This window comes from Homarus americanus, unplaced genomic scaffold (genome assembly GCF_018991925.1).
Source record: "Homarus americanus isolate GMGI-L3 unplaced genomic scaffold, GMGI_Hamer_2.0 scaffold31563, whole genome shotgun sequence".
NCBI classification, from domain to species: Eukaryota; Metazoa; Arthropoda; class Malacostraca; order Decapoda; family Nephropidae; genus Homarus; species Homarus americanus.
The window spans coordinates 3,295-70,016 of NW_024746235.1; the positions used below are offsets into that span (position 1 = coordinate 3,295).

Genomic DNA, 66,722 nt, shown 5'->3' on the forward strand with positions numbered 1-66,722 from the left:
GAGAGTGTAGGTCCAGCATCAAGGTGCACTAGACCACACAGAGAGGGAGAGTGTAGGTCCAGCATCAGGGTGAACAACCCACACAGGAGGGAGGAGGTGTGGAGTCCCACCATCAGGGTGCACTGACCACACAAGAGGAGAGTGTAGGTCCAGCATCAGGTGCACTAGACCACACACAGGAGGGAGAGTGTAGGTCCAGCATCAAGGTGAACAACACGACAAGGAGGAAGGGAGGGTGTAGGTCCAGCATCAGGTGAATAGCAACCACACAGGAGGGAGATGTAGGTCCAGCATCAGGTGACTAGACCACACAAGGAGGGAGAGTGTAGGTCCAGCATCAAGGTGCACTAGACCACACACAGGAGGGAGGGTGTAGGTCCATCATCAGGGTACTAGACCACACAGGAGAGAGTGTAGGTCCAGCATCAGGGTGAACAACACCAGGAGGGAAGGAAGGAGAGTGTAGGTCCACCATCAGGGTGCACTAGACCACACAAGAGGGAGAGTGTAGGTCCAGCATCAAGGTGCACTAGACCACAGGAGGGAGGTGTAGGTCCAGCATCAAGGTGCACTAGACCACACACAGGAGGAAGGGAGGGAGAGGGAGGGTGTAGGTCCATCAGGGTGCACTGACCACACAGAGGGAGGTGTAGGTCCACCATAGGGTGCACTAGACACACAGGAGGGAGGGTGTAGGTCCAGCATCAGGGTGCACTAGACCACACAGAGGAGGGAGTAGGTCCAGCATCAAGGTGCACTAGACCACACAGGAGGGAGGTGGAGTCCACCATCAGGGTGCACTAGACCACACAAGAGGGAGGTGTAGGTCCACCATCCAGGGTGGACCACACAGAGGAGGGTGTAGGTCCAGCATCAGGGTGCACTAGACCACAGAGGAGGTGTAGGTCCACCATCAGGGTGCACTAGACCACACAAGAGGGAGGGAGTGTAGGTCCACCATCAAGGTGCACTGACCACACAGGAGGGAGAGTGTGGGTCCAGCATCAGGGTGAACAGACCACACAGGAGGAAGGAGGAGTGTAGGTCCACCATCAGGGTGCACTAGACACACAAGAGGGAGAGTGTAGGTCCAGCATCAAGGTGCACTGACCACACAGGAGGAAGGAGGGAGGTGAGGTCACCATCAAGGTGCACTGACCACACAGGAGGAGAGTGTAGGTCCAGCATCAGGGTGAACAGCCACACAGGAGAAGGAGGGAGAGTGTAGGTCCACCATCAGGGTGCACTAGACCACACAGAGGAGAGTGTAGGTCCAGCATCAAGGTGCACTAGACCACACAGGAGGAAGGGAGGAAGTGTGGAGTCCACCATCGGGTGCACTAGACCACAGGAGAGGAAGAGTGTAGGTCCAGCATCAAGGTGCACTAGACCACACAAGAGGAAGTGTAGGTCCAGCATCAGGGTGGCAACACGACACACAGGAGGAAGGGAGGGAGAGTGTAGGTCCACCATCAGGGTGCACTAGACCACACAAGAGGAGAGTGTAGGTCCAGCATCAGGGTGCACTGAACCACACAGGAGGAAGGAGGAGAGTGTAGGTCCACCATCAGGGTGCACTAGACCACACAAGAGGGAGGGTGTAGGTCAGCATCAATGCACTAGACCACACAGGAGGAGAGTGTAGGTCAGCATCAGGGTGAACAACGACACAGGAGGAAGGGAGAGAGGAGGGTGTAGGTCCACCATCAGGGTGCACTAGACCACACAAGAGGGAGAGTGTAGTCCAGCATCCAAGGTGCACTAGACCACACAGGAGGAAGGAGGAGGGTGTAGGTCCACCATCAGGGTGCACTGACCACACAAGAGGAGAGTGTAGGTCCAGCATCAAGAGTGCACTAGACCACACAGGAGGAAGGAGGAGGTGTAGGTCCACCATCAGGGTGCTAGACCACACAAGAGGAAGTGTAGGTCCAGCATCAAGGTGCACTAGACCACACAGGAGGGAGTGTAGGTCAGCATCAGGTGCACTAACCACCAGGAGAGGAGAGTGTAGGTCCAGCATCAGGGTGAACAACACGACACAGGAGGAAGGGAGGAGGGTGTGGGTCCACCATCAGGTGCACTAGACCACACAGAGGAAGTGTAGGTCAGCATCAGGTGCACTAGACCACACAGGAGGAAGGAGGGAGGGTGTGGGTCCACCATCAGGGTGCACTAGACCACACAAGAGGGAGAGTGTGGGTCCAGCATCAAGGTGCACTGACCACACAGGAGGAAGGGAGGAGGTGTGGGTCCACCATCAGGGTGCACTAGACCACACAAGAGGAGAGTGAGTCCAGCATCAAGGTGCACTAGACCACACAAGAGGAAGTGTGGAGTCCAGCATCAGGGTGAACAACACGCACACAGGAGGAAGGGAGGAGGTGTAGGTCCACCATCAGGGTGCACTAGACCACACAAGAGGGAGAGTGTAGGTCCAGCATCAAGGTGCACTAGACCACACAGGAGGAGAGTGTAGGTCCAGCATCAGGGTGAACAACACACAGGAGGAGGAGTGTGGTCCAGCATCAAGGTGCACTAGACCACACAGGAGAGAGTGTAGGTCCAGCATCAGGGTGCACAAGACGACACAGGAGGAAGGGAGGAGGGTGTAGGTCCACCATCAGGGTGCACTAGACCACACACAAGAAGGGAGGAGTGTAGGTCCAGCATCAGGTGCACTAGACCACACAGGAGGGAGAGTGTAGGTCCAGCATCAGGGTGAACAACACGACACAGGAGGAAGGGAGGGAGGTGTAGATCCACATCAGGGCAGACCACACAAGGAGGGAGGGTAGGTCAGCATCAGGTGCTAGACCACACACACAGGAGAGAGGAGAGTGTAGGTCCAGCATCAAGGTGCACTGACCACACAGAGAGGGAGGGTGTAGGTCCACCATCAGGGTGCACTAGACCACACAGGAGGAGAGTGTAGGGTCCAGCATCAGGGTGAACAAGACCACACAGGAGGAGGAGAGTAGGTCCACCATCAGGGTACTAGACCACACAGGAGGAGAGTGTAGGTCCACCATCAGGGTGCACTAGACCACGAGGAGGTGTAGGTCCACCATCAGGTGCACTAGACCACACAAGAGGGAGAGTGTAGGTCCAGCATCAAGGTGCACTAGACCACACACAGGAGGGAGGTGTGGGTCCCATCAGGGTGCACTGACCACACAGAGGGAGAGTGTAGGTCAGCATCAAGGTGCACTAGACCACACAAGAGGGAGGGTGTGGGTCCACCATCAGAGGTGCACTAGACCACACAAGAGGAGGGAGAGTGTAGGTCCAGCATCAAGGTGCACAGCACCACACAGGAGGAGGGTGTAGGTCCACCATCAGGGTGCACTAGACCACACAGAGGAGAGTGTAGGTCCAGCATCAGGGTGCACTAGACCACACAGAGGGAGGGTCCACCATCAGGGTGCACTAGAGCCACACAGAGGAAGTGTAGGTCCACCATCAGGGTGCACTAGACCACACAGGAGGAGGGAGGTGGTAGGTCCCCATCAGGGTGCACTAGACCACACACAAGAGGGAGAGTGTAGGTCCAGCATCAAAGTACTAGACCACACAGGAGGGAGGGTGTAGGTCCAGCATCAGGTGCACTAGACCACACAGGAGGAAGGAGGAGGGAGGGTGTAGGTCCACCATCAGGGTGCACTAGACCACACAGAGAGGGAGAGAGTGTGGGTCCAGCATCAAGGTGCACTAGAGCCACACACAAGAGGAAGTGTGAGTCCAGCATCAGGTGCACTAGCCACACACAGGAGGAAGGAGGGAGGGTGTAGGTCCACCATCAGGGTGCACTAGACCACACAGGAGGTGTAGGTCACCATCAGGGTGCACTAGACCACACAAGAGGGAGGTGTGGGTCCACCATCAAGGTGCACTGACCACACAGGAGGAAGTGGTAGGTCCACCATCAGGGTGCACTAGACCACACAAGAGGGAGGGTGTGAGTCCACCATCAGGGTGCACTAGACCACACAGAGGAGGTGTAGGTCCAGCATCAAGGTGCACTAGACCACACAGGAGGGAGAGTGTAGGTCCAGCATCAGGGTGAACAGCCGACACAGGAGGAAGGGAGGAGGGTGTAGGTCCACCATCCAGGGTGCACTAGACCACACAGAGGAGAGTGTAGGTCCAGCATCAAGGTGCACTAGACCACACAGGAGGAGGGAGAGTGTAGGTCCAGCATCAGGGTGAACAACACGACACAGGAGGAAGGGAGGGAGAGTGTAGGTCCACCATCAGGGTGCACTAGACCACACAGGAGAGAGTGTAGGTCCACCATCAGGGTGCACTAGACCACACAAGAGGAGGGGTGTGGGTCCACCATCAGGGTGCACTAGACCACACAGGAGGGAGAGTGTGGGTCCAGCATCAGGGTGCACTGACCACACAAGAGGGAGAGTGTAGGTCCATCAAGGTGCACTAGACCACACAAGAGGAGGGAGAGTGTGAGTCCACCATCAGGGTGCACTGACCCACAAGAGGGAGGGTGTAGGTCCAGCATCAGAGGTGCACTAGACCACACAAGAGGGAGGTGTAGGTCCACCATCAGGGTGCACTGAGCCACACACAAGAGGAGGTGTAGGTCCACCATCAGGTGCACTAAAACCACAGGAGGAGAGTGTGAGTCCAGCATCAGGGTGCACTAGACCACACAAGAGGGAGAGTGTAGGTCCAGCATCAAGGTGCACTAGACCACACAGGAGGGAGGTGTGGGTCCACCATCAGGGTGCACTGAGCCACACACACACAAGAGGAGGTGTAGGTCCACCATCAGGGTGCACTAGACCACACAGGAGGGAGGTGTAGGTCCAGCATCAGGGTGCACTAGACCACACAAGAGGGATGTAGGTCCAGCATCAAGGTGCACTAGACCACACAAGGAGGAGGGTGTAGGTCCACCATCCAGGTGCACTAGAGCCACAAGAGGAGGTGTGAGTCCAGCATCAGGGTGCACTAGACCACACAGGAGGGAGAGTGTAGGTCAGCATCCAGGTGCACTAGACCACAAGAGAGGGAGGGTGAGTCCAGCATCAGGGTGCACTAGACCACACAAGAGGAGGTGTGGAGTCCAGCATCAGGTGCACTAGACCACACAGGAGGAGAGTGTAGGTCCAGCATCAGGGTGCACTAGACCACACAAGAGGGAAGTGTAGGTCCAGCATCAAGGTGCACTAGACCACACACAGGAGAGGAGGTGTAGGTCCACCATCAGGGTGCACTAGACCACACAGGAGGAGAAGTGTAGGTCCAGCATCAGGGTGCACTAGACCACACAAGAAGGAAGTGTAGGTCCAGCATCAAGGTGCACTAGACCACACAGGAGGAGGTGTAGTGCAGGGTGCACTAGACCACACAAGAGGGAGGTGAGTCCAGCATCAGGTGGACCACAAGAGGAAGTGTAGGTCCACCATCAGGGTCACTAGACACACAGGAGGAAGTGTGAGTCCAGCATCAGGGTGCACCAGACCCACAAGAGGGGAGTGTGGGTCAGCATCCAGGTGCACAAGACCACACAGGAGGGAGGTGTAGGTCCACCATCAGGGTACTGAGCCACAAGAGGGAGAGTGTAGGTCCAGCATCAGGGTGCACTAGACCACACAGGAGGGAAGTGTAGGTCAGCATCAAGGTGCACTAGACCACACAGGAGGAAGTGTAGGTCCAGCATCAGGGTGAACAACGACACAGGAGGAAGGAGGGAGGTGTAGGTCCACCATCAGGGTGCACTAGACCACACAAGAGGGAGTGTAGGTCCAGCATCAGGTGCACTAGACCACACAGGAGGGAGGGTGTGGGTCCACCATCAGGGTGCCTAGACCCACAAGAGGAGAGTGTAGGTCCAGCATCAAGGTGCACTAGACCACACAGGAGGGAGGTGTGGAGTCCACCATCAGAATTACTAGACCACACAAGAGGAGGGTGTAGGTCCACCATCAGGGTGCACTAGACCACACAGGAGGGAGAGTGTAGGTCCAGCATCAAGGTGTACTAGACCACAGAGGAGGGTGTAGGTCCAGCATCAGGTGCACTGAGACACACACAGGAGAGGAGGTGTAGGTCACCATCAGGTGCACTGACCACACAGAGGAAGTGGTAGGTCCAGCATCAAGTGCACTAGACCACACAGGAGGGAGAGTGTAAGTCCAGCATCAAGGTGCACTAGACCACACAGGAGGAGGTGTGGGTCCAGCATCAGGGTGAACAACACGACACAGGAGGAAGGGAGGGAGGTGTAGGTCCACCATCAAGGGTGCACTAGACCACACAAGAGGAGAGTGTAGGTCCAGCATCAAGGTGCACTAGACCACACAGGAGGAAGGAGAGGTGTGGGTCCACCATCAGGGTGCACTAGACCACAAGAGAGGGAGAGTGAGTCCAGCATCCAGGTGCACTAGACCACACAGAGGAGAGGTGTAGGTCCACCATCAGGTGCACTGACCACACAAGAGGGAGGGTAGGTCAGCATCAGGTGCACTAGACCACACAGGAGAGAGTGTGGTCCAGCATCAGGGTGAACTCAACACACACAGGAGGGAAGGGAGGGAGGGTGTAGGTCACCATCAGGGTGCACTAGACCACACAAGAGGGAGGGTGTAGGTCCACCATCAGGGTGCACTAGACCACACAGGAGAGAGGTGGAGGTCCACCATCAGGGTGCACTGAGCCACACACAGGAGGGAGGGAGTGTAGGTCCCAGCATCAGGGTAACAACACGACACAGGAGGGAAAGGAGGGAGGGTGTGGGTCCACCATCAGGGTGCACTAGACCACACAAGAGGGAGAGTGTAGGTCCAGCATCAGGTGCACTGGACCACACAGGAGGGAAGTGTAGGTCCAGCATCAGGTGAACAACGACAGGAGGAAGGGAGGAGGGTGTAGGTCCACCATCAGGTGCACTAGACCCCACAAGAGGAGAGTGTAGGTCCAGCATCAGGTGCACTAGACCACACAGGAGAGTGTAGGTCCAGCATCAGGGTGAACAACACGACACAGGAGGAAAGGGAGAGGGAGGTGTAGGTCCACCATCAGGGTGAATATGACCACACAAGAGGGAAGGGAGTGTAGGTCCAGCATCAGGTGCACTGGAGCCACACAAGAGGGAGGTAGGTCCAGCATCAGGTACTGACCACACAGGAGAGGGAGGTGGAGTCCCATCAGGGTGCACTAGACACACAAGAAGGGAAGTGGGTCCAGCATCAAGGTGCACTGGACCACACAGGAGGGAGGGTGGAGGCAGCATCAGGTGCACTGAGCCCACACAAGAGGAAGTGTGGGTCCAGCATCAGGGTGAACAACACGACACAGGAGGAAGGGGAGGAGGGTGTAGGTCCACCATCAAGGTGCACTAGACCACACAAGAGGAGGAGTGTAGGTCCAGCATCAGGGTGCACTGGAGACACACACAGGAGGGAGGTGTAGGTCAGCATCAGGGTGCACAACACCACACAGGAGGAAGAGGAGGAGGTGGTAGGTCCACCATCAGGGTGAATATGACCACACAAGAGGAGAGTGTAGGTCCAGCATCAAGGTGCACTAGACCACACAGGAGGGAGGAGTAGGTCCAGCATCAAGGTGCACTAGACCACACAAGAGGGAGAGTGAGGTCCACCATCAAAGTGCACTGGACCACACAAGAGGGGAAGGTGTAGGTCACCATCAGGGTGCTAGACCACACAAGAGGGAAGTGTGGAGTCCACCATCAAGGTGCACTAGACCACACAAGAGGAAGTGTAGGTCCAGCATCGGTGAACAACACGACACAGGAGGAAGGGAGGAGGTGAGTCCAGCATCAGGGTGCACTAGACCACACAGAGGGAGAGTGTAGGTCCAGCATCAAGGTGCACTAGACCACACAGGAGGGAGGTGTAGGTCCACCATCAGGGTGAACAACACGACACAGGAGGAAGGGAGGAGGTGTAGATCCAGCATCAGGGTGAATATGACCACACAGGAGGGAGGGTCCAGGTCAAGCATCAGGATGAATAAGACCACACAGAAGGGAAGGAGGGTGTAGGTTCATTATAAGAGTGAACAAGACCACACAGGAGGAGGGTGTAGGTCCAGCATCAGAGTGAACAAGACCACACAGGGGTGAGGGTGTAGATCCAGCATCAGGGTGAAGAAGACCACATAGGAGGGAGGGTGTGGGTCCAGCATCAGAGTGAACAAGACTACACAGGAGGAAAGGTGAAAGTCCAGCATGAGGGAAAATTACACCACACAGAAGGGAGGGTGTAGGTCCAGCATGAGGGAAAACAAGACCACACAGAGAGGAAGGAGAGTGTAGGTCCAGCATCAGAGTGAACAAGACCACACAAGAGGAGGTAGTAGGTCCAGCATCAAGGTGCACTAGCCACACACAGGAGGAAGGGAGGAGGGTGTAGGTCCACCATCAGGGTGCACTAGACCACACAAGAGGAGAGTGTAGGTCCAGCATCAAGGTGCACTAGACCCACACAGGAGGAAAGGGGAGGGAGGGTGTGGAGTCCACCATCAGGGTGCACTAGACCACACAAGAGGGAGAGTGTAGGTCCACCATCAGGTGCACTAGAGCCACAGGGAGAGTGTAGGTCCACCATCAGGGTGCACAACACACAGGAGGAAGGGAGGAGGAGGTGTAGGCATCAGGGTGAATATGACCACACACAAGAGGGAAGTGTAGGTTCAGCATCAGGGTGAACAACGACACAGGAGGAAGGAGGGAGGGTGTAGGTCCACCATCAGGGTGCACTAGACCACACAGAGGAGGTGGGTCCAGCATCAAGGTGCACCAGACCACACACAGGAGGAAGAGGAGGGTAGGTTCCACCATCAGGGTGCACCAGAACCACACAAGAGGAGAGTGTAGGTCCACCATCAAGGTGCACTGGAGCCACACAGGAGAGGAGAGTGTAGGTCCAGCATCAGGGTGCTAACGACACAGGAGGAAGGGAGGGAGGTGTAGATCCAGCATCAGGGTGAATATGACCACACAAGAGGGAGAGTGTAGGTCCAGCATCAAGGTGCACTGGACCACACAGGAGGGAGGTGTAGGTCCAGCATCAGGGTGAACAACACGACACAGGAGGAAGGAGAGGGAAGGTGTAGGTCCACCATCAAGGTGCACTAGACCACACAGGAGAGGAGGTGTGGGTCCATCATGGGTGCACTAGACCACACAGGAGGAAGTGTAGTCCAGCATCAGGGTGAACAACACGACACAGGAGGAAGGAGGGAGGTGTAGATCCAGCATCAGGGTGAATATGACCACACAAGAGGGAGGTGTAGGTCCAGCATCAGGGTGCACTGAGCCACACAGGAGGGAGGTGTGGAGTCCAGCATCAAGGTGCACTAGACCACACAGGAGGAAAGTGTAGGTCCAGCATCAGGGTGAACAACACACAGGAGGAAGGAGGGAGGGTGTAGATCAGCATCAGGGTGAATGACCACACAAGAGGAGGTCAGCATCAAGGTGCACTGGACCACACAGGAGGGAGGGTGTAGGTCCAACATCAGGGTGCACTAGACCACACAGGAGGAGGGGTGTAGGTCCAGCATCAGGGTGGAACAACACGACACAGGAGGAAAGGGAGGGAGGTGTGATCCAGCATCAGGGTGAATATGACCACACAAGAGAGGAGAGTGTAGGTCCAGCATCAGGGTACTAGACCACACAGGAGGGAGAGTGTAGGTCCAGCATCAGGGTGAACAACACGACACAGGAAGGAGGAGGTGTAGATCCAGCATCAGGGTGAATAGACCACACAGGAGAGGAGGTCCAGGTCAAGCATCCAGGATGAATAAGACCACACAGGAGGGAAGGAGGGTGGAGTCCAGCATCAAGTGGCACAGGCACCACAGAAAGGAAAGGAAGGTGTGAGTTCATCATCAGAGTGAACAAGACCACACAGGAGGGAAGGGTGTAGGTCCAGCATCAGAGTGAACAAGACCACACACACAGAGGGAGGTGGGTCCAGCAAGGTGCACTGGAGCCACACACACAGGAGGAAGGGAGAGGGAGGTGTGAGTCCACCATCCGGGGTGCACTAGACCACACAAGAGGGAAGTGTAGGTCCACCATCAGGGTGCACTGGACCACACAGGAGGAAGGGAGGAGAGTGTAGGTCCAGCATCAAGTGCACTAGACCACACAAGAGGGAGAGTGTAGGTCCTATAAGTGCACTAGACCACAGGGAGGAAGGAAGGGAGTGTAGGTCCACCATCAAGGTGCACTAGACCACACAGAGGGAGGTGTAGGTCCAGCATCAAGGTGCACTAGACCACACAGGAGGAAGGAGGAGGTGTAGGTCCACCATCAGGGTGCACTGGACCACACAAGGGAGAGTGTGGTCAGCATCAAGGTGCACTAGACCACCCAGGAGGGAGAGTGTAGGTCAGCATCAGGAGTGAACAACACGACACAGGAGGAAAGGGAGGAGGTGTGGAGTCCACCATCAGGGTGCACTAGACCACACACAAGAGGAGAGTGTAGGTCCAGCATCAGGTGAACAACACGACACAGGAGAAGGAGGAGGAGAGGAGGTGTAGAGTCCAGCATCAGGGTACTAGACCACACAGAGGAGAGTGTAAGTCAGCATCAGGGTGAACAACACGACACAGGAGGAAGGGAGGGAGGTGTGGGTCAGCATCAGGGTGCACTAGACCACACAAGAGGAAGTGTGGAGTCCACCATCAGGGTGAACAACTGACACAGGAGGAAGGGAGGGAGGGAGGTGTAGGTCCAGCATCAGGGTGAATATGACCCACACAGGAGGGAGAGGTCCAGGTCAACATCAGGATGAATAAAGACCACACAGAAAGGGAAGGAGGGTGTAGGTCCAGCATCAGAGTGAACAGACCACACACAGGAGGAAGGAGGTGTAGGTCCAGCATCAGAACAAGACCACACAGGGGTGAGGTGTGTAGATCCAGCATCAGGGTGAAAGACCACATAGAGAGGGAGGGTGGGGTCCAGCATCAGAGTGAACAAGTACACAGGAGAGGTAGAAAAGTCAGCATGAGGGAAAAGTACACCACACAGAAGGGAGGGTGTAGGTCCAGCATGAGGGAAAACAAGACCACACAGGAGGGAAGGTGTAGGTCCAGCATGAGGGTGAACAACACGACACAGGAGGGAGGGAGGGTGTAGGTCCAGCATGAGGGAAAACAAGACCACACAGGAGGGAAGGTGTAGGTGCAGCACGAGGGAAAACAAGACCAAACAGGAGAGGGAGGGTGTAGGTCCAGCATGAGGGAAAACAACACGACACAGGAGGAGGGTTTAGGTCCAGCATCATGGTCAGCAAGACCTCACAGGAGGGAGGGAGGGAGGGAGAGGGAGGGAGGGTGTAGGTCCAGCATCAGGGTGAAAACGACCACACAGGAGGAGGAGGTGTAGGTCCAGCATCAGGGGTGACGACCACACGGGAGGGAGGGTGTAGGTGCAGCATGAGAAAACAAGACCACAGGAGGGAGGGAGGGAGGAGGGTGGTAGGTCCAGCATCAGGGTGCACTGGACCCCTAGGAGGGAGGGTGCAGGTCAGCATGAGGGAAAACAAGACCACACAGAAGGGAGGTGTAGGTCCAGCATCAGGGTGAACAAGACCACAAAAGGAGGGAGAGGGAGGGAGGGAGGGAGGAGGTGAGGTCAGCATGAGGAGAACAAGACCACACAGGAGGGAGAGGGTGTGGGTCCAGCATGAGGGAGAACAAGACCACAAAGGAGGAGGAGGAGGGAGGATGTAGGTCCAGCATGAGGTGAACAAGACCCACACAGGAGGAGGGAGGGAGGTGAGGTCCAGCATGAGGGAACACGACCACACAGGAGAGGAAGGAGGGTGTAGGTCCAGCATGAGGGAAGACGCCACAGGAGGGAGGGTGTAGGTCCAGCATCAGGGTGAACAACACACGACACAGGAGGGAGGAGGGAGGTGTAGGTCCAGTATCATGGTGAACACGACCACACAGGAGGGAGGGAGGGTGGGTCCAGTATCATGGTGAACACGACCACACAGGAGGGAGGAGGGTGTAGGTCAGCATGAGGGAAACAAGACCACACAGGAGGGAGGGAGAGGGAGGGTGTAGGTCCAGCATGAGAGAACAAGACCACACAGGAGGGAGGTGTGGGTCCAGCATCAGTGTGAACAACACGACACAGGAGGAGGTGTAGTCCAGTATCATGGTGGACCCGACCACACAGGAGAGGGAAGGTGTGGAGTCCAGTATCATGGTGAACACGACCACAGGAGGGAGGGAGGGAGAGAGGGAGGGAGGAGGGTGTAGGTCAGCATGAGGGAAAACAAGACCACAGGAGGGAGAGGGAGGGTGTAGGTCCAGCATGAGAAGGAGCAAGACCACACAGGAGGGAGGAGGTGTAGGTCCGTGAGGAGAACAAGACCACACAGGAGGGAGGGAGGGAGGGAGAGGGTGTGGGTCAGCATCAGGGTGAACACGACCACACAGGAGAGGGAGGGTGTAGGTCCATCAGGGTGAACAAGACCAGGGAGAGGGAGGATGTGGGTCCAGCATGAGGGGAGAACAGACCCTCCCAGGAGGAGGGAGGGTGTGAGGTCCAGCATCAGGAGTGAACGCGACCACACAGGAGGAGAGGAGGATGTGGGTCCAGCATCAGGGAGAACAAGACCACAAGGAGGGAGGGAGGGAGGAGGAGGGTGAGGTCCAGCATGAGGAGAACAAGACCACACAGGAGGGAGGAGGTGTGGGTCCAGCATGAGAGAGAACAAGACCACAAGGAGGGAGGGAGGGAGGATGTAGGTCCAGCATGAGGTGAACAAGACCACACAGGAGGGAGGGAGGAGGTCCAGCATGAGGAGAACACGACCACACAGGAGGGAGGAGGGTGTGGGTCCAGCATGAGGGAACACGACCACACAGGTGAAGGGAGGTGTGGTCCAGCATGGTGAACAAGACCACACAGGAGAGGGAGGGTGTAGGTCCAGCATGAGGAGAACAGACCTCCAGGGAGGGAGAGTGTAGGTCCAGCATCAGGGTGAACAACACCATACAGGAGAGGGAGGGAGAGGGTGCAAGTCAGCATCAAGGTGCACTGAGCCACACAGGAGGGAGGTGTGGAGTCCACCATCAGAGGGTGCACTAGACCACACACAGGAGAGGGAGAGTGTGGGTCCAGCATCAAGGTGCACTAAGGCCACACAGGAGGAGGGAGGTGTGGGTCCAGCATCAGGGTGAACAACACGACACAGGAGGAAGGAGGAGGTGTAGGATCCAGCATCAGGGGTGAATATGACCACACAGGAGGGAGGGTCCAGGTCAAGCATCAGGATGAACAGACCACACAGAAGGGGAAGGAGGGTGTAGGTTCATTATAAGTGAACAAGACCACACAGGAGGGAAGGAGGGTGTGGGTCCCATCCAGAGTGAACAAGACCACACAGGGGTGAGGTGTGATCCAGCATCAGGTGAAGACCACATAGGAGGGAGGGTGTGGGTCCAGCATCAGAGTGAACAAGACTACACAGGAGGAAGGTGAAAAGTCAGCATGAGAGGAAAAATACACACCACACAGAAGGGAGGGTGTAGGTCCAGCATGAGAAAACAAGACCACACAGGAGGGAAGGTGTGGTCCAGCATGAGGAAGACAAACAGGAGGGAGGGGTGTAGGTCCAGCATGAGGAGGCAACACGGCAGGAGGGAGAGGTTTGGGTCCAGCATCATGAGGGCCGGCAAGACCTCACAGGAGGAGGAGGGAGGGAGAGGGAGGGTAGGTCAGCATCAGGGTGAAAAAGACCACACAGGAGGAGGGAGGGTGTAGGTCCAGCATCAGGGTGAAAAAGACCCACACAGGAGGGAGGGTGTAGGTGCAGCATGAGGGAGAAAGACCACACAGGGAGGGAGGGAGGAGGTGTGGGTCCAGCATCAGGACTGAACAAGACACACAGGAGGGAGGGTGCAGGAGTCAGCATGAGGAACAAGACCACAGAAGGGAGGGTGTAGGTCCAGCATCGGGGTGAACAAGACCACAAGGAGGAGGGAGGGAGGGAGGGGGGTGAGGTCCAGCATGAGAGAACAAGGCACACACAGGAGGGAGGGAGGTGTAGGTCCAGCATGAGAACAAGACCACAGGAGGGAGGAGGAGGTGTGGAGTCCAGCATGAGGGTGAACCAAGACCGGGAGGGAGGGAGGGAGGGTGTGGGTCCAGCATCAGGGGTGAACAAGACCACCTGGGAGGGGAGGAGGGTGTGGAGTCAGCATCAGGGTGGGCACCCACAGGAGAGGGAGGTGTGGAGTCCAGCATCAGGGTGAACAGACCACACGGGGAGGAGGGAGGGAGGGAGGGGAGGTGTGGGTCAGCATGAGGGAGAACAAGACCACACAGGGAGGGAGGGAGGGTGTGGGTCCAGCAGCAGGGGAGACAAGGCCACACAGGAGGGAGGGGGAGGGTGTGGGTCAGCATGAGGTGAACGACCACAGCAGGGGAGGGAGGGAGGGGTGTGGGTCCAGCATCGGGGTGCACTGGGCCACAGGGGAGGAGGGAGGGTGTGGGTCCAGCATCAGAGACGACCACCTGGGAGGGAGGGTGGGTGAGGGTGGGCATGACTCCCAGGGAGGGAGGGGAGGGAGGAGGTCAGCATGAGGAGAACAAAACCCCCCTGGGAGGGAGGGAGGTGTGGAGTCCAGCAATCAGGGATGAACAAGACCACAGGAGGGAGGGAGGGTGTGGAGTCCAGCATGAGGGAGCGAAGACCACACGGGAGGGAGGAGGGAGGTGTAGGTCCAGCATCAGGGGTGAACAAGACCACCGGAGGAGGGAGGGTGTGGGTCCAGCATGGGGAGAGACAAAAACCACAGGAGGGAGGGAGGGAGGGGTGTGGGTCCAGCATGAGGGTGAACAAGACCACTGGGAGGGAGAGGGAGGGTGGAGGTCCAGCATGAGGAAGGCGCGACCACAGGAGGGGAGGGAGGGAGGGTGTGGGTCAGCATCAGGGTGAACAAGACCACAGAGAAGGGAGGAGGAGGAGGTGTGGGTCCAGCATCAGGGTGAGTCACGGCCACACAGGAGGAGGGTGTGGGTCCAGCATGAGGAGGGAACAAAACCCACACAGGGAGGGAGGGAGGGAGGGTGTGGGTCCAGCATGAGAGAACAAACCACACCACACAGGAGGGAGGGAGGTGTGGGTCCAGCATCAAGTGAACAAGACCACACCTGGGAGGGAGGGAGGGGTGTGGGTCCAGCATGAGAGGTGGAGCAAGACCACAGGAGAGGGAGGGTGGAGGTCCAGCATGAGGGAGAACAAAACCACAGGAGGGAGGAGGAGGTGTGGAGTCCAGCATGAGGGTGAACAAGACCACAGGAGGAGGGTGTGGAGTCCAGCATGAGGTGAACAAGACCCTGGGAGAGGAGGTGTAGGTCCAGCATCAGGAGGTGAGCCAAGACCAGAGGGAGGGAGGTGGGGTCAGGTGAGGGTGAACCAGACCACACAGGAGGGAGGTGTGGAGTCCAGCATGAGGAAGAACAAAACCACACAGGAGGGAGGAGGGTGTAGGTCCAGCATCAGGAGTGGGCCAGGCCCCCTGGGGAGGGAGGGAGGAGGTGTGGGTCCAGCATGAGGGTGAACAAGACCACACGGGAGGGAGGTGTGGGTCCAGCATGAGGGAGAACAAGACCACTGGGAGAGGGAGGGAGGTGTGGGTCCAGCATCAGGGGTGAACAAGACCACCTGGGAGGAGGAGGGAGGTGTAGGTCCAGCCTTGAGGTGGAACAGAACCTGGGAGGGGGAGGGAGGTGTAGGTCCAGCATGAGGGTGAACAAGACCACAGAGGGAGGAGGTGTGGGTCAGCATCAGGGAGAACAAGACCACACAGGAGGGAGGAGGAGGTGTAGGTCCAGCATGAGGGGGGAACAAAACCACACAGGAGGGAGGAGGGAGGTGTGGGTCCAGCATCAGGGGTGAACAAGACCACACTGAGGAGGGAGGAGGAGGTGTGGAGTCCAGCATGGTGAACAAGACCACAGGAGGGAGGAGGGTGTGGAGTCCAGCATGAGGAGAACAAGGCCACCCAGGAGGGAGGAGGTGTGGGTCCAGCATGAGGGAGAACACGACCACAGGAGGAGGAGGAGGTCCAGCATGAGAGAACACGACCCAGGGGAGAGGAGGGAGGTGTGGAGTCCAGCATGAAGGGTGAACAAGACCACACACAGGAGGGAGGGAGGGTGTAGGTCCAGCATCAGGGTGAAGAACCACCTGGGAGGAGGAGGGAGGGTGTAGGTCCAGCATCAGGGTGAACAAGACCACACAGGGAGGGAGGGAGGGTGTGGGTCCAGCATGAGGTGAACACACACAGGAGGAGGGTGTGGGTCAGCATGAGGGTGAACAAAGACACTGGGAGGAGGGAGGTGTGGAGTCCAGCATGAGGGTGAACTCAGGACCACACAGGAGGAGGAGGGTGTGGGTCCTGGGGTGAGACAGACCACAGGAGGGAGGGAGGGTGTGGGTCCAGCATGAGGTGAACAAGACCACAGGAGGGAGGAGGGAGGTGTGGGTCCAGCAACAAGATGGGCAAGACCACAGGGAGGGAGGGTGTGGAGTCCAGCAACAGGAGTGAACAAGACCACACAAGGAGGGAGGAGGGAGGGTGTAGGTCCAGCAGGAAGGGAGAGCAAGGCCACACACAGGAGGGAGGGAGGGTGTGGGTCCAGCATCAGGGTGAACAAGACCACACAGGAGGGAGAGGAGGTGTGGAATCAACAAGAAGGAGAACAAGACCACCACAGGAGGGAGGGAGGGTGTGGGTCCAGCATCAGGGTGAACAAGACCACACAGGAGGGAGGAGGGTGTGGGTCCAGCATCAGGGTGGGACAAGACCACACAGGAGGGAGGGAGGTGTAGGTCCAGCAAGAGGAGGGTCAGAAACCACACGGGAGGGAGGAGGTGGAGTCCAGCATCAGGGTGAACAAACCACCAGGGGAGGGGAGGGTGTGGGTCAGCATCAGGGTGAACAAAACCACCTGGGAGGAGGAGGGGTGTGAGTCCAGCATCAGGAGTGAACAAAACCACAGGGAGGAGGAGGGTGTAGGTCCAGCATGAGGAGGGGCTCAAACCACAGGAGGAGGGAGGGGTGTAGGTCCAGCATCAGGGTGAACAAGACCACACACAGGAGGAGGAGAGGTGTGGGTCCAGCAGAGGAGAACAAAACCACAGGAGGGAGGGAGGGTGTAGGTCCAGCATGAGGAGAACAAGACCACACAGAGGGAGGGAGGGAGGGAGGGTGTGGGTCCAGCAACAGGTGAACAAGACCCCTGGGAGGGAGGAGGAGGTGTGGAGCAGCATGAGGGAGAAACAACACAGGAGGAGGGAGGGAGGGTGTAGGTCCAGCATCAGGGTGAACAAGACCACACAGTAGGGAGGGAGGGTGTAGGTCCAGCAAGAGGGAGAACAAACCACACAGGAGGGGAGGGAGGGTGTAGGTCCAGCATGAGGGAGAACAAGACACACAGGAGGGGAGGGAGGGTGTAGGTCCAGCATGAGGGTGAACAAGACACACAGGAGGGAGGGGAGGGAGGTGTAGGGTCCAGCATGAGGTGAACAAGACCACACAGGAGGGAGGAGGGGAGGGAGGGTGTAGATCCAGCAACAGGGTGAACAAGACACACAGGAGGGAGGGGGAGGGAGGGTGTAGGTCCAGCAACAGGGTGAACAAGACCACACAGGAGGGGAGGGTGTAGGTCCAGCATGAGGGAGAACAAGACCAAAGGGAGGGAGGGGGAGGAGGGTAGGTCCAGCAACAGGTGAACAAGACCACACAGGAGGGAGGGAGGGTGTAGGTCCAGCAAGAGGGAGAACAAAACCACACAGGAGGAGGGGAGGGGTGTAGTCCAGCATGAGGGAGAACAAGACCACACAGGAGGGAGGGAGGGTATGTCCAGCATGAGGGGAGAACACACGCACAGGAGGGGAGGGAGGGAGGGTGTAGGTCCAGCATGAGGTGAAACAAGACTAGGAGAGGGAGGGGTGTAGGTCCAGCAAGGTGAACAAGACCACACAGGAGAGGGAGGGGTGGGTCCAGCATGAGGGGGTAGAACAAAAACCAACAGGAGGGAGGGGGGGAGGGAGGTGTAGGTCAGCAACAGGTGAACAAGACACAGGAGGAGGAGGTGTAGGCTCAGCATGAGGGAGAACAAACCACACAGGAGAGAGGGAGGGGTGTAGGTCCAGCATGAGGGTGAACAAGAACACAGGAGGGAGGGAGGGAGGAGGAGGAGGGGAGGTGTAGGTCCATGAGGAGAAACAAAAACCACACAGGAGGGAGGGAGGGTGTAGGTCCAGCAACAGGGTGAACAAGACTACACAGGAGGGAGGGGTGTAGGTCCAGCATGAGGGAGAACAAGACCTCACAGGAGGGAGGAAGGGTGTAGGTCCAGCATCAGGTGCACTAGACCACAAGCAGGAGGGAGGGAGGGGTGTAGGGGTCCAGCATCAGGTGAAACAAGACCACACAGGAGGGAGGGGTGTGGGGTTCAGTGCGAGGGGAGAACAAGACCACACAGGAGGGAGGAGGTGTAAGTTCAGCATCAGGGGTGAACAAGACCACACAGGAGGGAGGGGTGTAGGGTCAGCATGAGGGAGAACAAGACCACACAGGAGGGAGGGGAGGGTGTAGGTCCAGCATCAGGTGAACGCGACCACACAGGAGGGAGGGTGTAGGTCAGCATCAGGGTGAACAAGACCACACAGGAGGGAGGGAGGGTGTAGGTCCAGCATGGGTGAACATGACTACACAGGAGGGGAGGGGAGGGAGGGTGGGGTCAGCATCAGGGTGCACTAGACCACAAGGGAGGGAGGGAGGGAGGTAGGTCTGTGCATCAGGGGAGAACAAGACACACAGGGAGGGAGAGGGGAGGGAGGTGTGGTAGGCAGCATGGGGGTGAAAAAAAACCACACAGGAGGGAGGGAGGGAGGTGTAGGGTCCAGCATCAGGTGAACAAGCACTAGGAGGGAGGGGAGGGAGGGTGTAGGTCCAGCATCAGGGTGAACAAGACCACACAGGAGGGGAGGGAGGTGTAGGTCAGCATGAGGGAGAAAAAAAACCACAGAGGGGAGGGGAGGGGTGGGTCCAGCATGAGGAGAACATGACTCACACAGGAGGGAGGGGAGGTCTGCAAGGAGGGGAGAACACGACCACACAGCAGGAGGGAGGGGAGGGAGGTGTAGCATCAAAGAGGTGAACACTACACAGGAGGGGAGGGGAGGTGTAGTCCAGCAACAGGGTGAAAAAGACACACAGGAGGGAGGGAGGTGTAGGTCCAGCATCAGCACACACAGGAGGGGAGGGAGGGTGTAGGGTCCAGCATGAGGGGTGAACACGACCACACAGGAGGGAGGGAGGGTGTAGGCTCAGCATGAGGGGTGAACAAGAACACACAGGAGGGGAGGGAGGGGTAGGCTCCAGCATGAGGGTGAACAAAACCACACAGGAGGGAGGGAGGGTGTAGGGTTCAGCATCAGGGTGAACAAGACCACACAGGAGGGAGGGAGGGTGTAGGCTCAGCATGAGGGTGAACAAGACCACACAGGAGGGAGGGGAGGGTGTAGGCTCAGCAAAGGGTGAACAAGACCACACAGGAGGGGAGGGAGGGTGTAGGTCCAGCAACAGGGTGAACAAGACCACACAGGAGGGAGGGGAGGGTGGGGTCCAGCAAGAGGGAGAAACAAAACACACAGGAGGGAGGGGAGGGTGTAGGTCCAGCATCAGGGTGAACAAGACCACACAGGAGGGGAGGGGAGGTGTAGGTCCAGCATCAGGGTGAACAAGACCACACAGAGGGAGGGAGGGTGTAGGTCCAGCAAGAGGGAGAACAAAACCACACAGGAGGGAGGGAGGGTGTAGGTCCAGCATCAGGGGTGAAGACCACACAGGAGGGAGGGAGGGTGTAGGTCCAGCAACAGGGTGAACAAGACCACACAGGAGGGAGGGAGGGGTGTAGGTTCAGCAAGAGGGAGAAACAAAACCACACAGGAGGGAGGGGAGGTAGGTCAGCATCAGGTGAACAAAACCACACAGGAGGGAGGGTAGGTCCAGCATCAGGGTGAAATAAAACCACACAGGAGGGAGGGAGGTGGTACCAGCATCAGGTGAACAAAACCACACAGGAGGGAGGGAGGTGTAGGTCCAGCATGAGGGAGAACAAAACACACAGGAGGGAGGGAGGGTGTAGGGGTTCAGCATCAGGGTGAACAAGACTACACAGGAGGGAAGGGAGGTACCAGCAAGAGGGAGAAACAAACCACACAGGGAGGGGAGGGAGGGGTGGTCCAGCATGAGGGAGAACAAGACACACAGGAGGGAGGGGAGGAGGGAGGTGTAGGTTCAGCAACAGGTGAAACAAGACCACACAGGAGGGAGGGAGGGTGTAGGTTCAGCATGAGGGGAGAACAAAACCACACAGGAGGGAGAGGGGAGGTAGGTCCAGCATCAGGTGAACAAGACCACACAGTAGGGAGGGAGGGTGTAGGTCCACAAGAGGGAGAGAACAAACCACACGGGAGGGGGAGGGAGGGGAGGTCCAGCATGAGGGAGAACACGACCACACAGGAGGGAGGGAGGGTGTAGGTCCAGCATGAGGGTGAACAAGACCACACAGGAGGGAGGGAGGGAGGTGTAGGGTCCAGCATGAGGGTGAACAAGACCAACAGGAGGGAGGGGAGGGAGGGTGTAGATCCAGCAACAGGGTGAACAAGACCACACAGGAGGGGAGGGAGGGAGGTGTAGGTCCAGCAACAGGTGAACAAGACTCACACAGGGAGGGAGGGTGTGGGGCTCAGCATGAGGGAGAACAAGACCACACAGGAGGGAGGGAGGGAGGGTGTAGGTTCAGCAACAGGGTGAACAACACCACACAGGAGGGAGGGAGGGGTGTAGGCTCCAGCAAGAGGGGGAACAAAACCACAGGAGGGAGGGGAGGTGTAGGCTCAGCAGAGGGAGAACACGACTACACAGGGAGGGAGGGGAGGTGTATGTCCAGCATGAGGGAGAAACACGACCACACAGGAGGGAGGGAGGGAGGTGGGGGTTCAGCATGAGGGGTGAACAAGACCACAGGAGGGAGGGGTGTAGGTTCAGCAACAGGGTGAACAAGACACACAGGAGGGAGGGAGGGTGTAGGTCCAGCATGAGGGGAAACAAAACCACACAGGAGGAGGGGGAGGTGTAGGTCCAGCAACAGGGTGAACAAGACCACACAGGAGGGAGGGAGGGGTGTAGGTCCAGCATGAGGGGAGAAATAAACCACACAGGAGAGAGGGAGGGGGTAGGGTCAGCAAGAGGGTGAAACACGACCACACAGGAGGGAGGGAGGGAGGGAGGGAGGAGGGGAGGGAGGTGTGAGGTCCCATGAGGGAGAACAAAAACCACACAGGAGGAGGGAGGTGTAGGGTTCAGCAAACAGGTGAACAAGACGCACAGGGAGGGAGAGGTGTAGGTTCCAGCATGAGGGAGAAAAGAACTCACAGGAGGGGGAGGGGAAGGGGTGTAGGCTCCAGCATCAGGTGCACTAGACCACACAGGAGGGAGGGAGGGTGTAGGTTCAGCATCAGGTGAAAACACACACAGGAGGGAGGGTGTAGGGTCAGCATGAGGGAGAACAAACACCACAGGAGGGAGGGGAGGGTGGGTGTCCAGCATCAGGTGAACAAGACCACACAGGAGGGAGGGTGTAGGTCTCAGCATGAGGGGAGAACAAGACTCACACAGGAGGGGAGGGAGGTGTAGGTTCAGCATCAGGGTGAATGCGACCACACAGGAGGGGAGGGTGTAGGTCCAGCATCAGGTGAACAAGACACACACAGGAGGGAGGGAGGTGTAGGTCCAGCATGAGGTGAACATGACACACAGGGAGGGAGGAGGGAGGGTGGGGTCCAGCATCAGGGTGCACTAGACCACACAGGGAGGGAGGGGAGGGTGTAGGTCCAGCATCAGGTGAACACGACCACACAGGAGGGAGGGTGTAGGCCCAGCATGAGGGTGAACACGACCACACAGGAGGGAGGGGAGGGAGGAGGGGGTGTAGGTCCAGCATGAGGGAGAACAAAAACCACACAGGAGGGAGGGAGGTGTAGGTTCAGCAACAGGTGAACAAGCACACAGGAGGGAGGGAGGGGGGTCCAGCATGAGGGTGAAACACGACCACACAGCAGGGAGGAGGGGAGGGAGGGTGTAGGTCCAGCATCAGGTGCACTAGACCCACAGGGGGAGGGAGGGTGTAGGGTTCAGCATCAGGGTGAACACGACCACACAGGGGAGGGAGGGTGTATCCAGCATCAGGGGAAACATGACACACAGGAGGGGAGGGGAGGGAGGAGGGAGAGGTTGTAGGTCTCAGCATGAGGGAGAACAAACCACACAGGGGAGGAAGGTCCAGCAACAGGGATGAACACACCACACAGGGAGGGAGGGAGGGGTGTAGGTTCAGCATGTGAGGCATGACCACACAGGAGGGAGGTAGGGAGGGTGTAGGTCCAGCATCAGGGTGAACAAGACCACACAGGAGGGAGGGAGGGGTGTAGGTCCAGCATGAGGGAGAACAAAACCACACAGGAGGGAGGGAGGAGGGAGGTGTAGGTCCAGCATGAGGGTGAACAAGACCACACAGGAGGAGGGAGGTAGGTCCAGCATGAGGGGAGAAACACGACTACACAGGGAGGGAGGGAGGGAGGTGTAGGTCCAGCAACAGGGTGAACAAGACACACAGGAGGGAGGGGAGGGAGGTGAGGCTCAGCAAACAGGGTGAACAAGACCACACAGGAGGGAGGGGTGGTCCAGCATGAGGGAGAACACGACCACACAGGAGGGGAGGAGGAGGAGGAGGAGGGAGGGGAGGGAGGAGGGAGGGTCCAGCATGAGGGAGAAACAAAACCACACAGGAGGGAGGGTGTAGGTCCAGCATGAGGGGAACAAGACCACACAGGAGGGAGAGTGTAGTCCAGCATGAGTGAACAAGACCACACAGGAGGGAGGGAGGGGTAGTCCAGCATGAGGGAGAACAAGACCACACAGGAGGGAGGGAGGGTGTAGGTCCAGATGGAGGTGAACAAGACTACACAGGAGGGAGGAGGTAACCAGCATGAGGAGAACACAGACCCACACAGGAGGGAGGGGAGGGTGGTATCCAGCATGAGGGAGAACAAAACCACAGGAGGGAGGGGAGGGTGGGGTCCACAGGAGGAGGAACAAGACCACACAGGAGGGAGGGAGGTGTAGGTCCAGCATCAGTGAACAAACCACACAGAGGGAGGGAGGGTAGGGTCCAGCATGAGGGTGAACAAGACCAGGAGGGAGGGGTGTAGGTCAGCATCAGGTGAACAAGACCACACAGGAGGGAGGAGGGTGAGGTCCAGCATGAGGGAACAAGACCATGGAGGGAGGGGTGGTGGGTTCAGCATGAGGGAGAACAAACCACACACAGGAGGGAGGAGGGTGTAGGTCCAGCATCAGGTGAACAAGACCACACAGGGAGGGGAGGGAGGGTGTAGGCTCAGCAGAGGTGAAACAGAACACACAGGAGGGGAGGGTGAGGTCCAGCATTAGGGAGAACAAACCACACAGGAGGGAGGAGGTGGCATCAGCATGAGGTGAATAAAACCACACAGGAGGGAGGAGGGTAGGGTCCAGCAAGGAGGGTGAACACGACACACAGGAGGGAGGAGGTGTAGGTCCAGCATGAGGGAGAACAAGACCACACAGGAGGGAAGGAGGGAGGTGTAGGTCCAGCATCAGGGGTAGCCACCACAAGGAGGGAGGGTGTAGGTCCAGCATGAGGGAAACAAGACCACACAGGAGGGAGGGAAGGAGGGTGTAGGTCCAGCATCAGGGAGAAATCAAGACGCCAGGAGGGAGGGAGGGAGGAGGTAGGTCCAGCATCATGGTGAACAAGACCTCACAGGAGGGAGGAGGGTGTATCCAGCATCAGGTGAACATGACCACAGGAGGGAGGGTGGGTCCAGCATGAGGGAGAACAAGACCACACAGGAGGAGGTGTTGGTCCAGCATGAGGGAAAACAAGACCAAACAGGAGGGAGGGGTGAGGTCCAGCAACATGGTGAACAAGACTCACAGGAGGGGAGGATGTAGGTCCAGCATCGTAAATACGACCACACAAGAGGGAGGGTGTAGGTCCAGCATGAGGGAGAACACGACCACACTCCACTCTTCGTGTTCGTGGTGGGACGTGTGTGAGTCCGTGTTTTTCGTCGAAAATCCAAAGGTAAAAGTTTATCTTATTCACGATTTCGGGGTTTAGTAGGTGGTAAGATGAAGGATTTATAAATTAAGCGATACTTAACATTTTCACATGTTATGAAACCTTAGGTCAGGTTTATAAGAGTTGTTTGGTGTTTTTAGTATTTTACCCTACATTTTCCCTTTACTGTAAAGCCCTGCCCAATTGAAACCAGTAATATTGTTAGTAATCCTCCCTACATTGTCGGGGTGGAAGGGGGGATAGTGATTTGCCCCAAAGATAAAATTCATCTTCTAAATCAAGAAAACTAGCGAAAAAATATATTTTATGAAAAGAGATGATAAGAGGTTAACGAAAACTAGTCGAACAAACTTACCTCAATAAATAAGGTGCTGTACTCTCCACGCTGACGACCACTGGTGCACCAAACTGGCCTTTAACACAACAGTAACTGGATCCATCATCTGTAAAGAACAAAACTAAATATTCGTCCATTGGCTGTCCTCGGGTTTTGGTGCGAGAATTGGTTTGTTTGTTTGTTTTTTTACGTTTTTCGTTTTTTACTCAAATCTGACCTTAAATTCATTTACAAGTTAAAGGTTTATACAAAAAATTAACATTCATTTATAACAAACTGCTAATTTGCAGAAAATTTGAGATTAAATTTGAGTAAAACATCAAAAATACACAACAAAAAACATTCATTTAGCCAAAGGAACCAAACCAAACCAACCTACCTTACCTATAAGGAGGAGACTAAGTGGGAGATCTCATTCCTCGGGAAACATGGCGGGAACCTATGGACCAATATTACGAGTTACTGAAGTACGGGAACGTAAATATTCACAAAAGTAAACCATATTTCATTAATTTAAATAAAAGCATAAACCAAAACAGTAAAGCATTGTTCAAAGTAATTAATCGATGTGATTAAGAGCGTTAACGACCATTAACCTACGCTTGTTCATAATAGATTAACTGTTTATCTTAATATTTTGTAAAGTATTTCCGTTTAAAATAAATCTGTACAAATAAATAACCTTAATATATCGACCTTTACACAATATAAACTTAACCACTTAAATACACTAAAAATAACACCTACTGTACACTTTATAAACAGCGTCTGTCAAGTGAGAGGGACGACTGACAACACCTCCACCGTCAGCGTCTGTATTGGCACTAATGCTCCACATGTCAATCAATCGCATCGTTTTCGTCTAAATAAGATAACATTAAAAAATAAATCCAACCTTAATCGAATATACAAGATTTAATATAAAAAAATATGGTAAATTAATTTATATCGTAATGAAGAAAAGAAAAAATAAATAAAACTTACAGAAAAATAAACAGAAATAATAATACTGTACATTACTTTAAATTGTTCAGCTTCGGAAACACTCGTTTGTAGACAAGACGGGAGAGCTACCATCTATATCGACAAAAAAGTGTGATGTCTTAGATCTGCCTAGCAGCGCCATCTGTTGACCTGACCCGTTACTATGCGAGAAACTTTTTAAACATGGTATTACTCATTGTAATGTTTGTTTTGAATTTGAATTTCGCCCTTAAGATGGTGTAAACAAACCATAGTATTTGTAAACAAGCCATAGTATATGTAAACAAACCACAGTATATGTAAACAAGCCATAGTATATGTAAACAAAGCAGACGACGCACAGTGCTCTCTACCTGCCATCTATTGAGCCGACCCAGCAGTTTTAAGAGTTAATGATCACAGCGATTCGTTTAGTTTTCCTGATTTACGTAATTATATCATAAAAAATACTTTAATATTACTAATACATTCACTTTTATCTAATAATAATAAAATACTTCTAACTAAACCTTTAAATCAGAAAACCTTTCATGGAAAAATATAAAAGAAATATTTCCAGACTACAATAATGGTAGTCAGGGTTACCGCTTCCATTAGGCGAGGTTAGCAAATGCTAAGGGCGCCAAAGATGCTAAGGGCGCCGACAGATACAGTGTCACCATCACAACTCCATTCTTCACAGACAACAGATACAGTGTCACCACCACAGCTCGAATGTGCTGCATCCAGGGCTGCACCTGTTGACCCCACTGACTGGCCATCCTCAATGTCCAACCAGGAAAAAGCAAAACTTGTTCGCAGAGGACCTTACCAGGTTGATCCTAAATTATGTTTCCAAAAGGATGGGAGAAGAGTGTCAACATGATTACTTTTGCCGAATCTTTTAGTAAATGGAGAGAAGATCCAAAGAAGTTGGCTAATTTATTTGATGAAACAGATAAGCTTTTTTGCTTGTTGTAAAAATGTTTTCTACGAACATGTTAGAATGGTTGAAGAAGGCATCAACGATTGAAAATGCCAGCCATTTGCTCAGCAATACATGAAAGTAGCATAGAACACACATGACAATGGAAGGAACTTTGAGGTCAATATTGCAAGAGGAAGGACGATAGACGGGAAATGGAAATGTTAATGGGCTGAGTGAACAGGTGGCGCTAAGTCCTAACTAGACTAGTGGCGATTATTCAGTTCTAGCTGAAAGAAATTTGACTCTAAGAGATCAACCGAAAACTAACCGTCTATCCAATGCTAATTTTTCCAAGAAGTGGAACTTTAGCTTAATTCTGATCCAGTTATGAAGAATCATTTAAGTGGGGTTGAAATTAATGCATAATCAGTCACACTCACTACCTTGGCCTATCGATGCAAAAATGAACTGATTAACATTATCAGTGCAAAGATTACTGAGAGAATCAGGACGATATCAAAAGCATCGAAATACTTCTATTATTTAGACTGCACCCTGACTTGGAGTCACAAAGAACAAATTTCTGTCATAATCAGATAGTGGCACTTGAAATATCGCCAACAATAAAGGAGCAAGTATCAGGTTCCTGAGGTATATAAGTTCACAGGGCTAATTTGTCGCGCTCTACCCCGAAGACTGGAAACAACTGAACATTTCTTTTTGAGGATTGTCGGAGGTCAATCTTAAGACAATGGAAGCAAATATGAGAGGAAACATCAAAGGAGTTCCAAGCCAGGCTTCTTCAACATAATTCTCGGCTTTATTTTATTCTGTGTGGTGCCCATAATTTGAATTTGAGAAGAAGCTGACGCCGCCAAGAGCCCTAGATGCAACTTGTTACTGGATATTTAACGAAAGCATCTATTATTGTTTTCAGTCTCCCTCAGAGGTGGCAAGTTCTTTAAACATGTCAATATTACCCTGAAATCGTGGTCAGACGTCAGATGGGAAAGCCGAGTAAAAAGTGTGATGCCAATTAGATATCAACCTGCACAAATCAGAGAAGCGCTTTTGAGCTCAGAGACCTGCAACTGCACCCTGTCATCAAAGTTGGCAGAGGAAGTAGGGTCATACCGTTTGTCATTTGCCTGCTGTGTGGTAAGGATATACCAGCAAAATTCAGCACGAGCAAACTAATGCAGTCGATTACGATGCAGCTCGGCGTGGCTGTAGATCTGCTTAAGTAGAATTCAGAGATAATATTGCTCAGCTACAAAAATACAGGTTTTGCTGATGCACTAACTATTACTAAAGAAATCTGTGAAGCGATGAACGTAGACACCGCTGAAACAGAAGAGAATAAGAACTAAAATGCCATTTTTAGCTATGAGTGTGCAGACGAACCTAGTCAGCGATGCACTCAAGAGGATGGAGACTACATTTTTCAATGTGGTAGTGATTGACTTGATTTCTCTCTCTTAATGAGAGGTTCAAGATTCATGAGGAATGAAAGTTCAAGGTATTGTTAGGGTTCACGGACATGTCGGACAAAGACATCGTCGATCACTGCCAAACCCTCAGCAACACGCTTACTCATGAGGACACTCAGACAGTGAAGAAAGGAACTGGCCATGGAGCTGGAGTGTCCCAGATTTGCCTTCCAAGAAAAATGACAACAATGGATTTTCTCACCTTCCTGCATGAAAAGAAAACTACTGAAATATTCCCGAACTTGTAGCTCTGCGGATCTGTGCAACTCTCCCTGTAACGGTGTCGGCAGGCAGAGCGGAGCTTTTCTAAGTTAAAACTGATAAAACTATTTGCGATCCACAATGGCGCGCAGCAGGAACGTCTTAGTGGGCCGGCCATCGTCAGTGTGAATCATGCAGTGTCTAGGGAGTTATCAGCGACGATGTAACGACGAATCTACTTCCAGGAAGTCAAGAAGAGTCAAGTTATAACTGTTATGGGTTAAGGCACGTAGCGAAGAGGAGAAACGGCGAACCAGAATACGGCGACATATGTTAATTGAATTGTTTATTGTTTAAATACAATGGTAGTTTGATTTTGAGTAAGCTATGTCACTTTTCATCCCAATATTTTATGCGTTGCTTGTATGTGCTTTTTCTTGGATATTCCATACAGCGAAGAGGATTTGCTAATGTATGTAGTTGTGCTGTAAATCAAATAGATCAGTGTAAGGTAAACAGTTTTTCAATATGGTACCTTGATACTTTGTGGGCAAACCCAATATCGTGAAGTGAGGCGGGTGGGGCGCCAGCCAGTCCTGGTAAGGCGCGCCGCCAACAGACTGGCGCTGCCCTGGTAGTTACCGTACCTTACTGTGGTTACCATTGATTAGTAATAGATAGATAGATAGATAGATAGATAGATAATTCCAGGCGCCTAATCTTCAGGGTAGCAGAGGTGCCGTGAGCAGGCACCAGTCTGGTGGCCCTCCTTGGACATTTTCAATCAACTGACAGTCCCTAGCATATCTCGGAACCAGGCGAGGTGACAGTATTGCAGGCGGGTGACAGTACTCCAAACGGGGTGACAGTACTCCAGACGGGGTGATACATTCCAGACGGGGTGATAACTCCAGACGGAGATGACAGTACTCCAGACGGGGATAGTACCAGACGGAGTGGCACTACTCCAGACGGGGTGACAGTACTCCAGATGGGGTGACAGTATCAAATAGGGGTGACAGTACTCCCAGGGGGTGACAGTACTCCAGATGGGGGTGATAGTACACCAGACGGGGTGACAGTACTCCAGAAGGGGTAACAGAACTCCAGATGGGGTGACAGTACTCCAGGCGGGGTGACAGTATTCAGGCGGGGTGACAGTACTCCAGACGAGACAACAGTACTCCAGACGGGACGACAGTACTCCAGACGGGATGACAGTACTCCAGGCGGGGAAGTACTCTCCTCTACGGTAATTTTTCATACACAAGCCTGGGCGTCAAAGCTTAAATATTTAGTTTTACTTTTATCCTCTTCACCACTGATCAGCTCGTTAGCCGCTTGGACGATCGGTCACGTCTCTGTTACACACTGTTGGCAAGTACTGGGCATGCACCGGCTCCTGAATGTACCTGAACCTGCTCCAGTGTTGGTCAAGTCTTCTCTTGAAAGAGCTCACACTCTGTGCCGTCACAACACTTTCTGGTAGATTGTTCCAAGAGTTCAAACTCTCACTCCGAAAAAGTTTGCCCTCACAGTTTTCTGGACTTGCGGCTTCTTCAACCTTGAGCTGTGACCCCTTGTGGGGCGAGCGTCCGCCAGCTCCACATAATGACACTCGACTGAGTAGTGCCCCTTGAGATGTTTATACACCCCATTAGGTCACCCTTGCCTGTCTGTAATGTAAGCTAGGCAATTGCAGGCGCCTCTATCTCTCAGGGTAGCTGAGGTGCCGAATGCAGGCACAGTCTGGTGGCCTCTTTGAACATTTTCAACCAACTGACAGTCCCTAGCATATCTCGGGGACCAGACAGGGAGGACAGTACTCCAGATGGGGAAGCACTTCACTCGTGAAAATCGTTACTAGGAACGGATAGATATCTGAACGACCTTCTTATAAGACCCAATAATTTATTTGCCTGATTTACCTTCTTCTTCGCAAATGCCTGAGAACTTCAGTTCATTGTCAACATGCTGTTTAGGGCAAAATCATAACATCTTCTAGGGCGAAACCTACCGTATTCTGGCGCAGAATCCTACTGTTTTCTGGCGCAGAATTCTACCGTATTCTGGAGCGGAATCCTACCGTATTCTGGGCGGAATCCAACTGTTTTCTGGGGCAAAATCTTACCGTCTTTGGGGACAGAATCCTACCGTCTTCTGGCGTAGAATCCTACCGTTTTCTGGAGCGATGTCCTACCGTCTCCTTGGGCAGAATCCTAACGTATTCTGGGGCTGAATCCTACCTTATTCTGGGACGGAATCTTCCCTTATTCTGAGGCGGAATCCTACCGTCTCCTGGGGCAGAATCCTACAATATTTGGGGGGGAATCCTACCCTATTCTGGGGCGGAATCCTACCCTATTCTGGGGCAGAACCCTACCATCTTCTGGGATCCTACCGTATTTGGGCAGAATCCTACCGTCTTCTAGGGTGGACTCCTTCCATCTTCTAGGGCGGAACCTACCATATTCTGGCGCAGAATCCTACCGATTCTGGGCCAGAATTCTACCGATTCTGGAGGGAACTTACTGTATTGAGGAAATTGACCGTTTGGGGCAGAATCTTACTGTCTTTTGGGGGACAGAATCTCTACGGTTCGCTGGCGCATAATCCTACTGTTGACTGAGCGATATACTACTGTCTCCTGGGGCAGAATACTTCCGTATTTTGGCGGAATCCTATTCTATTCTGGGGCGGAATCTTACCCTTTCTGGGGCAGAATCCTACCTTATTCTGGGACAGAACCCACCATCTTCTGGGCAGGATCCTACTGAATAATGGGGGGAATCCTACTGTCTTCTGAGGCGGATTCCTACCATCTTCGAGGGCGGAATCTCATCAGAGTTTTGGCGCAGAATACTCGTCAATTCTGGGGGGAATCTCACCTTTTCGGGGCGGAATCTCAACCCTATTCTGGGGCAGAATCCTACCCTATTCTGGGGCAGAATCACCATCTTCTGGGGCAGGATCCTACCGCATTCTAGCGCAGAAGCATACCGTTTACTGGAAGTATTCCTTCCATTCTAGGGCAGAATCCCAACAGATTCTACGGAAGAATTCTACCGTATTCAGAGCAGAATCCTCCATATTCTGGGCGGAATCCGACCATTTTCAGAGCAAAATCTTACAATCTTGGGAAGAACAAACCTCTGTCAGCAGAATCCTGCCGTTTTCTGAGCGATATCCTACATCACCTCCGGCAGAACCAACTTATTCGGGGTGAATCCACCCTATTCAGAATGGAATCTCAACATATTCTGAGCAGAACCCCACCGTCTCCCGGGACGGAATCCCACCATCTTCGAGGGCGGAGTCCCACCCTATTCAGCCGGAGTCCACCCCATTCTGGGGCAGAACCCTACCATCTTCTGGGCGATCCCACCGATTCTAGCCAGAACACTACCGTCTCCGGGGTTGGATCCTCCATCTTCTAAACTGAATCCTAACAGATTCCTTGCGCAGAACCCTACCGCATTCCAGCATTCACCGTATTCTGAGCAACCACGTATTGTGGGCGAAACCGACCGTTTCAGACAGAATTCATTGTCTCAGGCAGAATCCCACCATTTCTGGAGCAATATCCTACCGTCTCCTTGCAGAACCTGCTTATTCTCTAGACAGAATCCTACCGTTTTCTGGAACAATATCCCACTGTCTCCCTAGGCAAACTAACGCATTCTGGCCGGAACCCTACCTATACCAGAAGCGGAACCTACCTTCTCCTGGAGAGAACCAACATATCAGGGGCAGACTCACCCTATTCGGGACAGAACCCTACCACTTCTGGGTGAACCTACCATTCTGCGCAGAATCCCTCCGTATCTGGGACAATTCTACCTATTCTGGAGCAAATCCTACCATTTCGGTCAGAATCCAACCGTCTTGGGAAAGAATCACACTGTCCGCTGGCGCAGAATTCACTGTTTTCAGGGACACATTCCTTCCTGAAAACAATTGTTCACACCACATGACACTGAAGAGAAACACCATTAACCATGATAGAATACAGCTAGGTGAACATCTATTAAGTTTAATTGAAGAGTTGGAAGACCTAATAAACCATCAACTGGTAAATGAAAGTCTTGGACTATAAAATCTGCAGAAAAGTACACACCACATCTAGAAAACGTATTGGCAATGTTACCTTTCCTGTTATGTCCAACTGCATACCAGAAATCTGAGAGATCAGTGTTCCTTAGGTCTAACTAAAAATGTTTGGTGAAGGATCTTCATGAAGTTCTTGATATGACGTTAACGAGATAAAATTCGGGCATGCACCCATATCAGTGTCCAGGCAAGCTTTGTTAACCTCGCCTCAAACCAATAATACGTTCAGTACTGCAACAAGAGGTTGGTTACACTGTGGTACAACAGTCCCTATCTCCTTACATCGTCTGAGTGCTGAACATTCTTCCGTAGTATGGGCAGGAGACTCATGGCATAACACCCCATATCAGCTGTATGGTCTGAATAGAGACCTGAGGAGAGCAGCTGCGTAAGTCTTACTAACTGTTGCTTCATGTTTGGCGCCGTATTCTTGGGAACTCAATTGTTGAACTGGCTCCAAAGTTGTTACCGCCCTTGCAAGCTGGAGTGCACGGTGACTTAATAGTGTGCGTACCTGCCATAATCAAAAATATTATCAGTGGGCTTGTAATTTAAGTTGTCTTCGCCTGGATTATGTACTGGGTCACAAATGACCAGTAGAAATGAAACAGTTCCATCAACTGTGCAGAATTTTCCTTGGACAATCTGTCTTGTGAGTCCACCCAGGCTGAATTATGACAAGTAGCCAGGATATCCTGTTGAATCTTTCCATAAGTGAAACACGTCATGGCATATTCACGCATATCACGCTGGGAATACGATCAACCATCTAAAATCCAATTCAGGTAATTTTGCGTTGATACCAATTCAAAGAGACCAATGAGTGTTTTCTAAACGTCGTGTATAGGATGTGCAAGACCTAGCATCTAAATGTCTGCTAGCATAACTGCCTACTTTGATGCAATGCAAAACTTGCGTTCTTCATCTCCCGTTGTTTGGATGGTTCTCATTGCATCCTCCATGACCGTATAATGCATGTGCACGATAATCATCTTCCGCCGTAAACTCGCGAACTCATATGACTTGCAGAACTTTCTTGTTAAATGACGCGCCTGAACTATTTGTACATGGTTAAAGAGTTGTTATTAACTAGACCTAACTGCACACTACTGGATGAGAAGGAAAAGAAGGATTCTGTGACACTATCAGACTGTAGAACGAAGGAACTTGCCCAAAATGGGGTGTGTTGTATTACGACCTGATACGAGGTTCTATGGTTTAAATTACCTGTTCACTACCAAGAAGGGTCACCCTCTAAACGCATCTGTGTTTCTTGCAAATTCGTGTTCAGTATAAACACTAGTACTGAAGCTAAATCAATTTCTGGCTGAAATGGGTCATCAACCTAAGCTGAGGCTTCTATAACGTTCACGAACACGGTAATATCAGGACACAAAAATTACGTTTGTCATCCATCAAATATAAATGACTGTAAAAATCAGTCTACACAATAACCTTGTACCCACGTACAACAAATGATATATAATATTAATAAAGGAATTAAAACATCTATAAATGAATAGGAGAAAAATTTAGTATATTTATATACAAATAAGTAAGACACTTATCTAATATGCATACCCTACGGCCTACACATCTCACAGGTGATGCTGTGCTGTAGCAAATGTTAATGTGGAGTATAATAATAGCATATGTTTATGATATACCTAATACGGAAAGACTTGATTGAAGAAAACGAATAACTTCTGGGAAGATTTTTTAAAAATATGGCTACAAATCCGTAGACATCCATAGCGGAGCCAATTAGCTGAGAAAAAATCGGTGTCAATATCAGTCCATGTGAGACACTACCCATGGAGTCGATCCAAGATGGCGTACTCTGCTTGCATCCTCGTTGTCAAGGCAACCGTCACTATGGCGACCACCGAATTGCGAGTGCTAGGAACTGAAGTTTGATGACCTAGAAATGTCGGAGCTGGGCACCAGGTGAAGTCTCAAGTCACTAGGTTCACTGAAGGTTCGCTGGGATCACTGATGAGAGAGACCCACGGCGAATAGAAGCCACTATGAGACTGACGAACACAAGACAAGCTTCTCTGTATACAAGACTCTGCCTGTTACAATGAACTTGCAACACACTTGGGATGTCGCCAAGGAAAAATCTCAACTATGTTTAGAACACAGGAATGTTGCTGGAGTAGTTTTGGAGTGTTGCAGGCGAAACTGCGCTGAGTTACGTCCTCTCAAGGTGTGAAGTAGCCACGTTCCTCTTCAGAGCAAACAGGATGCTAGATGATGTGTCGACACAATCTAGATGAACCAGTCCCGTGTTGCCAAATTAGTGTGAATTATTAATAACTCTCTCCCAAAATGTATTGAGAAAAACATTTGATCATGTCAAACAAGGATGTATCTCTCAACATGTAACAGAATCTCACTAGGCCCCAAATCGATTGTATAATCATGTGCATGTATTATAATCTTCAGGAAAAAATAATTTTTGTCACATTTAACACTATATTTGATTGTTATTATAGATATCTGTATATAAGTCCAAACCACTGCCATCCTATGTAACACTTCTAGTAACAGTGTAACACAGTGATGGAAAGAACAAATTATTTCTACCGTTTTGCTAACTGGTAACTGTTGGCAGACTATTACTTGTTGTATGACAACTACCTATAGGCTGTCTTTATTCTAACAACCTTGCTGGATGGTCACCTCGTAACAGGCACTGGTGAAGCTGCCTTATATTCTGGCAGAACTAGAACATAGATAAATGTTTATTGGGTTTGTGTAGGCCAATACTGTATATTCCTTTTTCTTGGTTTATTATAAAAGAGTCTATGTACACTGTCAAGGATAATCACCGTAATAGTCACTGTAATTGTGAGGGCTAATGAGGAGCTATCAGGAATAGGCTCTGAGGACATCCAACTGTAGTGAACTGATTACATACTGCTCGTGGGTCAGCCAGATAGCTAACCTAGGGTATTCTGGGGACCGTGTCGTGGAACTTACCCATCACGTGCTGAACATGCTACCTACCAGCTACGGAGGAAAATTACAGGGGTGATAGTTACACATTTCAAATATACAGTATTACCCGCTTTACGTTGTGAATTTCTCATTGATTTCTCATTACGTGGTACCTTGCCAGAACCGGACTTGCACTTTCCGCGGTGCATCTACTCATATCATGATGAAGTATAATTTATTTTTATTTTTTTATTTAGCTCATAAAATTCATACAAATTACCCTGCCAGAATATAATTTACATTGCTGGAATTTTGCAATATGATGATCATTTTGAATATAAACATCATGGATTTTGCATTAGACATACAAATTTTCAATCTAATGTAATAATTTGGTTTACACAAAGCATATATTTTATCGTTTGTGCAAAATATATGAGATTTTCATTCAAAATATTCCCTGACCTGCAAGGAATCTAGAAATATCAATTATATTATCCTAACTTTAGTTAGATATTATTTATTACTAAAAATGTAAATATACTATTTTCTCCCAATCTCTTCTCTGGTAGGAGGAAGGTGGGGGTGGGGAAGTTAGGAAGGAGCGAGGGCGGAGGTGGGTTATTTTGATTGACAGATAGTGTCCTTGAAGAATATTTCTTTGTTTATTTACTGAAGATATTTGTTTAGCTCATAAAATTCATACAAATTACACGCCAGAATATAATTTACATTGCTGGAATTCTTACAATATGATGATCATTTTGAATATAAACATCATGGATTTTGCATTAGACATACAAATTTTTAGATCTAATGTAATAATTTGGTTTACACAAAGCAAAATATTTTATCTTTTGTGCCAAAATATATGAAGTTTACATTCAAAATATTCCCCGACCTGCAAGGAATCCAGAAATGTCAATTATATTATCCTAACTTAGTCTGAGGTGGTTTCACCCAAACATTTCTCAGAGGTAGGAGCTAGTGAGCTGGGAAGAGGGGGGATTTGAGTCAATTATTTGAATGGACATTAACCTGGCGACTGTATTTCTCTTATATTATGTGAGCATACCATCATAAAATTTAGATGTTATTTTTACTAGAACATAGGTATTGTGTACGGAAAAAGTGGAGTTTGGGGTCGGGCCAGTCTCTAGTGGAATTAATCCCTATGTTCTGTTGTTCACTTTACACGGTTTTCACTTTACGGTACCCTGTGGGTTCAATTGACGTAAATCGAGGCACCACTGTATTACCAATATTTAACTAAATAGTTATGTCTATAAGACAGGGGCTAATACAGCCATCCAAGTAATACTACACTACAATACAACTACACTACTTTTAGTAATATCTTTGATACAACATGATAAAATGGACAAGCAATGAAAATAAAATAAACAAAAGTGAATACTCGCAAGAAGCTTCCCTTTCACCACCTGTAGGAGGTGATGATGGTGGTGTTGTGTTACCCTGACGACTTAAAATACACTTACACTACTACAGTATTTACACTATTTACAAGCACTCCTCAGGTGCCACATTGTTTTAGAATGTTTTTCTTAGTGGTACTCCACGGCCCAAGGTGCACAGAGACTAACATTGTGCTCCTTGCACGCGTCAACATCCTTTCCTTTAGCTGGGCATTTTGTGATGTTCCTACTGCGTAACACCGCCTTTGCATCGTCGACCACTTGTAAGAGTCGGAAAAGTCGTCCAGGTAAAGTGACGAGCAGCCCAGTCACGTCTAAAAGGAAGTCTGTCAGGAGTCTTGCTTGGCTTCAACGTCGTGGTAGCTCAGCACAATGTTGTCATATTTCTCCAGGAATTAATTCATCACTTGCTTCTGATAAACCCTAAAGGGGGTTTTTTTCCCGGATCTTAAAGGTACAAGTTGTACACATTCAAGATGGTGATGTCCAAGAGGTGTAGGAACATCTTATACCCTCGAGACATTTCCGTACACACTGAACTGCACCAACCTGGTGTCACTCTTATCCACAAAGCGCATGTTGACGTTGTAGTCCACGAGGCGTCAGATTTTTCACTACCTCTCCTGTTACCCTGTCCTTTGCCTGCCCCCATTTGCCCTTGTGGTTGACAGCACTTAAACAGTACGCTCATCATGCTAATATATTGCGTACTGTCCCAAGAAACAGTGTCATGTTCAAGTGAACTTAGCCGGGAAGGAGAGGTATAATAATTACCCGTGTAGAGAGGCGTGATTCCTTCAAAGTAATGGTCCATAAGTTTCTTGACAACAGCGCCAGAAGAAACCATGTGGGTCGTCCTTGGAGTATGTCTACATCACTTGCTGTGTAACAATGAGATCTAAGACATACCCAGTCTACATAACCACAGCATGAAGAACTTCATCCCAATGTGATGTCGTTTGAAGGAATGTATTGTCGAAAAACAACAAATCCTTTGAAAAGCACGGACTAAATGAGCCACTATTTTCTGGAAGGGTTTGAAGAACTTCATGAATCATTCCTTCACCACCATTAAAACTGTCCTTATTTTCCAGGGTCAGTCACCAGCCCAGGGTTGTTGTTGTCCACAAAGTGTAGATAGCGTGGGATGGAGGCAAACGGTCTCTTGACATGAATTTCGAAAACAGCGAGTTGCTGTGATGTCATCAGGAGATATCCAGTACTTCTGAATTAAGTTTTCACATGTGCCATATAAGCATTAGTAATGCAAAAAACACATAAAATTCAGGACACATCATCAGTCCATCGGCGCATTTTTGGCAAAGAGGGCCAGCGGGGTCAGCATCACATGTGTACTGACAAAATTTATTGGTTTCTTACACATCAAGTCCTTGAATACCATCGAAAAAGGCACAAGAGTAGTCCATCTCAAGCGATACTTCTGTACAAAGGCTTCGAGTAATTCCACCTGATGAGTGTCTGAAATCAGGGATGTAAGGTAGGAATTGTTGCCATCAGACCAAAGGCATCCATTGGCCCTTGTCTGGGCAAATGGGTGGCGAGCCTACGCCGGCTGGCTGTGCTTGGCCTCATCACCACTTGTCCCTAAACCATCGAGTCAACCACGATGCTATCATCATGATCACAAGACATATAATCACTGCCTTCTTCACCACTTTCACCAGAAATCGCTACAATACAGCACTCATCAAATAGTTCTGTTATATCTCATTATCCAACCCGGGCTTGATCGGGGTTGACATGACACGGAGGTTGAGGCGACTCCATGGCGACAGGGAATGGTTACTGATTGCTCTGAGCCCACCCACTCCCCTCCGTGTATACAGACAATAGTCACGCTGGTACCTGTTAGCCCGTGAAGGGCATTCAAACAGTGGCGGGGAAAAGCGGCATTCTGGGCGTGACCAGCGCCAGTGCGGCTTTTGGAATGTCTCCTGGGCGTATAGGGTTAAAGAAAATAATAGAAGAGAAAGGCTATAGACCAGAGCAATTGTTTAATGAATCTGGTCTATATTGGAAGAAAATTGGAGTGTTGGTGGTACAGCGCTTAACACTCACCAATATATCAAGATTCGAGCCTCGGCCGGACACCCGAGAGAAAAGTGTTATCAGTGTGACCCTCACTACCAAACACAGGTTTCTTCCTGTACTAACACTGGATGAGAAACGCCCAAACGGCAAATAAGCTGAAAAGTGGCGAATATAATAAAAAGAAGTGCCCCTGGGTTCAAGGCAGCCAAGGACAGTGACACTCATCTTCTGTGGCAGTGCAGCTGGTCACATGATCAAACCTGGCTTGCTTTACCACTCAGCAAACCCTAGGGCTTTAGCGGGAAAACAAGAATCTTTTGCCAGTCCAACAAAAAGGTATGGGTAACTGTGCAAGCAGTCATGGATTGGTTCCATAAATGCTTCATACCAGAAATGGAACAATACCTTGCTTCCAGAAGATGGAATTCAAGTTGTTATTATTGATTGACATTGCACCAGGCCACCCAGAAAGTTTGCAGTTTAGCCATCCAGGTGTGAACATGGTGTTCTACCCCTAACACCACAGCTCTTATTCAGCCTCTCAATCAGGGTGTAATACAGTACACTCTTCAAGGCACATTACACCCGGCGCTCTTTTGGTGGTATCCAGGGGGCCATGGACACAGACCCTGATGTTAGCAAGTGTTGGAAGGCGTACAGCATTGCAGACTGTATTAACACCATCAGTGAAGCATTCAATGAACCAGAGACAGTGAATGCTTGTTGGCTCACCTTATGGCCAGTGTGTGAATAACTTTCAGGGATTTCTGTTCATAGTAAGAATGTGAATGACATTGTGAGTGTTGCACATCAATTGGGTGGTGAAGGGTTTGTGGACATGGCTGCTGAAGACATGGAAGAGCCGATTGATGGACATGGAGAGAAACTGACAGAAGAGGATTGGGGCTTGGATAATTTTGGTGAACTATTTCGTCAGGTAAAGATGGTAAATGATTTCATTGTTGACCACGACCCTTTTGTGGAGCGCAGCCTTAAGGTGGTCCGAGAAACAACTACCAATCACAGTGTTTTCAAGAAAGAACCAGCCTCTACTACTGTCCTCCACCCTCCCTCCTAGCTATAGTGCCACCTCCCAGTACACTTCTCCACCAACCACCACTGCATCACCCTCTCTCCAACAGTGTTCCTGATGATCTCCCTGTGGTTCAGTAACCATGTGTCTCCCTATGTACAGTAGCTAAACAACTATCTGTGCAGGTGGGGTCAATATGCTCCGAAATTTTACGTGTGACTAGTGACAGCCCTCATATACCAATATTTATCGTCCATGGTCTCATATTGTTTCCCACAAAGTATGTACAGATAGTTGTTTTGAGCTACTGTACAATGCACCACTTCATCAAGCTCCAAACTTCCATAGGAATATAAGTATCAGTGACTTAGGTTTCTTATACAGTGTAGGTATTATATAAGTTTTGCTAGCGGTTTGCCAATTCCCGCCATTTCTTGGAACCTAACTCTCGCAAATGGCAAGGGTTTACTGTATATATCATAGGCAAAAACAGAAAGGGAATAAACATTTCTTACATGCACTGGGTTAGCCCTCACAGCAGGAGATGGGGAGTGGCAGGGGATATCTCGGCTGTTTTCTGTCTTTAGGTCCATGAAACAATTGCCAAATGGTAACACAGTACTTTTCTTTTATTTATTAATATTTTTATTTATTCCTTACAATTACTGTGATTGTGAAGTGCTTTTGCTGTTTTGTGACAAGTGTTTTTACTCTGTTTTTGTAGCTGTGAAATGAGCAGTGTAACCTTGAAAATGTCTAGCAAGTTGTTGTTGAAGGCTCCTGCATCTGGGAAGGCCAAAGGCGCTCAGGAACTCTCTCTCTAGAGGTGAAGCTTGACATTATGAAGCAACCAGGCTTGTTCTTAATGGTGGCGAGACTGTTTAATTGTTTTCTATTTATCTTATAAGTGTAGTTTTTCAGTGATACAAGTGTATCTGATTGGCTAGAATGTATCCTATTGGACCTTATGTTATGAATTTGATTTAAGATATTTCAATTTGTGATGGATAACCCCATCAGGATACCTGTACATATGGGGAGAGGAAAGGGGTAGTTTGGTAACCTTAGCTGCGATTAAGAGTTATTGAAGGATGTTACATATCAAATATTTACATAAGAGGATTCTCATCTTGTTATTGGTGTCCAAAATGTACATGTACTTGAGAAAAACTTAGCCAAGATGGCAATAAGACAGACCTTAATATTAGGCTGTCACTGGAGAACAGTAATACTGTTTATGAAGCTGGTTAATCTTGGTTCAACATTTGATGAAAAAAAAGCACCTGTAAAATATTTAATTATATTACAGCTGATGACTCCCATTACACAATAAACTTTTGCAGAAGAACATGGTTGATATACACAATTAACCTCAAGAGAATTGTATTATAGACTTTAGAACTGTTAGGATTAACAGGAACAGTTAGATTAAACATGACAATGCCACTTCACCATGTGTTAATCACTACTCATACAGTTTCATAACACAGTTAACAAGATCAAGTTTGATAAAATATCTAACTGCAGCATAATGGGTCAACCAATGACCAATGGGGTACACTATAACTTTCAACATGTAAGAGTAAAAGTACATAAATCCATTTTTACTGTTAAATATTATCCATTTATCTTTATCCACCTAATTCTTCTTATTAATTGGTCTGAATATTTTGGTCTTTGCCACTTGTTTCTTGTTCCACCGTAGCCCCACCACCACCACGCGACAGGTCTTCTGCCAGCTGAAAACCCAGATCAACCAATGGTGGTACTAGAAAACATTTTGCAACCTGTAAAAGATAAGCCAAATTAATGTTTTACGAATGACTATTTTATATGATTTAAAACAAATTTTTAAAGTACAATATTGTACTCTTGAATTCAGACTCTCTAAATTTAGGTTTTAGATAAGCATCGAAAGACAACGATTATAAAAGCCGCTTTTTACCTTCTTCAAGTCCAGTGTGTTGATGTCAAAACATCTTTCTGTTGATGGGAGTTGTATGCTCGAACATAGCCCTTGAAAGCTTCTTTGCCACTGGCATGGAGGAAATAGTTCTGAGTCATCAACTTTTCCAGCTGGTGAGGAAATGAATATTTACTAGCATATTTTTTGTCATGCATAATAGAAATTGGTTTTACATATCAGCCCTAATTTACTTCATGTTACAAAAATTCTACATTACAAGTACATATCCTTTTTTTCTTGTACAATATTTTATTTTAAATGATAAATTGGATTTCATGAAGATTTGGAATCCCAAATTATTTCACCTGATGATTAAACACCCATGTTAAATGGTAGGTTAGGTTAGCATTAACCCTTAACCCAGGGTGACTTTCCTGAATGTTCTTAATAGCGGCACATTTGAATATCCGCATGGGATGAAATATTTGGTATGGGATAGTTGACTAATTGGCAATTCAACTCAAGTGTATCTGTCTCAAGACTCATCCCTCAGTGACCTGCCAGATATTGAGGATGCATGTCCTAGACCTCTTATGACCCACCCCTCCTCCGCCCAAGCACAGGCATTTGCTCGACAGTAGTTCTGTTCATCAAGAGTTGCTTTGATTTGAGTGGCATTGATATACAGTACAGTAGTATTGGGTGATGAAGACAATGATGGGAGGAAACAGAACCCAGATAATGTCAAATTTGCTGGAGAAGTTAGAACAGTGATAGGCCTACAGACAATTGCCCTACCTCTCTCTCCCACCCGCCAGCCACTGTGAACCATGGTACAAAGATATGATAACTTGGTAAAAGAATGTGGTGTTGCCTTGTACAATTTGTGTTACAAAGACTAATACATGATCAAAAGTTCTAAATTCAGTATTCAGTAAAGTACCTGTACATGTAAATAATGTACAGTATATACATTATACTCTGGATTTAGTGGAAGGAATTTTTTCGTTATTTTTAACTTCGATTTAGTGAACTACAGTCGACCCTCATTAGTCCGGACTAATAGGGGAAGGGTGTCGTTTAGCCGATTGTCGAATTAACTGATTTAGGGGTTAATATTGCATTATATTTCTAAGTCATTGTTTTCGTCCACGATTTTATCCACTTTCCACAGTAATCGTCACGTAATTTCAGCAAAAATATTACATTTCGTGAATGTATTATATCAAGCACAGTATGAATAGAATATCATTGTAATATAACAGTATTTTAACGAAAACTATTAAAAAGCGAGTAACTTCTCTTGAACATCGGAAGGTTAGGTAAAATCTTTGTTTTCGTCATGTATTTTATCCTATTTTACATTAAAATACATCATGTTTCAGCAAAACTACTATTTATTTCGAGAATATATTCATTCAGGCGCAGTTTAGGTAAAATATCGTGTGATGTAACAGTTTTTTAACTGAAAACGATTCAACAGCGTACCCTCTAGCCCTGTTCAAGGAGAGGACTGGGAGAAGCTGTTTGGTGCTGCGATGACAAGGGAAATGATTTGGATGGATTTTAATGAAAATATTCAGAAATATGGTATCGTAGTATTTATTCAAGTCAATTAGGATAGATTATTGTAATACAACAGTTTTTAACTGAAAACCAATCGAAAAAATTTATGGTAACATCTTTTGAGCGAGGCGAAAGTCATTGTTTTCGTCACGATTTTATCCACTTTCCACTGTAATCGTCGTCATTTCAGCAAAAATATTACATTTCCATGAATGCATTATATCAAGCACAGTATGACTAGAATACCATTGTAATATAACAGTATTTTAACCAAAAACTATTAAAAGAATGAGTAACTTCTCTTGAACATCGGAAGCTTAGGTAAAGTCTTTTGTTTTTCGTCATGTATTTTATCCTATTTTACATTAAAATACATCACGTTTCAGCAAAACTACTATTTATTTCGAGAATATATTCATTTAGGCACAGTTAAGGTAAAATATACATGTGATGTAACAGTTTTTAACTGAAAACGATTGAAAAACACGTGTACGTCTAGCTGATACTCAACAGCTGGTGGTGCGTCATGCTTAGATTGTAAACAATAGGAGGTTGAAGTAGATTACCGGGTATAATATTAAGTGTGAAATATCGAAAACGTTTTATTACGGTATTTTTGTAGATCAATGAGAACTGTGATACGTATACAGTCAACCCTCACTTTACGCAGTTAATGTAACCCACAGGGTACCACGGAAAGTGAGAAACACGTAAAGTGAATAACATAACATAAGGGATTAAATGAAATAGAGACCAGCTGACCCCCAAACTCCACTTTTTCAACACAATACCTATGTTCTAGTAAAAATAACATCTTAATTTTATGATGGTACATGCACACAATTAATACTTAAGAGAAATGAAATACAGTGTCAAGTTAATGTCCATTCAAATAATGGACCCCTCCCCCTTCTCACACTACACTCCTGGCTCTTCCCTCTTAGAAATTTTGGAAAACCAGGTATAGTAATAAATAGTACCTCAAACTAAAGTTAGGATAATATAATTGACATTGCTGGATTCCTTGTAAGACCAGGAATATTTTGAATATAAATGTCATATATTTTTCACAAATAACATATTTACTGAGTAAACATTACATCTAAAATTTGTATGTCTAATGCAAAATATATGATGTTTATATTCAAAATGATCATCAAATTGTAAGAATTCCGCAATGTAAATTATATTCTGGCGGGTAATTTGTATGAATTTTATGAGCTAAAACAAATATCTTCAGTTAATAAAAAAAATATTCTTCGACACTATCTGTCAATCAAAGTACCCCACCTTGCCTCCCACCACTCTTCCAACTGAGCCAGATGGTCAGTCGTCCCAACCCTTCCCCCACCACAACCCTCCTTCAAGAGAATGGGTGGAAAAAACTAGATTTTAACATTTAGTATTAAATAATACCTCAAACTAAAGTTAGGATAATATAATTGACATTGCTGGATTCCTTGTAAGACCAGGAATATTTTGATATAAGCGTCATATATTTTACAAAGATAACATACTCAGATTAAACATTACATCTAAAATTTGTATGTCTAATGCAAAATATATGATGTTTATATTAAATAATCATAAGTGTAAATTCCAGCATGTAAATTATATTCTGGCGGGTAATTTGTATGAATTTTATGAGCTAAAACAAATATCTTCAGTTAATAAAAAATACTCTTCACACATGCCAGGTGGTGGTCGCGGTCCTCCTACCAGATAAATGTGTGGGAATACCAGACTGTTTACCTTTTTAGTAATAAATAATAAATCAGACTAAAGTTAGGATAATATAATTGACATTGCTGGATTCCTTGTAAGACCAGGAATATTTTTAATATAAATGTCATATATTTTGCACAAAAGATAACATATTTACTCAGAGTAAACATTATATCTAAAATTTGTATGTCTAATGCAAAATCTATGATGTTTATATTCAAAATGATCATCAAATTGTAAGAATTCAGCAATGTAAATTTTATTCTTCCGGATAATTTGTATGAATTTTATGAGCTAAATAAAAAATTATACTTCACCTTCGTAAGGGGTAGTAAAGGGGTACACCCACTGCGGAATGTGAGCATCCTGGGTTCTAGGCACCGCAGAACGGAATGAAATAATCAAGGAAGTGAGGGCGTATATGATATGATAAGTTAGCCTGTGCTAAGAACTTCAACATAGATTACTGAAAACACGCATAATTTAGCCTATTGTAAGTTGGTGAGCTTCATTTGCTGAAGGAACTGCACAACTTTTCATCACTAATTGGTACATATTTTACGTTTCATTGTTTACTGGCAGTAAATGGCAAATATTTTTCATGTCTGAAGCTGTTGCATCTCCCACACTAGTGGTGGAGATGTTACATTAACCAAAAAGACGCTGGTGTTTTATCCCAGCAGTGGGTGGACCAGCATTTCAGCTTAAGGTCCTATAGGTAATATTCCTACAAATCTAAAAGAAAAGTTCAGATTTTGTCCAAATTATCCGAAATCCGGTTTAAAGGGGTCCAATTAGCGAGTCAATGTAGTTCCATTAATATGCTCACACCTACAAATACACCTCAGACACATATGTACTGTACATAGAAACATTATTCATGGCTTAACTTAAACGGGGTCCGATTGTTTTCAATTTTTCTAGTAATATTTCCGTTTGCGGAATCCCTCAAACCCAACGGAATTGAAATTTGCTCGGAAAATCATTCCTAAAGCCGTAACTTTCCAAAATTTCCGATGACCTTTTTCAAGAGTATCTACAGTAGTATCTTTAATGGGGATACTAGAGGGTTTCAAGAAATGGGTTAAAACTATGAAGGGCTATACATGTATATTTTAAGAAATGGGTAAAATTAACAAATAAATAAAAATCATATGAAAAGCACTTGCTCACTGAATACTGTACATTGCTCTAATCAGATTTGATGTAGGCCAGCCGGTTGAGAGGGGATGACTGGGGGTTTCGATCAATAGGTTTATTTATTGATTCAGTAGATCAACCTCTTATAGCGTATGATTCATCATGATTAATATAACATCTTCAATAATGAGAAAAATAAAATACGTAATTTGTAATATGTCTTGAAAATACAGTAAAAGAATAAGCGTTTGTAGGTATTCACTCAGGATGCGTTTGTAAGAGCTTTCGCAAACCAGCTTACAACAAGTTACACTGTATAGTATTTAATATGAAGATCTTACTTATTGTATTACTGGTGATAAGTGATGCCTTAATTTGTTACTTGTACACCTAGACAACTGTTGAATGAATAAACCAAGGAATATGCACTACAATATTAGTTAAGTGTTGATAAATACACAACAATATTATTTATTAAGTGATGATAAACACACTGTACTAATTTATTAAGTACTGAAGATGGATGTTGTGTTAAAGATGAACTAGGCCAATCAGCAGTGTCTTTAAACAAATGACTCAGTGAGGAGGATTTTTTTTCAGGAAAGATTTTTAGGATATTTTATCACCCTGGCACCAAATGAACCTAAATGATAAGGAATTATGATGAAATTGCATAAAGACGTAAAGAAGGAATCTTGAGGAGCTGCCCACCCCCACGTGCTGCTCCTGATCACTCTCATCTTCCAACACAATATGCCCCAACTGTACAGTACAGGAAGGCCTCCGATAATCGACGGTTCTACTAATGACGATTCATATTAAAACCCTAGTTAATTTAGGACCCAATGCAATTTAAACCATTATTTTTTGTAATTTACAAAATATTATAAAAATAAGTAAAATTAAATTTTCATATAAATTATAACTGTAATAAATTTATGCTACACTTGTACACTTGAACCCATGCTAGTTTGTTATGTGTATGTACATTTGTTATGTTTCTTATCATTGGGTTTTTGTTTTGTTTGGAGTTATATTACCTATATTAGTAATTTTCATTGTTCCCTTCACTTACTAGAATATTCCTTTGTTCTCCAGATGCCATACTACCCTTGGTCAGTTATATGAACAATAAAGCCTAGAAAAGGCTCGACTCTAGTTTTCTTCTTCACAACTAAATCCGATATGCATTATACAAAAATAAAATAAATAAATAAACGCCCTGCACACAGAGGCTGCCGGACTTGTGAGTGGTGATGCCAGCATAAACAGTCGCAGCTTAGAGGGCCTTTTGTTTTCACGCTAAAAGAAAAGTGTATAAGCTAGCAAGAAACTATGTGTTAAAACGATATGAAACGGTGAGAGGTCTGTGGATATTATATGGAGCAAGCAATGAACATATTTTCTATGGATCCATTAACAGAACGGCCTTAAAATTAACAGGGATGTGAAAAACACAAATGACCTTTACATAAAGATGTATAATAAGAAAAGAAAGCGGCGTGAAGGGTTCTTTCAACAGCTTTATTATTTGAGGCCTAAACCATCAACTTCAGCTACACCATCAAATTCAGCATCATTGGCAGCTTCAGCAAAACTTCAGATTCAGTAATAGTTTCAACAACAGATATATCTTTATGGAAAGCTTTAGTTTCAGCCAGAGTTGAACCTGATGACGCCATGAGTAAAAACTCTCAATATTCATTACTGTCTTAGATTACCACCATTACTGAATAGAATTTTTGTTTTACATTACTAAGTATTACTTAAAACATATATGAACAGTAATATCTTTCATATTCTTATGTAGAGAAATGAAGATGTTTTCACATGTACGCACTTACATACCGATTTCCAAATCTATTTCGTTTATTCTTTACCATTAATGGTTAGCTACTTTATTGTTCCATTTATTAACATTAAATAATATTACTTAAAACATACATATTCATTTTTTATTAATTTTACTAGAGCTACAACCAGGATCTTATTTTCTTCAGTTTCTTATGTAGAACCATCGTCACGGACTCATGAGTTTTTTTTATTGGGCACTCCCTACATCCTTGTAAGGTGATGCAGAAGCGCTTACAGTGTTGTAAACATGAACGAAAACAATGCCGCCTCGTTGCTCTGTGTTTTTAATACTTACGATATTAATGAATTGCATTGTTCATTTCGCATTTATTAATTCAATCAAATACATATTCAGTAATAAACAATATTGAATCTTCGTACAATCAAAGACAAGTCGTACGCGGTTTTGTCCGAAGATTAAATATACTCCTAACTCGTGAAACATTATGAGAGCCCCCTACCACAAGGCAGAGCGCACCAAAAGTTTAACCCTTGGCATAATGTTTTCACCAAATTTCACGACACGACTTTTGTCTTTCATTGTACATATTCTTAATAAGATAAATCATAGTTTCGTTGAGGGCCGTTCCACTATCACTCTTTTCTTTCTTTAATGTAATGATTGTTTATCAGACCAAAGCTTACAGCCCAGAGAAGAACGACGCATATAACAGTAAGTAGATGCCCATGTGGTAACCCACATAAGTTGGCACACCCTACAGTCCCAGGAGAGTTGACAGCCACTAAGTACTTGAGTTAACCGAGTGATATGACTATGTTAAGGAAACCACATCCAGCCAAGACACACCCGGGCGGTTATAATTAGGAAGCATTACCGACCTGGGCAAACACAACTGTCCAGATCTAACCAGTTTAGTGTTAATTAGAGAGGTCATCTGCCGTCTCCTCCAATATAAAGGCCCTGCAGCACCTTCCACTGCCCATTCACCAATTCATATTCAGACAACTTTACAACACTATCGGAAGGAAGACGGAGTCACGCCACAAAAGTTGAGGTCGGGAGGAGACTTCCTCCCAGCACCGCATCTCCAGCTAGCAGTCTCCCCATAGGAGACAGTCCAGCAGCACCCGCTGGGCCTCCCTCAGGTCACACGTGAGTCTTTGTCAGAGCTATCCATAGGGTGAGTTACTTACGGTGGAAGTGTATCCATTTCATGTTTATGTCCGAGAATCAGTGTCTAGAAACGTAAATATAATGTTCTAGTAACTTCATATAATGTTCTATTAATGTGTCTGTGTCATTGAGTGAAAATAAATAGCTGTACCATTAGAGTTGGCGTTTGAGAAGATTTCCCCTAAGCACGTATATATATACTGTGCAGGTAAATAACTAACCGCCACGCTACCAAACTTACTCTCTTTACACCTACAACTAAATATTCTATCTATACTTTCTACCTCTAAATCCCCCCATTACATTAACATCAGTGGTTACCCGGTACCTTTACTGTACATTAAATAACATTATTAAAACATACTTTTCTTCCATTAAGTTCACTACAGCTACAACCAGGTCTTACTTTCTTCAGTTTCTTATGTAGAACCATCACATTTGTAACGGATGTTATAAACATAACGTAAAACAATGCCGCTCTCTCCTCTTTATGTGTTTTAATATACTACGTATTATTAGTGAATTGCATTGTTCATTTCGCATATATCAACATTAATTCAATCAAATTCATATTCAGTAATAACAATAATGAATCTTTTGTACATATTCTTAAGATAAATGACGCGTTTCCTTGAGGGCTAGTATTCACATGCTCCACTATCACTTTTTTCTTTGAATATCAGTGGTTACTTTGCTGTACATCAAATAACATTAATTAAAACATAAATATTTTGTTTAACTACAGCAACAACCAGGGTCTTATTTTCTTCAGTTTCAGATGGATAACTGACAGTATGGTTATGGGTGTAAAACACTGACAACAATGGCATCACATCTCCTCTTGTGTGACCATATTATTATTGATTTATGTTGTATAATGTGCATTAGAAACAATATTTAAAGAATATAGTTTGCATTTTTCATTAATTGTATTATTTTGGGGAAAAGAGGGTAAAAGCCACAAAAGTTATAAAAGGTCACACTTGGGAACGCATCTCATTATTATTGCTTTATTTTAATGGTAATTAATGATTCATGATACAATGATTCACCTTACACAGGTTTTACTGTATACAGTTTCTATTTATTCATAATACAAATTCTGTGGTTACTCACATATAACAATTTACAGTACAGTAAGATCTTGTATTTTATGAGTAATATAGACTGGAAAATTGTGCCAATTCAAATTCGCCAAATGCAAATACTTAAACTAATGGAAAAATAACAATATAGACTGGCCACTCTACATCAACCTCTGATTTCCCCATTTATAACCTCCAAATGATATAAATTCTGCCTTTATTAACCTGACTGTGCTTTCTGGAAACTAGTTTTTAGGCCTTCCTCAAGGAACTTATCACACGCTGCTTATCCTGCACGAGTACTTGGCAAACTTAACTCCCTTATGATAGACCCGCTTCTCCTTTCCTTATTTAATCGCTTAGGTGGGTCTGTACCACCCCACCAACACCAGTAGGACCCGCAGCAGAGGTAGAGGCTTACCTTGACTCGACAGGTGGTAGCACCACCCAAAATGCACACAATAGCAGCCCGGAGGTCGCTAGGGTGGCGCTGGCTAAAACGCGATAGTTGCATTCTTGTAAACCTTACGCTCACCACCAACAATTCGATCACCAGAACGCCATGGAAACATTCTTCTTACCTTGTCTTTTCCATATTCATCGCTAACACAACAAAATTGGAGAAAACAGCGAAAATCACAAAGCATCGACAAAACCACGCCGATTCAACCGTTATTAGTCCTCACTGCTAAACATTCTTTTTACTTATTCTTTCTCATAGGTATTTATGGATAACAGCTAAATTTGCAAAAATATAAATAAAAATTACAGAGTACCTCAAAAACACTTCACAAACAAAAGACACGAATCACTTGAACATGTGATGTCAAACGCTAACTGTAAATATTGCATAACCCCGCAAGATGCTTAAAACATTGAGGGTGGAATCAAAACATTGATGATGGAATCGGTTATAGCCAACATTTGTATGCAAAAGTTCGCTTACAAACAGCATTCCCTATTCATCAATCGCTAACAAACCAATTATGACAAAAACATTGAAGCAGAAATGACTAACTGGTAAGAGGGGTGTGACGTCATTAAAGACGGTGGCCAGCATTCATCTTGCTATTTTGGATTCTCGGGTTCAGCTGGCTGGATCTCACGAAATTCATGATATATTACGCCAAATATAAGACCTGGTTACATTAGGTAGTGCTCGCGAAATTTAAAATGCAAAATATAAAATCTTACTGTACTTAACAATCATTTTCATGAAAACAGTTGTTGGCAACCAAACTTAAGTCTGATTTTTCAACCCAGAGAGTTCCATTTCATATTTTTTTATTGTTCTATCCTTGATATGCATTAGATTAGGTTAGGTTATGTTAGGTATTACAACATGATTTTCTTAAACAACCCAGAGGGCAGTGTTATCCTCCCTAATGAATCACTTTTTTTTACTTTTGCATTTTTGGACTGGGGTCTGCCCCATTAGTTCTATATCCAGGTTCTCATGTTTGATTAACCCATTTATAAATGACATGAATTTTTTAAGTGCTAAATATGTCCGCATGGGGGTTAGCAGGTCTTACGATGCGAGGGTCTAAGTGTTAATGTATTTAACTTTTGTTTACGATGTTGCCTCCGAGCTGAATAATATCTTCTGCTGTTTACCAAATAATATATTAAAAGAGGTTAATCATCAGATAAAAATAAACAGGGTTCACCTGCTGATAACTAAACCAGATTACTTTTAAAGGAACTAAATAATCCTTCAAATAAAACCTTAGTGACATACCTGAGACTGGATGTTGGCCACTTTACTCCAAGTAATGTCCATGGAATCAACATTAATTTTCTGAGCTTTCAGATAATGCACAAACCCAATCTCTCTCACGAAGGAAACAAGAGTGCATTGCCACTGCCACCAGCACGGGCAGTTCTTCACCACCGATGAATGTACTCCTAGAAAAAAAATAATAAATAAATAAAAAATAAATATAAAAATAAAAATAAAAGGTACAGTATGTACTTCTCGAGGTAATGCAATCAATATTTCTTATGTACTGACATTATAAAACATGAATTTTACTGTAACACAAGTCCTTCACACGTAAAACTTCCAAAGGCTGTAACTTTCCCTTTCAAACAGTTGCTGATAACAAAGGTAGTTTAATTTATCAAGGCATAAATTTCACTGCACTAATCAAACAAATTTACAAGATGCTCAGTATGATACTGTGGTTCGGTTGTAAATCTCAGTTACAAAAAACAAAGGTCACAGATGCAACAATCAAAGGAGGCAATAAAATGCACTCACATTATGGCAACATTTCCTACTTAAAAAGCATTTTACTTAAATAATTTACATAGAAACGTGACTTTGACTTGTCCTCCAGAAAGACAGACAACCTAAAATATCAGTATCGACACAGTTAAATGGGATGCCCTGAATTATTTAGCTTACTTACCCTTACAGTACGTAAAAGCTAATCCTCATAAAAAATTTTGACAATTTTCTGGCTTAGCACATGTAAAGCACCAACTTAGGATCATCAGGAGGATCATACTGCACAATCCAGTCCACAGCAGGAATATCCCAACCTAGGAACACGCCTGTACACAGCAGGATACCTGATTCAGCATTACAGAACTGGTAAAAGTGCTGGTATGGCTTCACCTGCTTTTGCTTTCCTTATAAAAAAAGGGATTAATTTTTTGCTTAAACACCGCATAAGGACATATCTCATTTTAACCATGAAAATTTGTAAAACTATAATATACAGGCATTTAATAATGTCTTTTTACTTTACATAATGATTGGCAAACAGTCATCATTAAACTTTAGAGTATAAAAAAAGGAAAGGTAAAAACAAACATGATTCGGGGACGACCTAAGGTGGCCAACTTCAATTGGCATTAGATGTAGGGTCAGTGGCCACAATGGAAATTTCATGTGTTATAGTTTTTCCACTCATGGTGACATATGAGGAACTTATCCACCATTTAAGGGCTAATAAATAATAATAATTCTAACTTGTACCCTGCATTAAACAAGAAAAGGCCTGAACTAGTAAAGAAGAAACTTACATGTATGCACATAACTGGAAGGTCAATGTAGTTCAGAGCTCATTATAAAACTTAACAGCCATACATGAACTTAAGAACACCATCACTTTCTTCTTCTTCCGATTCTTCTTGATAAATGTATACAGAACCAGAAACCTTTTGTCTGCTGGGCACACCACATACGCTAATGGAGGAGAAATACATTACCGCTGGATGGTCAATTAGTATATTCAACATCTTCCTGTCTTAATTAAAGCAGAATGACACATAAACTCCTTCAATGGCTTCAGCCACTGCCTGCCTTCCATATCATCAAATGTTGGACCAAATACCAATGCACAAACAATCGCCTGAGTTGTACAGGTTAGTTAGGTTATACCATAAAGGAAGAAACCATTTATCACTCTCCCCAGTTGTAAACACAAATTTACTGTACAGTACAGCTGAACCTTGGTAATCAGGACACTCAAAGACACAAGCTAAGTGTCCTTTTCATTCATGCTCTTCAAAGGACTTATATACTTTACTTTTTCGTGAATGACATCTTAAACAATTACTTTACTTCAACACTGTACCTCACCGTCACAACAACACTGGCAAATGCTACCCAATTCTTAACATATCCTGATGTCATTTTCTTCACATCATCTCATCATGTTGTATCCCTCCTTCTACCTCAATTTCTAAATTGATAAATATCTGTGACAACCTTAAAAAGAAAATTCCGTAAATGACTATATATACAATTGAGGCATCACTTAAAGCAGGAGCATCAGTGCCAAATATGCAAATTTGAGATAAAGGTTTTCCCATTTTCAATTCTCCGTCGATTGGTATACATCTTACACCCATTGCTTACTTGAAGCCTGTGAGAGCTGGGCTTAAAAATAATTTCCTGAATCCTAACATGGTACACCCCTGCTTTAGGCGCCGTCAATTTTAACTTTCCAGTCCTCATTTGTGATAAGGTTCTTTATCATTTCCTAAATAAGAATCAAGGGGTGAAAAACCTGATAACACATTACATTTTGACATAACTTTTAATGTGAAGCAGATGTAAAATTACATAATGATATTTGTAATTCAAACCGTAAAACAGATTTTATTATTTTGTGCCTTTATAATTAAATTTAATTTGACTATACCGCACCTTGTTCCAATCCTCAACAGTTGCATTTATTTTGTCAGCATCAACATCCACCTCCATGGGTTCACTCTTGAGGGCAAGTTTAACCAGTTCATTGGTCTTGTTGTCTTTAGTTGCACTGAAAAGCATTGTCTGTCGCCGTTCTGAGAAAGGATTAAAATTTAGTACAGCATAACCAGATGAGGTCCTGTGAACCCTGACATCTAAAGCTTTACTAATACATTTCAAACACATTTAATCAAATGTATCACCCTAATTACCTTTCAAAACATTCCAAATTTACGGAATATCCTTAAGAATAATGACACTGGACCTTATAATTGTAATTTTTTCACATCTAAATATAAGACTATATCTCATTATCAAAAGCAGAGTACTTATAATGATCACAGAAAAAGATAAGCTGGAAATAAAAGAAAAACCTACACTCAAATACACTGCACACCGGAAAAGAAAAACTCCCTGTTACAATTCCTGCAAAACAAACTGTCACTAAAAACGAAGTGTTAGAAAAGCCCCGAGGCATTCTCGCATTGGTAGCCTGCGCATGTATGAGTTCAGCCACACTTGCCGAAACAAGTGATCGGCGCCTGAAACTATGCCTTGTTTCTCCATGTTGAATACACAATGTGAGCGGAGGTTGTAGCAGCCTAATACAGTATTGTGATTTAGGTAATTAGTGCTACCAACATTTCCTGATATCTTACATAAAGAATGTGTATATATGAACTGTGGAGCTATTCAGACGTTTCAGAACAGCATGGTATATTTTTTCATTATAAATAAAGAATGACATAATGTGACATTAGCCCAAAGTGAAGTAGCACTACCTTATGATATCCACTAATTCTGTCAAACATATAATGCATTCCTATATGGCAACTCATCCACTACAATGGTTACTGTAGTCCACGGTGCATGGAATATGTAATATAACATACTGTTTAACTTATCTAGATATACTGTACTGACATTCTCCAGTCATATTGTAACAAAGTAATTCAATACTGTCAATGAAATGGCTAATTTCGGCCTACCAAATTAAGTACCGAAATGTCCCACATTCAGGCCTACTAACCCTCCAGAAGACAACGGAATGTTCAGATGGAAAATCATCGACCCCACCTGTACGGTAGACTTTTACCGAGTGTACATAATAACCTTGGCCTTCAACCCTGTCTCAAAATTCAATAGAGTTCCTCTCCAAAGACTGTGATCCCTATGTAATATTTTTGCTCAATGGTGTACAGAAGCTTAAGTTATATTTCTGACACCAGAAAGTCCAGGAACAACAATGATGAAATATATTGACCTTCCAACTAAAACTGGCCAATAGATATATATCAAATACTATACACTATTACTCTTACAATATACATTTTAAACTTGGGAAACTAAAACTCTAATAATACTGTATGGATGTGCCAGTTGGTGGAGTAACTCACTCCGGAAGTATCCGCAAAATCTGCTTCATTTCCTCTTCAAATCCCACGCCAAAGATCGATCTGCCTCATCAATAATTAGACACACTAAGTTCTTAAACAAAAAATGTGGTGTGTTTTGCAGGTGATCTAGAAGTCTTCCTGTGTAGCTACCAGTATATTTACTCCTGAAAAACAAAGCAAAAACAAAATTAATGATACTACACAGAAAAGATTGATTGATTGATTTACCGATTGAGGTAATTACATCCTGGTGACGAACAGTCATATATCGCCGGATAATAATAAAGGCTTAAAAGACTCAAATCAAATAATACCGTAAAAAAACATAAGTAACAATTAACACAGAAATTTTTAAAAAATGTTTAAATGGAAAATATATATTATTAACCCTAAAATACAAGTAATATTAAAAAAGGTTAATGCTTGTTATGTAAAGTGTTCCAAATAGATAGAAATTCGTAAAATGTAACAGCCATCTACCACCGTGACTTGTATATAATAGAAAATACTTGGCTTTTCTCCCAACATTAAATAGCTATGTGACTATAGGTCTTATATTCACCATTCCCAGCAGTTATTCTTCCAAAGCTTGTGAAATATCTGATAACTATAAGATGTTTTCAAAGTAATTGAAATTTCAAAGACATGTTCATATACCTGAAACCCAAATTCACTTAACCCAGAGCTTCTTGTTTTACATTGGTAGGATGTCTCAGAAAAATGTATACACTTCATTATAGTTTTCTTGGAGGTTGTGTGAATGCTTGTATTATAAAAACAACGTTGTCTTCACTTGTTAATGTGAAGCCCCCCAAATGTAAGGACAGTGTTGCTTTTCTAAGATAAGCACTCACTAAATCTCCATGAAAATCTGTAAGGTAGTGTATACAGTATAAATTTTTGGAGACATTACCATGAATAATACCAAATCTCAGTAATGTGATAAGTTTTAACCTTTAGACAGTTTGACTCCTTCACTCTTGCGGTCGGACCTCTCCATGACAAGCGGTCTGGGTGTGCTCCTGCATAACTTCACCACTAATACCAAAGGTCTGCATAGACAGCTCACGTGTTGGGGACACTATGATGACACCAGTACCTAAAGGATAAAGTCCATCATTACTCTTATTTTCAGAACATCTACAAAATCAGAAAATAAATAAAAGGTTTTAAAAGATCTTAAAATATATATATATGTAATAATAATAATAATAATAATTAACGGTTTATTGAAAAGTTCTGCAGCCGAAGGCTGAAAATATACATTGGACATAAATGACTTATTACATACATTGGTGGTATAACAAAAGCCTTCATTAGAGATAGGTAGGACATACAGTGAACATTCAGATTAATGTAGGTGTTGAACAGCAAACACGTAGTGTAGTAACTCTCTCAGATGGTGTTAGGAGGACCTATGTGGTGTAGTAGTTCCCTCAGATGGTGTTATGAGGGACCTGATGTGGTGTAGTAATTCCCTCACAGATGGTGTTATGAGGGCCTCACGTGTAGTAATTCCCTCACAGATGGTGTTATGAGGGGCCTCACGTGGTGTAGTAATTCCCATAGATGGTGTTACGAGGGGCCTCACGTGGTGTAGTAACTCCCTCACAGATGGTGTTATGAGGGCATCACGTGGTGTATTCCCTCACAGATGGTGTTATGAGGGGACCTGGCGTGGTGTGTAGTAATTCCCTCACAGATGGTGTTATGAGGGGCCCGGCGTGGTGTAGTAATTCTACAGATGGTGTTATAGAGGGCATCACGTGGTGTAGTAATTCCTCACAGATGGTGTTATGAGGGACCTCACGTGGTGTAGTAATTCCCTCACAGATGGTGTTATGGGGACTTGACGTGGTGTAGTAACTCCTCACAGATGGTGTTATGAGGGGCATCCGCGTGGTGTCGTAATCCCACAGATGGTGTTATGAGGACTTGACGTGGTGTAGTAATTCCTCACAGATGGTGTTATATGAGTGAGGTGTGGCGCCAGGCCTTCCTATCGTAGACGGATTAACATGGTTGTTGGGTCTCACGGAGCCGTTATCACTGGGTACCTGGGACCTCACTGTGTGAAGAACTTGAGATGCGACTGTTACTGTTGAGTTGTTCTCACTGACTTAAGCACTGTTCACCAATGTTCACTCTGTTTAACACTGGTTCCATTCCTTTCCTAAATTGTAACTTCTGGCGAGAACTTGTTGATATTCGGTGGGGAGAAGTGGCTCAGGGAGGGTTGGTATGGGCCGCTTAACAGTTGACCTGGCTGCTCGAGAGGCCAGGTGCGTCTTGACCCTCCGGTGGTCAAGGATGTAGTGTGTGTGTGTGTGTGTGTGTGTGTGTGTGTGTGTGTGTGTGTGTGTAATAATAATAATAATAGTATAAAAAGTAGTAGTAATAATAATAATAATAATAATATAAATAAATATATATATATAATAATAATATTAACGGTTTATTAATAGAGTTGCAGCCGGTGGCTGAATATACAGACTTACATTTGATTTAGACATAATGATATAATATGCAGTGAATACATTTATAGGGCTGTACAGTACATAAATCAGGTTGTTTATTATTTTAACAATAGATGGGATGGTGCTGTTCTTATATCTATTGGTGCGGGCTCTTCTGGGTTGTATTTTGTTGTAGTGGCCGGACTGTCGCTGAGGTGGGTGGGGGCTGCGGTGGCAGGAGGTGTGATGCGAGGGTGGTGCAATAGTCCCCTGCAAACCTTTCCAGTGCTTGGTGGTGGAAGTCACTGAGGATGGCATTTCCAGGGTAGAAGGCGTGCTGGTGGCGGGTATTCTGCGAGCATGATTCTGCAGGCCCTTTTCTGTACCTTCTCAGCTGACGTTGTTGGGTGGAGTTGAGAAGACGACCCAGGCTGGTGGCCTCGTTAGTTTGGGGAGAATAAAAGGCGTTGTAGATGGTCCTCAGCACTGGCATGGGTGTCCCAAGTGACCCTAAGTCTTAGTAGCATGTAGAGCGGTCTGAGGCTGCCTTGACTGTGTTATTTACATGGGCCTTCCAGTCAAGTTTGTTGTCTATAGTTACACCCAGGAGTTTGGCAGACTGCACCAGCTGGAGGATGGGCACCCACTGTGACTGCTGGGGCTTGCACTGGAGTGGTGGTGGTGCATGACTATGGTTTTGGTGTGGTTGATGGTGACCTTGTTCTCCGTAGTCCATGCCTGTAGCCTGTCAAGTGCCTTGGAGTGTGTGTGTGTGTGTGTGTGTGTGTGTGTGTGTGTGTGTGTGTGTGTGTGTGTGTGTGTGTGTGTGTGTGTGTGTGTGTGTGTGTGTGTAGTAAGTTTGAAGTAATAAAAGTGCTCAAGTACTGTACCTCATTATAAATTGAAGGTGTTTTATCTTCAGTCAACCTTCATTAAACTGCGGTATTATTGAACTATCGAGCCTTTCCAGTAAGAGAAAATGGAAAATTCTGATACAGCATATTGATAGTTTTACACAGATTTTCCAGAAACACAGGCATGCAAATACACTAACTAGTAGTAATAAATGGGCATTCCTAACACAGAATTAGCACTGCTTACCATTTCTGGGTTTAAACTTCAATTTATATATTAACTCCAGCAGGAATGACACCAGTGTCCGGCCCAGTCTTAGCTGTTCCCGTAATCGTCCTTCAAAAGTTTGAATTGCCTTGGCTTGAATCTCCGTCATCTCCGTAAACCCCATCAACTGCTTTCATAGTTTCTTAGGGCGGCTGCGGATACTTTCAAAGGATCTGTTTGTTGTTGCATCAAACCCGACTGTGCTGGTACCTAGGGAGGAAAGGAGAAATTTTCAGTGCATAGCTATATCAAATCTTTTCTCACTGTCAGGAATAAAGGCACTTTCCATCAGTGGAAGTTAGGTGTAATGGGAGGCAGCAATCATCTGTGAAGTTTCGTTGCTGCTGATTCCAACTACATTATACTTATGGTACAGAAGAGGGGTATACAGGATGATGTGTTTTTAGTCAACTGTACCAAGATTATATAAATATCTATTGCCAGGGTGATGTATCAACTGACTTAGGTACACTAGTCTAAACTGAAATTTGTGGGGTCTTGTTAAAACACCTGTTATAGTACTATATATAAAAGGTTGCAGACTGCTTAACCCAAAGAGAGCATACTATAATCTTTAAATGTTCGAGAACCTAAGACATGAAGAAACTTTATACGCGTTTTTTGTTACATACACATTATATTTAAAAGATATGCAAATACAGTAAAGCCTCGATGACGGTTTGACGACTATTCATATTTAAGACCCTGGTTAATTTAGGATCCATTAAATTTGTCATTATTTTAATACGTATTACTGAAAATATAAAAAAATAAAATACTATAAATAATAACTAAATCGATATGTATTATAAAAATTCAGTAAAAAAATAGCAGCAAGAGCTGGGCTAATGGTGATAATGCATATCGCCAGTAAATAACAGTCGGAGCTTGGCGGGCCTTGTTTCATCTGAACAGGAACAGGAAAAACATTCCCAGGTTTCTACGACATTTTTGAGTTCCTATTCAACATGAGCAAGAGAGTAAGTGATGGTAGTGTTGGTTCAAGGTAATAGTAAGTGTATAAGCTTAGCGAGAAACTAAATGTGTTAAAGCGGTATGAAAAGGTTGAGGGTTGTGGATATTTTGCGTGCTTTGGGATTGCGGAATCAACAGTGAAAACTATCCGTAGAAATGGAGAAAAATTAAAGAGAGTGCTCTGTCTACAAGTGCAATTAAAGTTTGCCAAAGCGAGTGAGGTTATGGAGAATGGAGACTTTTAAGTATATGGATTGGCGAAAAATCAAGCATACTCATTGAGCACTATAATTATTCAAACAAAAGCCCTAGCAATGTTTAATGATCTAAATTTAAAGTGGTCTAAAACAGAAAAGTTCAGTGCTAGTTGAGACTGGTTTGAAAGGTTCTAACAATGCCACCGATTACATAATTTATAAGTCACTGGTGAGGCAGCAAGTGGTGACTCATCTGCTGCTAATGCTTATCCAGAAGAACTACACAAAATAATCGAGGAAGGCAGCTACTTGCCCAGTCAAGTTTTTAACGTTATGGAGCTACAGCTTCAGCCAGAGTTGAACCTGATGACTTGGCAACTTCTTCATCAGTAAAACTCACACAACAACATTGGCTGTCCTTGTGTTTTCATCTCCAACACTGGTGAGTAGATTTTTTTAATTCAGAAGCATTAATTAAAACATATGTAAACAGTAATAACTGTATTATATATGTAGAGAAATTACGATATGTTTTCACTTATGCTTGCCACATACGTTGGCGTTACTAGTATCACTTTTCTTTTATTTAGTGGTTAGCTACTTCTATTGTTCCATTTATTAACATTAAATAATGTTACTTAAAACAACCATATTAATTTTTACATTTTTTAGCAAAACCAGGGTCTTATTTTCTTCAGTTTTATATGTAGAACCAGTCAGTCACATGTGTAAACATAACTGAAAACAACACCGTCTCATCTCCTCCGTGTTTTAATATTCTAAGTATTATTAATGAATTGTGTGGTTCATTTTGCACAAATAAATATTAATTAAATCAACTAGACATTCAGTAATAAACAATTATGAATCTTTTGTACATAACAGAAATGGCCTGTTTACATGATTGTGCACGTGAACGTTAGCCTTCTGCCATCTCACTTCTCTTTACCATCAGTGGCTACTTCTACTGTACATTCATTAAATAACATTAATTAAAAGAAACATTTTTTAACAATATTTTTACTACAGCTACAACAAATCTTATTTTCTTCAGTATCAGATGGAAAACCATCGTCCGGGTGTAAACACTGGCGACAACAATGGCGTCCACCTCCTCTTATTACTACATATTATTATTCATTTATTTAGTATAATGTCTATTAACAACCATTATTTAAAGAATATAGTTTTATTTTTTCATTAATTTTATTTTTTGGGGAAAAGAGGGTAAAACACCACACAACATATATGAAAGGTCAGACAGAACGCATCTAATTATTATTGCTTTATTTTAATGGTAATTAAGGATTCATTACCGATGATTCACCTTACACTGCAATATTGGAGACATATTTATCCGTTATGGGGCTTTACTGTACAGTACTGTATTACTAAGAAATAGACGTGTGCAGCATTATATACTAATGTATGTAGATTTTAAACTCTTAATTTGAATTAATTTCAATAATGAATGCTCACATATATACCAAATGTTATCAAAATCTTGAGTGATGTTTATTTTATCTGTGTTGAGTAAGTTTAATGCATAATGAACTACGGAACATCTCAGAAAAATATGCAACTCTGCATTTCATTAATATAAAATGAGATTGGTGAAATAAAAGGTAAAAAAAATATCCAAATGCGTATTTTTAATTAAATTTATTTGCCTTAGAAAACATTCGGTAAAACTTGGGAGGAAAATATGGAAAAAAAAAAAAAAAATAAACCAATAAAATTAAAGATATTTTAATCAGATACCACCTTACAAAGTTTCAATATTGTCAGAACATTATTCATGCGGAAAGAGATATTGCTACAATTATCAAGGCCGGTATACACAAAACCTTTAAGTGCTAGCAAACAGTTAAGGTTGACATTTTCGTTAAGCACTAATAGTACATACACCAAACTTTTAAGGGCCTTAATAGTTCACTGTTAAGTTAGACACCGGGAGCACATCTAAGTCCGTAATAGTGGTCTGTTAATTGATACCAAGGCGAAGCAACAACATCATCAGCGGCGACAGCATTTATCGGGATAGGAGATATATTTAATGAATATAGTGAGTATATTGTGAGTATATTGGTATTACCTCTTTATAGCAAAGATCTTCTGTCTTGACTTGGACAATACTGAGAACCAACGTGTCTCACACTCTGCCACTGACCTCACCACACCAGGAAACCACAAACCAGTGAAGTTGTCAAATCCTCCAGTTTCCGTCTCCACCTCCTCCCGACTCAAGTCCCTCGGGTTCCTGCCCGAGCCCTCAGTGTTTACACAACATTCATACTTCCCAAGCTCACCTATGCTCCCCCACCTGGTCTTCCTCCTAAATGCCACACAACGTAAACACCTAGAAAAGTGAGGGCATGCGATTACTCTCCCCTTCCTACTCCACATATCAAGAAGCCAACACACTGTCGACTCTCATGACCATCACCACGACCTCATCTGCAAATTTGGTAAGAAGCTTCACACCATCATCGACACGGCTCTACTACCACCTGAGATCCCTAGTCCGAGAATGCTGTTCGACACCACAACGCATCCAGCCCATACGTGCAACGAACTGATCGTTATAAGAACAGCCCAGTCCCAACCATTGTAAAAATTATCAATAACTTGTAATAAACCAGTGTATTCATTCCCAGTAAACACTACTCCTTGCACTGTCACTATGTTGAAATGAACTGTAGTTTGAGCTCCCCATCTAGTTATTATATGTCTTATTTGTGTCACTTATGTTACTTGTATATTTTTAGTATTTTCCCCAAATATGTAACTGTATATTTTCAGCCTTCTGGCTGCCAAGCTCTTTCAATAAACCGTTAATTATTATTATTATTATTATTTATTATGGTAATTTCCAGCCAAGCCCTCTTTGGTTATTTTTATTCACCACCCATCACCTTTTCTGCATGAAAAATTATCACTAGTTTTTCTTGCTGGTTTAGATGATTCTGACATTTATCTTTGGGGCAAACCACTTTTTTGGTTAGGTTAGGTTACCTGACCTAGCAGGCTACGCCTAACTTCTGACCTAACTTAACCTCAAAAAGTTATTTGCCCCAAGATAAATGTCAGAATCATCTAAACAGCAAGAAAACTAGTGAAAAATATTTTCATCTGGATAATGGGTGGTGAAGCAACCAACAGAGTGATGCTGCGTGTTACCATAACATAAATTGGGACTTGAAAAAATTTTTACAATTAATAAATCCAAAGTATCACGCGTTTGTTGAATCGCCGTTTACTTAAGTATATTCTTTCATTACTCGATGATATCTACTAAATGGTAAGAAAATACTTAAAAGGTGAGGTTGATATTGAAAAATAACCCCCTCGTCTTTATTATTCAGGAAAGCCTTCAAGCAGCCATTCAATATTAACTTTTCTCTTCATTAGCATCCACCAATAATAAAGTCTGCTGCCCAGTTGGGCTTCCTTTTTCTTTCGTGGGGCTGTGAATTCCATTTCCTCAATAACACGTTTGTTTACTAACAACGCCGCGAGGAAAAGCCACCGATCACTATCCTCGGTTAATAAATCCTCCTTCAAACGGCATAGATTAGATTTATTTTTATTTTAATGATCAAAATGTATACAGCTGCTCCTCAATTTAGACGAGGTTAGGACCCAAATCCAGGTTGTAAGTCATTGGTCGTAAGTAAGTGAAAATGCTTAAATAATACATAGAAAATCTAAAATGGGTGTCTTTTTCTTCTAGCACCACAAAACTCTCATTTTCATAGCCATTTTAAAGTGAAATACAATTGAAAATTTTGTCAGCATAGCCGCACTCACTAATGTCAGGACTCGAAAATACGTAATTTGATAAAATTTTGGTATGACTAGAAGTCGTATGTCGGTGGTCGTAGTCAAGTAGGCGTAAGTCGTCAGGAGTAGCTGTATAAATGTAAATATTTAAATTAATCTTCATAATTTTATTGAGGTTATTCAGCCATAAGACCATTTTATATGATGAACTCCTGCTATCCTTAGAAATGTTTAGCGGTACTTAACAACAACTATTTGTGCTGTAAAATTTTGAGAGTTAATCTTTGTGTAATTTATTTTACTGCTAGCAGTACTATTTTGTCATTAGCATAAAAGTTTTGTGTATATGCAGACCATTACTACCAGTAGAAGTCTTGTGGGTCTCTAACTTGGCTGTGAGTCTTTGAAAATCCGCCAATATGCGTCAACTGCAAGACGTAAGCTCCGTCAGATGTTGATTTGTGAGGATTGTATGATTGACACAAACTTCATCACAGAGTACAGTGATTCACAGAAGTATGTTGTGTTGAAAATTGAGATGAGGCGATACTAGTTTTATTGAGTTCAGGAGACTTTGTTTCTTTGTTTCTGGAACTTGCTTCCAGAACTCAACTGTAGACTGAGATTTATGGATCATCTTTAGCCCAGGTCCTCCTGAAATTCCATTAGTTCCATTTCAGCAGCTGATTCTGTAACCAGAGGTTCGAGAATGGACAACCACCATTGATTACATTAACCATGAATGGATTTATAAGAAAGGTGAAGCAGGGTTTCAGCTTCTGCAAATAATGAAATCTGGCTAGGAAATTGTCAAGCAGTCCTTGTAATTTATCTTTGTATTCTTCTAGTTTGTGGTCTTTTTCAATATCAGGGAATCTATTTATTCCCTTTTGAGATGGGGAAGTGGCTGAAGTTTCTTGACAGTGTGTTTCTTTGAAAACTCTTATTTTATTCTGGAAGCTGAAATTTTTGAGTAAGATAGGAAATAATCTTTTCCCCTGGAGTGCCAAGTTGAGAGTTTGTAGAGGTTTCATTATATCAGTAAGGAACACAGATCTTGCATCCATTCATCATTTTCCAGTTGAGGATAGGCTCTTTTTCTTTCTTCAAGAAAAGTAGTGAGAGGTCCAACAGATCTACAAACCCATTCAGGGCGTTGCTGATGGGCAAGCCTCACGTAGTGAAAGAGACATCGTTGAGATTGTCTTCAAGCTCCAGTTCTTCATTAAAGTTTTTAACTGTCGGTGGGTCTTCATTTGAGCGGATAATTTGACAATATCTAGGACAAATTTCATAACATTTTTCGTACCTGAAGTATCTGGCTGCTAGGTGTTGGCGATGAATGATGCAGTGAATAAAGAACTCTGGGGAATTTGGAGTACTTTCATGAGTGCAATTAGTCCTGTATATCTACCCCACCATTGCAGGTGCTCCATCTGTTGCAACACTGACAAGTTTATCGGTGGAACATCAGCATTTGTTAAGGCTCTGTCAAGGCATTTTATTGTCAACACCACGAGTTGTTTCTTTTAGTGCCACAAAGTCTAACATCTCTTCTTTCACAGTTACATCAGAGGAAACATAACGAACAAATACCACCAGTTGTGGGTTGTCTTGTATGTCTGTAGACTCATCAAGAGCTAAAGCTAAATCTTCATTCAAATCATTTTGCATCTGCTTACAACATCAGCACTTATCTAGAAAATATACTCTGCTTAGTGTGGTGTGAAACTGGGTTTGTTATTAGTTTCTGAGTTTTGTGTTATTTGGATCTAACACTGCAACAACTTAAGCTATATTCTTACCAATACCTCCATCAGAATATGCGTTTAGCATGGCAATATTCCATGAAATAACAAAACTAGCTTCAGTCGTCGTTATCAGCTTCCTTACTGAACGTTGTCAACAGTGTCCGCTGGCTATTTAGTGATGATTTTAACTTCGGTTAGCTTGATTTTCCGTAATTCTGATTTAGGTGGATAATCACACAAAAAGTTTTGTGATTTGCTTTTGTAGTGGTTTTTCAAGTTTCTGGCTTTGTAGTGAGTGAATGACACATTGCAGAAAGGACAAAGGTTTGCCTCCTTTATCGGTGAATGCAAAATCCCTCCTACTCTCATTAAAATTTCCAGTTTTTCATCTTCATACTTTTGCTTCTTACAATTTGATGATGCCATTTTCCTTCACAAAATTTTTGCAGACACAGTGCTATCAAATAAATTTAACAGCATTTACACACTTACTCTTGTGAACTGTAAACACAATTTATATCCAAAGTACTGTATGTATATATGGATTATGTATTATGTATGTATATGTATTGCTCCATTTATATTTATTCAGCCTAGCTAGCAGCGTCGTGGCAATGTTATTACCATCACGCTAAGCATTAATGTGCCACCGGCATTATGGAAGCTGCCAATGTATCACTTGCCATAACATGAGTCTATAG

At 45.4% G+C, this 66,722-nt stretch overlaps 1 protein-coding gene across 1 annotated transcript; it reads right to left on the reverse strand.

The window, feature by feature from the left end:
- Positions 1 to 41,672: 41,672 nt before the first annotated feature.
- LOC121879179 (ATP-dependent RNA helicase DDX18-like) lies at positions 41,673 to 59,424 on the reverse strand. The gene is made up of 5 exons (XM_042385777.1): positions 59,295 to 59,424; positions 54,296 to 54,435; positions 52,623 to 52,765; positions 51,960 to 52,041; positions 41,673 to 41,798 (listed from the first exon to the last, which is right to left on the reverse strand). The coding sequence occupies exons 1-5, from the start codon at positions 59,422 to 59,424 to the stop codon at positions 41,673 to 41,675; spliced, it is 621 nt and encodes a 206-aa protein (XP_042241711.1).
- Positions 59,425 to 66,722: the final 7,298 nt, after the last annotated feature.

Coding starts and splice junctions, on each gene's coding strand:
- LOC121879179 (XM_042385777.1), bottom strand. CDS start 59,424: ATGACGGAGATTCAAGCCAAGGCAATTCAAACTTTTGAAGGACGATTA. Junction 52,766..54,295: donor CTGTTGAGGATTGGAACAAG/GTGCGGTATAGT, acceptor TTATAAGGAAAG/CAAAAGCAGGTGAAGCCATA. Junction 41,799..51,959: donor TCCTTCGTGAGAGAGATTGG/GTTTGTGCATTA, acceptor TTTCCTCACCAG/CTGGAAAAGTTGATGACTCA.